Here is a 72,089-nt window from a genome sequence, read left to right on the forward strand (position 1 = left end):
TCAACTAGAAAAAATGTGTCTGCTCTTAGCTACAATGCACTGCTGCCATAGGGTGACAATAGTGTCGCTCACATTATCACTTCCAGAGATGGCAACTCCAAAATATCTAGTTAGGTACGTGTCTTTCTTCCATTGCAAAATGGCAAGATGGAAAATCAGCGATTTGCAGAAGTGTACCAGTGTGCATCCACCTGCTGCAGTCGAGGCGCTTCTTTTCTCTTCTAATTCAATGATATTTAGTTCAACTAGAGAAATTAGTGATGAATCTACAACCTGCTACCTTTGAGTCCAGTGTTGCCCGAGAAACCTACAGGGTCTTTCATTGAAACATAAGATATCTGGAAACAATACTGTGTTTCTCCTAATATGAAATGAATATAAGGACGAATCTTTAAGGGAACTAGTTATAGTCTGAACCTGAACCAAACGTGTATTTCAATAGTAGCAAGCTTTGTGTTAAAGGGGTGGGCCTGGATCAAAATTGTTTCTGCTTTTTCCATTCGCAACTTCTATCCGAAGTGCATTAAAAGAAACGAAATACAAGATTGGTGGCCTCCTAAAGTTCTGACTCCACAGGGAATAAACTTTCTCTCTCTGTTGGTACAAAGATACTGAGTCTGTACAGACAAGTTATTCTTGCAGTTTTAATTCATGTGCTACATTTAGATAATTGTGCCTGGTATGCTGAAGCGATAATGCTCAGATTGTGAAATCCTCCACAGGGAGACTGAACCGCACTCAAGAGTAAAGGGTTTATGCTGGCATATGATTTCCAACGTTGCTCTTCTCGGCTTTGTGGCTGCCCACCAGAGAATCAACCAGATGGTGATAAGTGCGCAACATCAGAGATAAACTGGGCATAGAGATGAGATAAATGATTTCCTATGAAGCCTTCGTTACTTAGGCAACTATAATTACAACCCTGTAGGACTGAGAACAGTGTGAAGCATATGGGGCCAATTAGAAGAGGCACACGTAGCCTCATCATCTGGTCATTTTCAGAGCTCTCCATTTAAGCACAAGCTGGCACCCCTTCCTCTGCTGGAGAGGCTGGGCGGCAGGTGCTCACTGTTTTCAAGCCATTCACCAGGGTGCTTTTAGGTAGGTTCGTGCGTTCCCGCGCGCTAATGCAGCAGTATTCACTCCAAACTGCTCCCACTGCCAGCAGCTAATGAATGCCTAACGAGTGTTCAGCAGAAGGTTAGGCCACGGGCAACGCTGTAATAAGATGGCGGCTAACTGTGCTAACAACCCCTGCTGACAGCATCCCGGCATTTAAAGGAGGCTTTCAGTGTTGCACTAAAGGGGAATTTTGTTCTCGTTTGTGTTGCTCGGATGCCTTTTTGGAAAGCCAGGCGTGGAGCACAGTGAATGTCCGTTTTATGCCCTTACAATGCTGATCACGCTCTCCTGCTGATGAACTGCCAAGCTGTCCCCAGGTGTTTCTATAATGACAAAAAGGCGGGTCATTGTTCAGATGGTACAATAAGATCTACCTGTTCATAATGTGGATTATCCGTTCTTTTATGAATACCTGCACGGCAGCAAAGAAGATAATTTCGTCTACATTTGTACTGTATTTAATTATCACACATTACACAGGCTAGGGCCCTTTTTTAGGTCTCGCCTACGCAGCACGCATGTGCTGCAGAGGCGAGAGACCTAATGCCATCGGCACAGCTTTGGGGGCAAAAACGTGCACGCGTTGCATTTCTTGCAATGGCAACACGTGCACGTCTGGCGATATCCTTGCGGGAGCGCGCAGCGCCATATGGTCGCATGCTGCCGCAAGGGAATCGCGCAGGCCCCTTCCCTGCTGCCATGCGAGAAGCGCGCTTGTTTCACCTTTGCGCTCACCGTGGGTCCATGCAGTGAGCCGTTCCTCAGAAATCCGTTCATGTGCCGAGGTTGGGGGCGATAAAAGTACTTTCTCCTGCAAGACCTGTCTCTCAGCAGTAGTATTAATCCTGACAAGTCGTGTATTTTACCCAACAGGCTTTAGTTTTATCAGCTAATATTTAATCTGTGTTGAACTCTTGCAGATTATTCGGTTATCTTGACTTGTTTTTTGAACATACTTGAGGAAAAAAGTGCCTTAATAAATAGTTTACATGTACATATTTTTTAACTTTTCAATTATTATTTATTTATCCATAGAAGGAGAAACAACAGAAATGCCTCTGTACGTGATTATTTACAACAAGGGGTGGTGAGGGACAGAGTCTCTGAATTAAGCAGAATACTCTCACCCAGTTAAGAGATCAGGGCTAGATCCAACACCGTTTTTTAGCTCACTGCACCATCCCAGTTTCAGAACCTGGCTGTATGCAAATTAGTCTGTTCCTGTCCCAGTGCATGATGGGAACAGGGCAAACCAAACTACAAAAGCCAATTCTTACACTGGGAAGGAAACAAGCTTCCGGGGACCGGTTTCTGGCATTTCAGCCGTCTTCGGCCCGGCTTGCTTGAATCCTGATGGTGCAATGAGCAAGGGACTCATGTCTGAGTATACCCTTCCACGCTTAGGGTGGACAAAAATATTGACAACAAGGGGTGGTGAGGGACAGAGTCTCTGAATTAAGCAGAATACTCTCACCCAGTCAAGAGATCAGGGCTAGATCCAACACCGTTTTTTAGCTCACTGCACCATCCCAGTTTCAGAACCTGGCTGTATGCAAATTAGTCTGTTCCTGTCCCAGTGCATGATGGGAACAGGGCAAACCAAACTACAAAAGCCAATTCTTACACTGGGAAGGAAACAAGCTTCCGGGGACCGGTTTCTGGCATTTCAGCCGTTTTCGGCCCGGCTTGCTTGAATCCTGATGGTGCAATGAGCAAGGGACTCATGTCTGAGTATACCCTTCCACGCTTAGGGTGGACAAAAATATTTACAACAAGGGGTGGTGAGGGACAGAGTCTCTGAATTAAGCAGAATACTCTCACCCAGTCAAGAGATCAGGGCTAGATCCAACACCGTTTTTTAGCTCACTGCACCATCCCAGTTTCAGAACCTGGCTGTATGCAAATTAGTCTGTTCCTGTCCCAGTGCATGATGGGAACAGGGCAAACCAAACTACAAAAGCCAATTCTTACACTGGGAAGGAAACAAGCTTCCGGGGACCGGTTTCTGGCATTTCAGCGTCTTCGGCCCGGCTTGCTTGAATCCTGATGGTGCAATGAGCAAGGGACTCATGTCTGAGTATACCCTTCCACGCTAAGGGTGGACAAAAATATTTACAACAAGGGGTGGTGAGGGACAGAGTCTCTGAATTAAGCAGAATACTCTCACCCAGTCAAGAGATCAGGGCTAGATCCAACACCGTTTTTTAGCTCACTGCACCATCCCAGTTTCAGAACCTGGCTGTATGCAAATTAGTCTGTTCCTGTCCCAGTGCATGATGGGAACAGGGCAAACCAAACTACAAAAGCCAATTCTTACACTGGGAAGGAAACAAGCTTCCGGGGACCGGTTTCTGGCATTTCAGCCGTCTTCGGCCCGGCTTGCTTGAATCCTGATGGTGCAATGAGCAAGGGACTCATGTCTGAGTATACCCTTCCACGCTTAGGGTGGACAAAAATATTTACAACAAGGGGTGGTGAGGGACAGAGTCTCTGAATTAAGCAGAATACTCTCACCCAGTCAAGAGATCAGGGCTAGATCCAACACCGTTTTTTAGCTCACTGCACCATCCCAGTTTCAGAACCTGGCTGTATGCAAATTAGTCTGTTCCTGTCCCAGTGCATGATGGGAACAGGGCAAACCAAACTACAAAAGCCAATTCTTACACTGGGAAGGAAACAAGCTTCCGGGGACCGGTTTCTGGCATTTCAGCCGTCTTCGGCCCGGCTTGCTTGAATCCTGATGGTGCAATGAGCAAGGGACTCATGTCTGAGTATACCCTTCCACGCTTAGGGTGGACAAAAATATTTACAACAAGGGGTGGTGAGGGACAGAGTCTCTGAATTAAGCAGAATACTCTCACCCAGTCAAGAGATCAGGGCTAGATCCAACACCGTTTTTTAGCTCACTGCACCATCCCAGTTTCAGAACCTGGCTGTATGCAAATTAGTCTGTTCCTGTCCCAGTGCATGATGGGAACAGGGCAAACCAAACTACAAAAGCCAATTCTTACACTGGGAAGGAAACAAGCTTCCGGGGACCGGTTTCTGGCATTTCAGCGTCTTCGGCCCGGCTTGCTTGAATCCTGATGGTGCAATGAGCAAGGGACTCATGTCTGAGTATACCCTTCCACGCTAAGGGTGGACAAAAATATTTACAACAAGGGGTGGTGAGGGACAGAGTCTCTGAATTAAGCAGAATACTCTCACCCAGTCAAGAGATCAGGGCTAGATCCAACACCGTTTTTTAGCTCACTGCACCATCCCAGTTTCAGAACCTGGCTGTATGCAAATTAGTCTGTTCCTGTCCCAGTGCATGATGGGAACAGGGCAAACCAAACTACAAAAGTCAATTCTTACACTGGGAAGGAAACAAGCTTCCGGGGACCAGTTTCTGGCATTTCAGCCGTCTTCGGCCCGGCTTGCTTGAATCCTGATGGTGCAATGAGCAAGGGACTCATGTCTGAGTATACCCTTCCACGCTTAGGGTGGACAAAAATATTTACAACAAGGGGTGGTGAGGGACAGAGTCTCTGAATTAAGCAGAATACTCTCACCCAGTCAAGAGATCAGGGCTAGATCCAACACCGTTTTTTAGCTCACTGCACCATCCCAGTTTCAGAACCTGGCTGTATGCAAATTAGTCTGTTCCTGTCCCAGTGCATGATGGGAACAGGGCAAACCAAACTACAAAAGCCAATTCTTACACTGGGAAGGAAACAAGCTTCCGGGGACCGGTTTCTGGCATTTCAGCCGTCTTCGGCCCGGCTTGCTTGAATCCTGATGGTGCAATGAGCAAGGGACTCATGTCTGAGTATACCCTTCCACGCTTAGGGTGGACAAAAATATTTACAACAAGGGGTGGTGAGGGACAGAGTCTCTGAATTAAGAAGAATACTCTCACCCAGTCAAGAGATCAGGGCTAGATCCAACACCGTTTTTTAGCTCACTGCACCATCCCAGTTTCAGAACCTGGCTGTATGCAAATTAGTCTGTTCCTGTCCCAGTGCATGATGGGAACAGGGCAAACCAAACTACAAAAGCCAATTCTTACACTGGGAAGGAAACAAGCTTCCGGGGATTGGCATCAATCTGACAGGCATATGAATCCATGTAGTTCGACCGTATGGTTTTACTACCTAGTGCCAGAAAGATGTAGCAAACCTTGCAGTTTGACACTTTTTCCATCATTTGTTGCAGCTTGAAATCAGCATTTCCGTTCCGTATGAGTTTTTTATTATAGTGAACAGTAAAACAATACTATGAAAGAAAACAATCATTGGAAAAACTCCTAAATGCAGCAATAGGTGACGAGCATCAAAAATATTCCCAGTGCAGTTTGCCATTTCAGTGCACCCAGCGCCCCCCTGGCTGATCAGTGGGAGCATGTAATGTTCAATTATATTCATTTTTGCCCAACATTTAAACAACTTTTCTCAGTGCAGTAAATGGAGTTCACGAGCGGGTGCCTGGTAGGACACTTTGAGAAGGCCTTGAAATAAAGATACAGCAAGCTATGGTAACAAGCTGATTTGACAAAATCTTCAGATCTTGCCTCATTGTGCCAACTTCAAAGCCAGCTTGCGCTTGCTTACTTGGACAGCCTGGCTAAATATGCAGGGCCTCATTTATGAGGCCTTGCGCCAGTTTTGCGCTTCCGATGCGTCACTTTTTGTGACTCATCGGCGGCGCAAAACATGCCTCCTGTTGCACACTATTTACAAAGAGACGCATCTAAGCAGATGCGTCACTTTGTAAACCCCTGTGCTACATTATACCTGCGTCAAAAAGCCTCGTAGAAGTGACGCAGTGAGATCTATGAGATTTCACAGCGTCACTTCTAGGACGCCGTTACGTCAAAATCAGCAGGCGTAAGACTGACGCAGGCCCTTTCATGAGGGGCTTGCCCCATGTGAAAGGACGCATTGCTGGAGTTGCGTCACTTTTGCGACACACTCCAGCAATGCTTCACTTTTGCGCTTGTAGATACGTCAGAAATGCTGATGTATCTGTAACTCCTTGCGACATGATGCATCATACATTAAATATGACGCAACAGGTAAGTCGCAATGAGTGCGCACTGAGAAGTGACGCATCGCTGCTTTCACGCAGCGATGCATCATTTCTCATAAATGAGGCCCACAGTGTACAACACCAGAAAACACGGCAGCAGTGCATTTAAGACGTTTAAACGTGCAGTAATGCTCAGAGTCTAGTAGTGCTTTAAGCTGGTAGAAAAAACAAATTCAAAATTGTTACTGCAAACAGTTGTCTACCTAAAATGGTGATTTCAGTATCTGCCTGATAATTTTATTTTCTAAATAGTTAACTCTTGCATGCTTTTTGTACGTTCCACCCCAGCACACCAATACTTCAACATTTTGTCAGTTCACAGTTTCTTCAGACTTCAGTTAAAGGAGTGAAGCAAGTTTTTGGATTGAAGAAGTTGCAAATTTGCTCAGTTTTTCTGGTCCTAGCAAATAACAGTTTCCCTCCGTCTAAACTGGAATGTGAACTCACTGCATGTAATTGGTATTTATACAGCACTTAATACCCCAGAATAGACTCTGAAGTGCTTTGTGGGCATGTAGAATGCTACTCCTTAAGATTTGATTTTAATTTCTAAAGCGCAACGTTTGTCCTAGGGCGTCTTGGCGCTATCTGCCATGCTAAGAAGGATCAAAGAAAGGATCTACAGAGGGAGAGTAAAAAGCCAGGTTTTAAGAACCTTTCTGAAAGCCAGGAAGATGGAGGTATTCCGTACAGATTTTAGCGAGGATGAGACTATATTTTAGATTAAGATTATCCCCTCTCTACGGACAATAGTTGCCTTTTTCCCCACCTGCATCACTAGGAGTTTATATACTAGCCACTCAGCGTCCTCATGGAGGCCCACTAAAGATGTGGAGCTTTGCTTTTTGTTATGCCCATATAGTTTGCACCGTCTTGAGCTTTTTTTGGCGAACGGTTAACGGTTAATAATGGTTCTGCTTTGCCAAGGCCCTCTGCATACCTATGGAGTCCTGTTATTTGCATGCGTCCCGGCCATGTTCTTGGACTGATAGGATGTGTAAGCACACACTTTACCACTCTCAAACATGCCTTGATATACACTGTCTCACACCGTCTGACTCACACCATCACTTGGCCTCACACCCTCTCTCGCACACAAGTCTTCTGCAGCTGGACCTTGGTTATGAAGTGTCTCAGTGACATATAATACTTTTATAAGGTACCGTAGTGGGCACGTTAGCATATATACCTATGGCCATTGTGCTGTCACTGTATAAACAAGCATTGGCATAGCCAATAGCTCTCACTTTGGGACCTTATAGGTATTTAGTTATGCAGCACAATATCCTTGGTGCAACAACATCAAGTGTTGCATGGCTAAACACTTACAAAAGCGAGACCTATTGGCTATGCCAATGCTTTTTAGACGCGTAATTTAAATATATAAATGCATGGAATGCAAGAGCACAAGGAATCGTGACGGTCTGTCTTTCCTTATCCTTTTTTTTTCAAAAAATCTGCTTGGAGGTTTCAGATAAAGTGATATGGAAAAGAGATTGAAAAGAGGGTTTTTTTCAATTGAAGTGTTGTAATAGCAACCTTAGATCATAGTACCCAAGTCTGCACTCTGGGACAGAACCCACCCGTTTCACCAAAGACATTATCAACAAGAGTTAACTTGAAGCCTTGAAAACCAGCTGCCCCTCAAGTCTTTCACCCTAGTTATTTTCTTCTGGAAATCAATAGAAAACGTAAGCTAAGATTTTCACCAATAGACTTCTTGTGAAAATGGGAACTTTTGCAACTCGTCCAATGTTTATTTAACCAATAAAAAAAATAGTTTAACACAATACATATCTCACAGTTAATAGCCTGTTTCAAGGTTTGTGGAGAGGGAGGAATTCTGTAAAGCGGAACTCCAACCACCCCTCCAAACTCAGATTGCCCTGCTCAATTTAGAGGTTAGAGGCCCGCTGAGTAATTGCCAACAGAATGTCAGCTGGCTCCTTTGACCGCAACCCCTAACTCTGTGGTCAGTTCACCACATGACTGCCAGTTTATAGTGGCAGGCACCTCATGGGAAGACATTGAAATGCTGTGCGGGGACCCTCAGGAGGTTTTCCATAGCTGGGCTGTGAGTTCTAAACTAGGTCACACCGTACACCACTTGGAGGAAGAGGCTAAGCCTTAGCCACATAGTGGACCAGTGGCATGTTACAGGTCTAAACAATTTACAAAAAGTGAAACAAGTATTGAACTATTTAGTTAGACACAAAGTTGCTATTACCTTCCTGCTGGAGACTCACCTTACAAAGCGTAGGAAGCAAACGTTTACCCAAAAAGGTGTAACCCATTGGTTCTTTGTCTCACACTTTGGATATGCAAGATGGGTGGTCCGCACTGTGAAGCCCAACACACCATTTCACCCTCTACATGTGAGCTCAGATACTGAAGGATGGTATTTGATTGTCCAAAGGCTGTTGGCACCTACACACGTCATTGTAAATGTCTGTGGCTCAAATGCGAACTCTCCAGACTGTTATTGGTTGGTCCTCACTAAGGGGCGAATATGTCTTTAGCTGATCACAAAATACTGGCCTCAATTTGCTGCCACTCTTTGTCCAGTTTGTCTGATTGCCTTTTCACAATTTACGGCGAGAGACAGCCTTCTGCTACCCCTAGGGAGTAGTGTGAACGACTTCTAGAATTTGGAATAATAGAGGCTTTCCACAGAGGGAGGGGCTCCCTGCACCTTGCAGGAAGCCACACAGGATGTTGGCCCAAAAAGTGAGCTTTAAAGGAGAAGCCTACTTTGGTGGTCAAAAGGTGATCCCGATCAAGAATAGCTGCCCCTTTGTTCAGGTAGATGTAGTGTAGTGTGAACAGAGAGGTGAATTTAGTAGACAAAGTTTATTTCAATGGGCGTGTCATCCACAGGTATCCCACCTCTGAGGTGGGTGATCAAACTCCTCATGACCAAGGAAGAGTTCAGACCTCTTCTGAGTGGGCAGTACAGAGAACTCTGGGATTGCTTGATGCCACACATATCCACAAATAATCATCAGAAGGCTGGAGGGATCCTAGTAGCCTGGTAGCCTATTTGTTAGTGACTGCATCATCCTCCAGGCATTTTCTGGACATTAATACATCACTCCTAGCACCCAGGTACTGGAGAAAGGACCCAAGGACTGCTCTACTGACCACTGGATCTGGGAGGAAAGTCTGTACCAACCATTGGACTACACCTGCTGCTCCTTGGGATAGTGAAAATTGGACTGAGCCTGTGGTGCCTGCCTCATGGAAAAATTGCTTCAGAGCCCCATACTGAAGCATTGACTCCAATCGTCAGTCATCAGACCTGCTTTACAAGCACCAGGGTCATAAAAGCTGAGTAGCCTGTTATGGCTATCCAGTAACCACCTTCACAGAATTTCCACTGACCGAAAATGGGCAACCAAGAAGGTGCCCCTTCAGGAACCAAAAATTGCCCCCATCTTTGCAGACCTGAGAAAGTCTCCAAAGAACAGATTGGTCACCAAAGATGTACTCTAGACAGCACCAAAGGAAACTGCTGGACCCTCTGCGACCAGAGATCATTTGTCCAGCCACTGTTGGGATTTTACTGCCCCAAAGAGGGCCTAATGGAACACTGACCCCCTATGGCCAAAGTCACCCCTCCTTACCCGGGGGCCAAGGAGTAACCGCAAGGAGACGCCCCTCAACCATACAGCATATTACAGCATCCTCAACGTCCTGAAAGCTCAGCATCAGGACCACTCAATTGAAGTCTATCATGGTCTTGATGTAAAGTGTGGAACTTGACATACGACTGGTTTGGTGACCAGGTAAATGCCTAAATATTTCTTACTGGCTTCTCTGACCTTCTGCCTGTCAAAATATGATGACCCTGCCTATTCTACATTCACAAAGCTTATGTATTATGCTCAACACTTTTTTCATAGAGGTGATCAGGATAATAAAGTACAGTATCCCCCTTAACCTTACCACCAATGTGATAGTCACTGAAGAAAGTAACTCTATCAAACGATATACCTTTCTTGCCATCAGCAAAGATTATTTACTGCTCGGAAGAGTTGTGTTTGGCTACTCTGGGCCTCCCTGGGGGACGGATTGTTATGGTATGGTATATGATATGGATTTTATAGAGCGCTTGTTCACCAGGAAGGTTCCTTAGTTCAAAGTCATAATTTACAAAATTCATTTAAATGTGCTGCAACCCTCCTTGACGCTTTGCATCTTCCACTCAGTCCATGTAAGGCACCGACCATTTCAAGCAACATGATTAACCCAACTCTACCAAAAGGATTCTTCAAAACACTAAAACATATGAAATAAAGTACTTTGGTGGCAGAAATAAAGCTTTTAGTCCTTTTTTGTGGTGCTACTTTCAACTAGCAGTAGTGATTTGGTTCTGTGTTATGTAGCCTAAGATATGAGAATGGGTCCTAGTATGTAAGGCGAAAAGGCTCACTTTTGCCCAGCCATTCTTGCACTTACAAGAACTGTAAATAAATTCAAGTCAATCATTTCTTTGTGCTACATACTCAAATGCATTTAATCCCGTAACATGTTGTTCTCAAAAGAGATACAAAGGGAGATAGGTTGTTGACTATAGGAAAATTACCAGAAGGGGAGCATGATGTTATAATGCATACATTGTATTACAGGTGTTAATTGTGTGGTTACTTTGTGGTGAATCTCCATAGATATTTAGGGACGTTTATAGTTATATTGAATATCATGAATCTATATTAATTAGCATTGAAATGGGTGCAGATAGGAGTAAGAAATGAACTAGTGCCATTTGAAGTGTAGCATTATTGTTCCGAATTGACAGTAAAATGCTGAGGGCCATAGGTACTAATGTCTGTTCACAAAATACTGGTAGGAAATTGTGAGCGTTATTTTTCCAACCAGTAAATGTTTTTTAAATACTTCCTAGGTATTAATAGTTCAGTTCTTAAAAATCTGAATCTTAGCGAGTCTCCACCAGACCCAACTCATGCATATCAAAGAGGTATGTTGTAAATTGCGACTCTCTTTTATTGGAGGCCATCATAGGGTTGGTGGCTGGCTGAAATCAGCAGATCACCATGTTTGTGATTGCCTTTTAAAAAAGCATACTTGTTTTTCAAATGCAGCCCCTTTTCCTTAAAGGAAACTGGACTAGAATTAAAAACGTTTTTACTACATTCAGAAGGTGAAGAGGTCCATTGCTACCCTCTTTGTGGTGTTGGTAAAATATCAATGTTTTGTGACCAGATTGAGGTTGGGAACATTGATGAATTAGATACTATTTTTATATTTTGAAGGGATGCCTACAACACATCTCTTCCAGGTAATAAATCAGAATACATTTGGAATGCGACCTTAGGAGTGGGATAAACCTTTCCCAATTCTGAAACAGGGGTAGTGCATAAGAAAAAGCATTTTAATGGTCGCAGACGTAGACCGGAGCATTTGTTATAGCTGAAATGCTTAGTACACGATGCCCTTAGAGAGGCACTCCAGGGGGCGTGGCTACGGTGCCAGTGGGAATGGCCGCAGCTCCGAGGAGCTCCATCGGCTAGCCGGCGGGATGGAAGATCTTCATGTGCTTCAATCGTCTTTCTAGCTGCAGCGCCTCAGTTTTCAACGTCGGAACACTTCCTGCCCATTCTTGTAGAGTTACGAGTTAGTGGGGTAAGCAGAACGTCTTTTATTCCGCATTTTCTGCTTTCGGCGAGTCGTGCATGAGACACGACTGCCATTTTGCTTTCCCTAACGCCGGACATCGCGCTACATTCTTTACCTCACGCTGACCTTGTTTCTTCTCTACATTATGGCTTCGCAACTTGAGTTCAAGCTTCAAGGATAATGCTCATATGGATTTGCAACTGCCTTTGGGGTTTTCCTTTCAGATGGTGACTACTTTATTGTTTCAGGCTGCAGTTTGAATTTTTGGCCGCCATTTTGAGACTCACTACCTGGCTTATGTGTTTTGCTATCTTTTTCTGCACTTTCAGTGAGTTATTTTCTCGTCACAAAGATGCTTTTCTCAAGATATGCCTTTCTATAAATGAACTGAGGAACAAAATATATTGACTGAGTAAATTTCATCTATGCTACGTTCAGGTTCCTTCAGTATACCGTCGCCATAACTAAGCTTACCACATTTTTCTTTGGTATTTCGTCAAGCTTCATTGGTAATACTACTTTTTCCTCTATGGCAATGTTGTCTGACTGAATATTTTTATATTCACCTCATGGTTATCTTCCATCGCCATCTTGTTTTTCTTTCAACCGCATAATTCTTGCAAATGCGCTCAAAGGGAAAGACTGTCATTTAGGATTTGCCAAATATATATTTTGCTTTCTCTATTACATTTGCTCTTTCACCAGATTACTCACTTGGAGCGCAATGACACTGTTGTTATAGCTTCGAGTCAATTTTTATCTTGACATGTAATAGTTGGTTTACCTTTTTTGTGGTTTATTTCTACTACTCAAAATGAAGGTTTTTTTCTTTTTTTTGCTGCATTTCCACTCACGCCTGCAAAATTCTTATTGTACTTTTTGAATTCTTCAGCATTTTTTATACCTATCTCTTGCTTTTTCAATGGCGACATCATGTCATCATCGAAATTCTGCTCAACAAATTGCTGCTCCCAGCATGCCCTTGGAGGACGTTTAGTGTCTTGCAAGAGAATTCAGAAGATGCAGCTACAGATTCTGTTTCCATGAAGTGCTCCTCTCCTCACAATTCTCGCCCTTCCACAAAAAATGCTTCTAAACTAACTTCTTCTTCATCTGCTTCTACTCCAGGGAAGCGAGTAAAAATGAATCATCCCTCTCCTACCAATGTGGCCTCTTCTATCTCTATGGAGCTTCTACTGGAAGAAACTCATTCGCTCAAGCCATACATGGAGGAAATCCGTTCACTTAAACCCTACATGGTAGACCCGAATGCTCGTCTTCAAAACCTTGAGGATAATTGGTCGCATACAGAGCAAAAAGTTGATCATCTTGGAGAAACCATCGCTTCAGTTCTTACTAACCAAGTTCCTAGTATGCGGAAAGAAATTCAATCTCTCAAGCAGCAGGTGGAAAATTTAGAAAATCGAAATAGACATAATAACCTATGCATATACGGACTTGCTGAGGGACTTGAAGGATCAAATCCTATATCTTTTTTTCAGTCATTTTTACCTATACTGCTTGGTCTCCCAAATTCTCCCGAGTTGAATATCCAACGAGCGCATCGCTTAGGTCCAGCTTCACGCACCATTACCTCTTCTTCGTCTACAGTGAAACCCAGAGGTGTTATTCTATACTTTTGGGAGTATACGGATCTTCTCAAGGTTCTTCAAGCTGCCAAGCAGAAAGGGAAAATCAATTGGAATGGTTCAATCCTCTTCTTCGCACAGGATTACGCCAAAAGTACTGCTGATCGTCGCAAGAAGTTTTTGGACATGAGACCTGCTCATCGCTCCTTGAATGCTTGTTATGGCTTATTCCACCCATGCCTATTTAAAGTGACTTATAATAACAAAACAACGAACTATGAAGACCCGGCTTTGCTTCAACAATTCCTTGACTCTTGTTCAAACGAATCAATGGAAATCCCACGTCCAAGAAAATTGCGTATAAATGAACTATGCGCTGGAGAGATGCTCTGTTATGATGTTCTTCATGACATCCCTTGTGTATTACTCCTCCTTCGTATTTTGTATTATGTATTTCGTGCTTTGTATTTGTATTCCGTATCTTGTTTTGTTTTTGAGCCTGTTATGATTTTACTTTTGTTAACATCCTCTTTTTTGATTTCTTCTAGATGCGGTTGTTGTGACCCTTTGACTTATACTTCCTTCATATGTCCACTTGGAGGTTATTCCCCCTGCAGGCGTCCCTGTGATCTCCTCGGTTCGGTGTGCTACTTCCTCATGTGGTTCCACCACCCCCAGTCTCACTGTTTTCTTGTGGTATGTCTCTCTATTGTTTTTCTTCTTTGTTCATTGTTACTATTAAATTATTTCTTTGATCTCTGTTCCCTCTTCTCTCATTTGTTTCCTTCCTTGTTTTTTCCCCTTCTCTATTTTTCTCTCTTTATTTCTATTTTCTACAATATTCTTCTTATCGTTTCACCTCTTTCCCTTCTATTATTTTCCTGCATATTCCTTAAATCTATTTTACTTTCTTCTTTTCTCTGTTCTCTTCCTCTTAGATAACAGGATTCTGAAATATTTTATTGTTTGCATAGTGGATGTCCACATCCTATTTCATAAAATCTTTTTAATTCTATTATTTATTGTTTTACTCTTTATTTGATAGATGTTAGTTTGATGCTTCTATATTAATTGTGCATGTTTGTTTTAATGGTTCGCATTTAGAGTTGTAACATGGAATGTTAAAGGAGTTAATAATCCTATAAAAAGACAAAGTGTGTTAACCCATTTAGCTAGATTAAATGCTGATATTGCTTTCATTCAAGAAAAGGACTTATCAGATGCTGAAGCAGCTAAATTAAAAAAGGGTTGGGTTGGTCATGTTTTCTCCTCTCCTGCCTTAGGAAAGAAAAATGGCTTATCTCTATTATGTCATAAAAAACATCTTCTTTCAGTAGTCCATCAAGGAGAATGATCTTGAGGGTCGTTGGGTAATTGTTAAGTTACTTATTGATCAAATACCTTTAATACTGTTTAATATGTATGCACCTGTTACTGTTGATAACTCATTTTGGACTTCGGATAAACTTGTCATGTTTGATGATGAATATGTTATTTTTGGAGGTGACTGTATTCAGATCCTTGATCCTATTCTAGACGTTCTTCTGTAAAATTCTCCAATACCAAGAGGCACTCACAATTCAACTCTACCAAATGTCGCGAAGCTTTAACGAACATCTGGAGACTTTGTAATCCAGATTTACACAAATACACGTTTTATTCACCCCCTCACAACTCACAATCCAGAATAGACTATATTTTCCTCAGTAAGCCTTTGTCCCAACTCGTTTCACATGCCGATATTGGTTCCATTCTAATCTCAGATCACGCCCCAGTTTTTGTTGACCTTGATTTATTACCTTTTTCCTCCCATGCTGGTAGATGGCGTTTTAATAATACATTACTATAGGATCCCAATTTCACAGGCCAATTCACCTCTTTTATGTCTGAATTATTTTCTATTAATTCTACTTCAGACTCTTCGCCAGTAATGGTTTGGGATTCATTTAAGCGGCAGCCAGGGGTTTTATCCTAAATTTTGTTTCGCGGAAAAAGAAAATTTTTGAAGCCAAACATGCCCAGCTTTTAGCCAAAAGTTAACAGCTTGAATATTCTTTTTACCGCTCAAATTCTGAAATATCCTGAAAAAAACTTATTGAAGCAAAAATCTCTTTTAATAAATCTTCTACAGAAGCCGCTTCCTCTTATCTTTTAAAAAGCAGTGCCCGTTATTATGGAGGCCAAAATAAGATGGGCAAATTACTTGCAAATTATTTAAAGACTCGTCGGGAGCGGACTTAAGTTGAATCCATACGTAACATTGCCGGTGATTCGGTATTCAAGCATAATGATATTCTAAATGAATTTGTTTCCTTTTATAAAAATGTATACATGCCTGAGCAACAACCATCCTCTGATGCACTTTCATCCTTCTTTCATTCCATCTACCCCCCTCCCACTCATGACATAGATTTTGCCTCATTAGACTCAAACATCACCTTATCTGAAATTACAAATGCCGTTTTCAAATTAAAAAGAGGTAAAGCACACGGCCCGGATGGATTTACTATTGAACTTTATGCTCACTTTGCCTCTTTCTTATTTCCTCATCTTTTGTCACTCTAAGTTTTTCGTGAAAGAAGGTTCTTCATCAGGTTCCTTTCAAGAAGCTGTCATTTGTTTAATACCCAAAGAAAATAAGGATCCCTCTTTTTGTAAAAATTACTATCCGATTTCCTTAGTTAAAAAGATTATACGATTTCTGCAAAAATTCTTGCTATCCGTATTGATCCAGTCCTTCCTAACATTATTGGTCCAGAACAATCTGGCTTTGTCAAGGGACGTCTCTCTTCAGAAAATTCCAGGGTTTTCCTCAATATTCTAAGTAAAGCCTCTTCTCTTGATTATCCCATTGCTGCTATAGCTTTAGATGCTGAAAAAGCTTTTGACAGAATTGGATGGGATTTTATGTTTCGGGCACTCAAGTGAATTGGACTTCCTACTAACTTAATTTCTCTCATTTCCTTATTATATTCTGGACCTAAAGCTTCTATCTTTGTCAATGGGAAAACTTCTAATTATTTTTCTCTTATTAGGGGAGTTCGCCAAGGTTGCCCCTTATCCCCCCTTCTATGTATTATTGTATTAGAACCTTTCTTAACGAAAATTAGTCTGGATGACAGAATCTCTGGTTTTAAACCTAACACTACTCAGGTTAAAATGTCTGTCCACGCCGATTATATCCTTTTATATTGTTCTGACCCCTCTACTTCTCTTCCAGCTTTCCTCTCCCAAGTTTACACCTTCTCTCAATTATCTGGTTATCGTCTTAATTCGGATAAGTGTGAAGTTCTCCCTTTAAATATTCCTTGTTTAAAACAAGACTTTATATCTACTGGCTTCTCCTGGAAGTCCTCTAAAATTAAATACTTGGGTTTATGGTTTTCTCCTACTATTCCAGAAACTTTGAAAATTAATTTTCACAACCTGTCCAGGACTTTGCCTGCATCTATTGACCGGTGGCTTCCGCTCTTCCTCTCATGATGGGGTCACTTAGACACTATTAAGATGATGCTCTCTCCGTTAATTCTTTATTTCTTATCTATGATTCCGGCTAGGTTTTCTGGTTTCTATTTAAAAAAATCAATTCTATATTAAACAAATTCCTTTGAAAAAATAAATCTCTTCGGATAGCTCTCAATGCTCTCAAAGCTGATAAACTCTCTGGTGGTCTCAAATTTCCAGATTTTAAAACATATCACTATGCCTTTTCTTTGAGGCAATCCTCTTGTTGGCTTTCTCCTGATCTATGTACCCATCCTCCTCTTTGGTTGCACATTGAGAAACACTTTATCGCCCCTTTCCATTGTAATGAATCTCTGGCTTTTACTAACAACATTTCCTCTTTTCGTCCGCCAGTGATCTCTAATACCCATAAAATATTAATGCCTCTACTTCCATCCTCTTATCCTGCTTTTCCGTCATTAGCTCAACAACCTATTTGGCATAATCATTTACTACGTATTAAGGGTCGTACTATTTATTGGAAAATTTGGAGACTCAAGGGCTTACTTTGGATTTCACAACTGGTATCTAATTCTCTTCCTCTCTCTTTTTATGATCTTCAATTACATTTTTCCTTCCCTTCTTCCTGTAAACCTCAATATGACTTGCTCCTTCCTTCTCTCTCACATTATCTTCTTTCCTGATCACCTAATCCCACTATTCCTCTCAGATGTACCAATCTTTTTTCCTTTATTATCTATTAATACATCGGCCTCTTCTCTATATAGAAATGTATTTTTCTCCTCTGATAGGTCCATGGGAACATCTGAGTTGGCCTGGGAAAAGGATCTTGTAGAATGTTGGTCTACTCCCTTTTGGGACAAACTTTGGTTAAAAATTCATAAAACATCAAGAGCAGCTAATACATCTCCGACTTTATATTTCATTTACAAACGCCTTCTTTTCACTCCAATGAAGTTAGCCTCTTTTTTCTCAGATATCTCCTCAGCCTGTTGGTCATGTAAAAGTCCCTCAGCTGACTTAAAACATATGCTTTTCGATTGCCCCACCCTCTCCCGTTTTTGGCTTTTAGTTTTGTCCCAAATAAATAAAATTTTCGATACCCAAATCCCTTTCTCTGTCTCCAACATCTTCTTAGGCCCACTATCCCCCTCCTGGCTACACCCATCTCCCACTTCCTAATTAATTGACTTGCTGTTAGCAATATCTGTACACGTAATCACCTCCCCCCCTTTTTCTTTTTCCTTTTTTTTCTTCTCTCTCACTTCCCACTTTTACAACATAGTTTGTAATTTGTTATATAATGCAATTATAATTTTTTCATTGCGACTCTACTCTTATAATTTGTATTTCCATGTATGGTATGCTATTTTCTTACAATAAACTTTAAACTTAAAAAAATAAAAAAAAATAAAGGCATTTCCAGACAATTGTAATATTACGGTTTCCCCTTAAAAGTATATACCTAGGTAATGCCGGACTACATTTTATACTAAAATATGTAACAGAGCTGGGCAAGGGGGGACTCCTTAGAGAGACAAATCTGGCATTAACGGCCAGGTTAACGAAGGGGGGGGTTTCCAGGGAGGGGAGGAGGGGGGGGAAGGGGTAAAACTGTAAAATATCCTCATCGATCGGTCACCATTCCGTACTCACAAATCCTATCAAATACATCTTTGTTTTGTTCAATTCACCTTGGGAGATGTAATCTCTATACTGAGCTGGGGTAGGGGGAATAACATCAGCTGATGGGAATAAAATTCTTGTCCTGGAATGTCAATGGCCTGCGTGTTAAGAGTAGGAGGTATAGAATATTGCAATATTTGAGGGACTCTCCGGCGCAGGTCATCGTCATTCAGGAAACACATCTTCTTCAACAAGAAGTGAGGGAAATGTTGAGTAAAATTAGATGGGTAGACTGTTTTATTTGTACTAATCATAATTCGAATATTCGGGGTATCCTAATTATTTTCAAAAAGCAAATAAGAGCACAGATTCTTGCCCATGAGGAAGACTTTAGTGGTAGGTGGCTATACGCTAAAGTTAGTCTAGAGGGTAGACCATATAATTTGGTTGGCTATTATGGACCCAATCAGGATGATCCCTCATATTTGAATAAAATTCAGAGTCACCTCCTAACAACTCAAGGTCCAATAATCTGGATGGGAGATTTTAATCTGGTACTCAATCCAAAATTAGATAAATCCCCCAACTCAAGGGCATTAACTTATAAGAAATCCAGGCAGGCGTTGGGGGTTGTCATGTCAACGCTCGGATTGGCGGATGCATGGTGGGAGAGAGCAGGCAAAGTACTTGGCGTATCATACCACAATCACAAATATAACCATAAGTCGAGAATTGACTACGCTCTTTTTAGTTACTCATTAAGAGACCCCCTAAAGGACTTAACATACTTGCCCTCGCACTTATCTGATCACTCCGCTATATTTTTCTCTTTACATTTGGTTCTGCATCCCTCTCAGACTCTATGGTCATTTGACCGCACAATTCTCTTAGAGGATGAAGAGACTGACCTCCTCATCCAAGAAACAACATTTTTCATGAATACCAATATAAACTCTACTCAGTTAAATATAGTATGGGAGGCCTAAAAAGCTTATTTGCGAGGTTATATAACTAATAGGGCCTCTTATCGAGGGAGAATATATAGGGCAAAGATCGCCAATATCGAAAAGGATATTACATCCCTGGACCAACGTATCGGTTCCGGAAATGGGACTATTACGGAGCAGGAGCAGCGTAAAGACCTAAAAGAGAAGCTAGATAATATTCTTCAAGAGAGGGTTGCATTGAGATGGAAGCAAGTAAGTCTCCAACTTTGAGTACGGTGAATCCGCAGGTAAGGTCCTCGCATGGAAAATTAAATCTGATCAGGCCAAAAAACATATAAAGCATATTATTGTAGAGGGGGAGACACTTGAAAGATCTTCCATCAGAGATATTGGAGAAGCATTTCTGGAGTTTTTCAAGCAAATATATAAGGAGGAGACCTCGGAGGACCCGATATCAAAATCTAGATGGTTGGAGAAGATTACTCTTCCCACTCTTAGCTCTGAACAAAGTGATCATCTTGACAGGCCTATTTCAGGGGAAGAAGTGAGGGAAAGTATTAAAAAGGTGAAGCGGGGTAAGGCAGCAGGCCCTGATGGTCTCCCCGGCGAACTATTGCGAGTACTGGCATCCGAAATAGTTTCTGTGCTCACAAGACTTTTTAATGACATCTTAGTAAACGGTGCGACCCCTCCTAAATCATGGGGCGAGGCAATTATTGTCTTGATCCCGAAACCCGGGAAAGATTCAGCTAAGTGTGGGTCCTATAGGCCAATCTCGCTTCTAAATAGCGATTATAAGCTCTTTGCAGCTGTGTTGGCGAACCGGTTAGGACATGAGGTTGGCTCAATAATTCACACTGATCAGAAGGGCTTCATAAAGGGTAGACAGCTCTCGGACCTTACGTATGACCTAATTGGGACAGTGGACATAGCCTCTACGTTCTCTCTTCCCATGGCCATTATGACCCTCGACGCTACTAAAGCGTTCGATCGAGTAAATTGGGCATACTTAGCCGAGACCATGAAGAAATTTGCATTCGATCCAAATTTTCGGAGATCAATTGGACTCTTATATACAAATCCCAGTGCAAGCATTATGGTCAATGGTTCATGTACCCAGCCCTTTCGGATCACTAGGGGAACAAGACAGGGGTGTCCCCTGTCCCCTTTACTTTTTAACATATATGTAGAGCCTCTTGCACAATCCTTTAGGGACGATCCAAGAATTTCTTCATTTAAATTTGGCGGATGGGAAAGGAAAGTAGGGCTTTACGCTGATGATATCATAATCTACACCAGTGACCCAGCAAATGCTTTTCCCATCGTGGTCGAAAAGGCCAAGGAATTCGGAAGTATCTCGGGCTACGACATCAATGCCGATAAGACCGAGCTTATGACGTGGAATATTGCTAATTCGGGCGTTGGGGTGGCACCCTCTATCCGCTACCTCGGAGTCAAAATAACGCAAGACATTGAAGTCTTAGCAAAAGTTAACCTAGATCTGGTCGCCAGAGAGTGTAGGGCCCTAATGAGATCCTGGGCGGGTCTTCGGTTATCAATTTGCGGGAGAGTCAACATTGTAAAAATGTCTATCCTTCCGAAACTGACTTTTATTTTCAACACAATTCCCCTTGCATTCGACTCTAAGCAACTTTTTAAGTGCCAACAAGAAATAAATTCCTTTATTTGGGGCAATAAAGCCACGAGGTTGGCCTGGAAAAAATTGAGGAGGAGGAGAGAAAAAGGTGGATTGGCCCTCCCAGACTTGCAGTACTACTCTTGGGCATTTCAGCTTTCCCACTCAAGAATGCTCTTGAAGTCACCAGATCACACTTCAAAGGGGAAGTTATTTAAAGCAATGCTGGTAGGGGCAAACCTCCCGTTAGACGGGTTTCTATTTAAGTTTGGAGATCGAAAGTTTTTCAAGAAGGTGAGGCTGAAGATTCTATTAACACAATTGAAGTCATGGGTACAAATTAAACGTAGAGTGGGGTTGGCGTACTATTCTAATTACGCCTGGATTTGGGACTCTCCTGGGCTTCCACTGTGCCTGCAAGATTCTCTGGCAACCCCCCTAATTACAGCTGGGCTTTCTAGATGGGGGGAATTGTTATATGGAGGCATCTTGATAGGGTGGGAGGACCTTAGGGAGAAAGTAGGGCCGACACTATCAAGATTTAAATACACACAAATCAGTAGCTGGGCCAGAGAGTTAATCAGGAAAACCCTAATACCGGGAGACTTAGTCCTCTAGAACAACAGCTAGTCGAAAAACAGATAGGAGGTAAGGAGGTGGCTCTTTGGTATTGGTCCATATTGGAAGAGATAGATGGGGATTTTAATCTCCCAATGGAGCTATGGGGTAGAGAAATGGTGGCACTAGACGAGGACCGGTGGATAGAATCTTTTTCCCTTTTGTATAAATTGGTTAAACCCGCCTGGCTTAGACGAAACCATTTGTTTACTTTACACCGGGCATATCTCTCCCCTTTACGTTTATCCAAATATCAAGAGGGGAAATGCTGTAATAAATGCCAACTGTTAGCAGCATCTGATACACATATGTTTTGGGACTGCCCCCACATATCTACCTACTGGATGGAGATCAAAGCCACTCTGGATACAATTATTAAGACCAACATTACCTTAACTTTATCACTTGTCATTTTCGGCTTTGACCAGAATATCACTGGGGTAGCGCGGTCCTTTTTATTCTATGCTATCCTGTTGACAAGACGGCAGATATGCATGCATTGGGTGGATACCACCCCCCCCCACTCACTCCGCATGGCTAACCTCACTTTACGAAACTTCCAAGGTAGACTTGAAAAGATCATGTAGAGTCCAGAACCTCACATTTTGGAAATTTTTGACAGAGTGGAAGTGAAGCTTTCTTCGCCTTCTTGGTTTTTTTTTTTTCCCCCAAAGATCCGATGATTAAGCCCACCTACTCTATGGTTCAGTATTGTGGTCTGCCCCGATTTCGATATTCACATACTGGCTTTACAGGCATGAAGTTGCTTTGAGATCGTCAACAAGATGTATGGTTGTTCCCACCAACTCATAAAAAGTTCTGCCTAGGTGTGTAGCGGCTCAATTTCCAGGGCCTTGCTCCCAATGGCAGTGAGCTGGTTGGGTTGTCTTCTTTGCATCTAAGGGACGTGTGTCGGGCAGATGAGGATAAAAAAAATAAAAATAAAAAAAAAATATTAATGAGAGCAGTCTTGCTTTCTTAAATTAAATTGCTAGTGTATTGAATTGCAGGTTAGAAAATGCTAATAAAAATCATCAGCTACTGCCAAAACACTTGTTTGATGAGTTGACAAGGTTAAAGAATTACTATATTGCAATGAATGACCACAGACGTCATTGAACATGATATTCCAATTATAAAATCTTCAGGAAATTATTTAATGTCAGAGTTTTGATGTTCTTCTCAGGGACTGTAAAAACAGGAAACGTTCTCTAAGGACCACAAAGAAAAGCAGTACTAGACTTAGACTGCATTAAGGTTTGAGCCAGTGGTCCACCATCCTGTCACAGTTGTAGTGGCTGCGTCTCTAAAGGCTCGTCATTTGACATATTGCTCTATTTAAATAAGCTGGTTATTTTAGCTGGCCTTTTTTTCTACCCACATGGCGAGAGTACGTTGAGACTATTCTGGATGTGCCACCATGTCATAGTGGCTTGTTCAGCAGCGTTTTGCTTCCTAAGAAGCAAACCCACAAAGCTTGGGTTTGTTTTAAAATAACAAAACATACAATGCAACTGACAGACCAAAGGTTACTTTTCCTACCTAGATCTTGCATGCCTGATATTATGATCCTTTGTAGGAAAAATGTACAGTGAAAGGTCCACTGTACATAGAGCAGCCATTGTGGCATAGATACACAAATCAGTGACCTTATGGTGGATTGACTGCTGGTTGAAGGTTTCTGATTGGAACCACCTGACGCACAGCTTTAAGAAACCTAGTGATTCCCAACTCTCTAAATGAGATGGGAACACAAGAGCAGTTCCCACTCCCTCTAAATAGCTAAAAATTATGTCATTTTTTAGGGTGAGATGTCATTTAACTTGATTAATTGAATCCCAGAAAGGCTCATCTTAGTTACTTGTGCCTAAATAAGTTTATTTATTGGCATCAGAAACAAAGAAAAAGAGGAACTTGTTTAAATCGACACCCAGTTGAGCACTTTGGTAATGATAATAGCATTCTTTACAAGTGTTGAATGATGCAAATGTAGATTCTGACATGTGTTTTAAAGTACAAGGGAATGATACCGGGCACACAAAAATCACTGACTTCGAAATGCAAAACAAAGTAGGCCCCAGACTCCATCAACTAAATTTGCTAGGTCCGTCATCTTGGTGTGGTCTTTCCTCAAACCTTTTTCCCTTCTGCCTTCTTCTTTTTGTAATTTCTTTTTTGGCATTAAGTCTATGTGCACTTCACCACTGCTAACCTGTGCTAGAGTACTTGTACTTTCTACTTTCAACGCAGTAAAAATGGATCATACCCAATTGATATATGTACCCTGGGCCTGTAAATTAAATGCCACTAGTGGGCCTACAGCACTTCTCAAGCAACCCACCAAAGTAGCCCTTTAAAACATGTCTCAGGTCTGCAATTGCAGCCTGCAAGCAATTATTAACTGCCAGATCAACCTGGCAAAATAACCTTTTAGCCTGCCTTAAATGTTCCTTTTTTAATACTTAACAGTCAGCCCTAAGGTAGGCCCTACAAAGCTCACAGTATTTAAAAAGTTGAGTGTGTGTTTCAGTTTTTATGTCCTGGTAGTGAAACTATTGTAAGGCCTGTCTCTCCCATAGGTTAGTACAGGATTACATTTAATAAGTGCTAATATTTAGTGCAGATGCAGTTGCATGGTTGGAGCCATTCGGATCGCATCGTAATCAGCAGATTCCTTTCTGACCAACCCATTATGATGAAGTAGGTAGGAAAGGAATGAGACCAGTCATTCCGACTGGCTTCCGAGCCAGTTGGAATGCTTTCAGTAATCCCTATGGGGGCTCTTTCTACCCGAGAGATTATGATTTTGGTTGGATGCACCCTATCGGGGCCGACATTTCTATCACAGAAAAGCTGTCTGCACTCGACTTTTTGGGCCCCCAGCAGGGCCCCCTTTGGTGCACGGCCTCCAGTTGGAGGCCGAGGGGGGGGGGGCACCATGATCCCTGCACCTTGTGGCAGGCACCTTGAGGTGCAGGGATGAACTGCACCTTGCATTTTTACAATTGGGGCATACATTCCAGTCTGAATGCATGATACCATTGTAAAGTATAGGACTGCGACTGAAAACTGACCGCCAACCAGCTCTTGGCAGTCCCTTTACCGAGACGGTGCGACATCATAATTGGGCCCTTAATTGTGAACAGATAGAATGTTATGTTTCATGTCAGATGAACTATAATGAATCCTCTTCAATGGCAAAGTGTGATTTTAAATCACAATTCTCAAAATGACACTTTCAGGAAGTTCGTATTTTCATGTTTTAAACATTTAGTACATGCGGCCTGTGTCCTGGGTCACATCACAGTGAATAGTTGGCATTTGGCCTTTGTGTATTCCTCCCAAACAGTTGTTGGAGCAAAGTTTCATAGAAAAGAGACTTGCTCCGGTGCAATTCACTTGTTTAACTTACTAACTTACTAATGAATTTAATAACAAAAGTACGTGAATAAGTAATACACACCACATGAACACGCTGGTTAGTGAAGCTTGCGTATGTGTGTACTAATGTGGAGAACAATGAACACGTTCTAATACCGATTTAAACAGGGAGCTGTTGTGCGCATGCGTCAACTGCATCTACGCAGTATGACAAACTAACCCTTCGAGGGAAATTCTGGTGCGTGGCATCTGCTTACTTGAAACGAAAACAACCTATTTTTACTAATGCTAATACGGTGAAAGTATTAATAAGTAAAGGGGAATAGAGTAGAGGTGGGTAGTATACAGGGTGACCACTTTATTTGTGAAATTAATATTTGTCTTTCTGACTTTATCAATAGTGCATATTTGCCCCACTTTTGTATAACTGAATTAAGCTGAGTAATGTGAAGTCTGCACATATCCACTGATAGTTAACCCGGAACGATGACTGGAGGTTGAATGGGAGACAAGTATTACAGCAAGAGAAAGGATGGTGCAGAAGTTCAACAATGAAGGCTCATATTCAGAATGTTATTAAATTGTTTCAAAGTGAAATAAGAAAGCGTATGGGAATCCAATTTATGAATAAAAATTAAGGGGTTGGGTTTGCAAACAATAGTTGGACTGATTTTAGTGACTTGTAAGCATGGTGTGATGGAGCTTCCCCCTTGCCTAACCAATCATATTTTATATTTTTACGATATTGAAACTTTATTGGGTGGACCATGAAGAATGGAAGGTAAAATTAAGGTAGCTTTAGTTAGTTAAATAGACACAGATGTGAGTCGTGGATGCTGTCTTTGCTTTGGGAGATGCTGTTGCAGGGAGAGAGGCAGGGAGAGAGGCTGTGAGATGCTGATGAAGAGCCGAATGCAGAATCTGAAGAGGAACTTTCTATCCAAATGAATTGGGTTAGATAAGATTGCGGAAGAATCATGAGGAGGAAGAGAGTGTCAGAGAGGGTTGCAACGCAATCGTCGGTATTCTAGAGAGGTCATCTATCCTGTCCTGGTGTCTTTTTCTCCTGACCTGTCCCGGGTGACCTTACCAGCTCTTTGGCCAAGGGGTGGTCTTTCACACCATCCTTGGGTAACATAATTTCTTGATGTTCTTTTCTCTCTGTCCTCTCCCTTACTGAGCATTGATTATTGTATGAGTCTGAAGTATATGCTTGGTGTTTATGAATTGAATTTTCTTACCTATGAGTGTCGGTGACTGCACTGTATTTTGAAATGGTTCACATACATTTAATTTAGATAAAGATTTAAAACTTTCCTGAGTCTGTCGTTATTTACTTTAAAATGAATAGGTTAAAGTTAATTATCAACATCAACTAGTTCAACTAATGAAGAATTTCTTGATCAGTGAAAGGTTAGTTAGGATTATTAAATAACTAACCAGTGTGTAAATGACACACTTGACCCCAGCGGTTTTGCGCACTGTGAGGTTATGGGCCCAGGTGAGTGTATGGTAGTGGAGTATCTGTTTTTGTTAAACCGCTGGATCAGTTTTCTGGGAACAGAGCTATGGTTATTATAAACTAGTTTGGTAATAAATTATATTATTGATTATTGATTTTTGTTTAACAAAAGAGTTATGGGCATATGCATCAAAAATCGGTAAAACAAGTCCTTATTTGCGATAAATAAGGAATCGCAAATAAGGACTCGTTTTCCGCAATGCATCAACGGATTCAGTATTTATTACTGAATCACTAAAAATCGTTAAAATATACCGAAACCACGATAGCGAGAGACCAAAATAAAGATTAGCAAATACCGAATTAGCAAATACTGAATCGATATTTGCGAGTTCGGTATTAGCGGATTCGCAAAAAAACAGGGTGTGTGGAAGCAGGTTGATGACATCACAACCAGAAAGTTTTCCAGCCCATGCTTCATTCAGTGCCCTGAGGAGCTCAGAGGAGGAGGCAGAGCACAGGAGCTGAGGAGAGAAACACTGATCCCACAAACCAGCAATACCACTGCATTCCAGGATGGAGAAGGATGCACCCCAAAACAAAGACACGCTCAGAAAGAGGAAGTTTTCTGACAAAGAACTTGAGCTTCTGATCGAGGGGAAGGAGAGGGTAAATGATGTTGGAGTCACGCAACGCAGCATAGACGACCTGAAAAAGAGTTGGTATGACCTCAGGAAAAGGGCGAAGGAGAGGATCACAGAAAGGGTGAAGGATGCAGCTGACAGCCCTTGAGGACCTCATTGAGGGTACCAGTGTGCCTGAGGCAGTCACGAGGTTCACCCAATTGGACACTTCCGGCGCAGCGGCAGGAGAACAAGGTAAGATGCATGTCAGTGCTGATACACAGCGTGTTGTCTACCCATGCCCATCCCTCCAGGCCAATCACAGTGCACAGGTAGTAGTGCCTAACGCATATGCCCTCACCAAAGTGTTGCATCATGGGAGTTGTAGTCATGTCATCCAAGTGTGCATGTATGATCCCCATTGTTAAAGAAATGAGACCAGCAGCACAGGGCCAATAGTCTGTCCAAATATGTCATTTATGTAGTCGAAAGTATGCAAAAAATATATATTTAGACAAAATAATAACAATGCACTGTTTCACATACAGATGCATTGGGGACGCCTCATCATATCAGAAACCCCAGTAGGGACCGATGCAGAGACTCCGCAGGGACGTCATCCCACAACACCACCAACACCATCACCACCATCACCATCACCACCGGGGACAATACCACCACCACCACGGCGGACAACACCACCAAGCCGCAGGGCAAATGTCCCGTCCCTGCAGGCGATGGAGATGGAGCAGAGGCCAGCAGCCACAAATGTTCCACAACAATCAATTGTCACTCCGCCAGCTCAAACACCAGCACGTGTACAAGTCAGACAGCGGGGCAGACCCCTGGGAGACTTGCAGAGGGATCTGAAGAGCCGACACATGGCTACGGTGTGGTTGAGTCACGGATGCTGCGTGTTCAGCACCTGCAGGGGAGACACATGGGAGCAATTAACATTAACATGGCAAATTTGGCCAGCACAATGGGCACGAGGACAGACGCTGTGCGTGAAATGACCCCAGCCGTTGCTGAGGGTAACAGAGATATGAAACTGTGCCTACAGGAGCTCACCCATGCCGTCCTAGCAGGGAAGCCCAGCGAGCGCAGGAGGCATCGCCAGAACTTGCTCCGTTTCAATGCATCCATTAGGGCCATCACAAAGCTCTGCAACAGCACAGCTGTACTTTCACGGAGTCACTGCAGGTCGACCTGGGCCATTACTGTGGTGATGTGGCCAAGGCATTGGGCCAAGTGACCGCTGCAGTGGAGCATCTGCAGTCTGGGGCTTTTAGTGCCAGCAATTAGGGAGTGGAGAAGGGGAGTGAGGCTGCATCAAGCGTCAGCAGCATCTCTGTGCCGGAGCCCAGCAATAGGAGGCGCAGTTCGCGCAGCTCCACAGCCACTGACACACATCGTGGTGATGTGGATGAGTCACGCGACAGGAGGCTGGGGGTACGTGGAAGGCGCAAATAGACATGTTCTATAGGGTCTTTGGCCATGGTGATGTAACCATGAGCCACCTACATTACTTCAAGATATTCCTGTGATGACAACAGATTTGTATCCTTAACAATGTTTTGAGTCTGCGTCATGTAAATTCACCTGACAAGTGCTCATGTGCATTAAACATTTGCACACCAGGCCCTCGTCACCAGCCGTCTGGACTACGGCAACTCCCTCTACGCCGGAACCACCGCCAAACTCCAGAAAAGACTCCAGCGGATCCAGAACACCTCAGCACGACTCATTCTGGACATCCCCCGCCACAGCCACATCTCCGGACACCTGAGAGACCTGCACTGGCTCCCGGTCAACAAGAGAATCACCTTCCGGCTCCTCACCCACGCACACAAAGCCCTACACAACCAAGGACCAGGATACCTCAACAGCCGCCTCAACTTCTACGCTCCCAAACGCCAGCTTCGATCGACCAGCCACGCCCTCGCTGCCGTTCCCCGCATCCGAAGAGCCACCACAGGAGGAAGGTCCTTCTCCTACCTGGCCGCCAAGACTTGGAACTCCCTTCCGACCCACCTCCGCCTGACCCAGGACCACCTCGCCTTCAGGAAGCAGCTCAAGACCTGGCTGTTCGAGCAGTAGCGGACCCCCTCCCCCCCAGCGCCTTGAGACCCTCCGGGTGAGTAGTGCGCTATACAAATGCTCTGATTGATTGATTGATTGATTGATTGATTATGTTGTGATGGCTCATTCTTACCTGTCTCTGAAGCGATGTTGTGTGATGTATGTCCGCCTCCTTTGACCTTCAGCTGTGTTAGGCACGTGTGCCTGTTGGTGTTGGGGGGGGTTGCTGTGCACAAAAGTTGTCATCTCCGTCCACCTCTATTGGTATCCCCCTTCTTGTGGCAATGTTGTGCAGCATGGCACACACCGCTATTATCCGGCAGCAGGTTACCGGGTCGTACTGCAAGGCACCTCCTGTCTTGTGTAGGATCCGGAAGCGACTCTTGAGGATGCCAAAGGTTCGCTCTACCACATTCCTGGTACTGATATGTGCTGCGTTGTAGCGCTACTCCTGAGGTGTTGCTGGGTTGAGGTAGGGAGTGAGGAGATATTCACGCAAGGCGTATGCGCTGTCACCTGCAGGGTGGGTAGAAAAGGGTTAGTGGCATGAATACAATTACATATGTGAGGATGGAGTTAATGATGAGGCATAAGTATGTACCTAGTAGGTGTCCCTCTCCAAGTTCACCGTTGAGCAGATGCCTGTGGATGCCACTGTGTCGGAATATATATACGTCGTGTGTGCTTCCAGGAAATTGTGCTACAATGTCCTTTATGAAGTGCTTGGCATTGCACACAACCTGCACGTTAATGGAGTGATAGGACTTCCGGTTGCGGAATATGTATTCGTTGGCTGAGGGGGGACAGATGGGGACAGGCGTGCAGTCAACGCATCGTATGACATGGGGAAATTGTGCCACCTGGTAGAAGTCCTGTTTGATGCGGTTCAACTTCTTTGGGGTTGTGGGGAAGGTGATGTGGGTATGAATCATTGTAAGCATGGCATCTAGGAATTTGCGGAAGAAGCGTGAAAGTGCACTTTGCGACATGCCTCCGGCTACTGCTACAACCCCCCAGAAACTTACAGACGCCAGCAGGTGAAGGCTGCATAGGACCTGGGCGTGGACAGGGATGCCATTGGTCCTACGGGTCTGGTGCTGCAGTTGTGGCTCCAGGTCAGCAATGAGGCGCATGATCATTGCACGATTCAGTCTGTACTTGTCATAGATAAGTTCCTCTGTCTGGCCCAGCAATGTGATGCGCACCCTGAATACCCTCTCCTGGATCCTCCTCCTGCACTGTGCTGCATCATTGATTCTCATCCTCCTAGCAAGCACGTAGAGGGCAGCCATTTTGGAAGAGATATAGGGTCTCCAGAGGCATATTTGAAGGGTTTCTGATTGTATCCACCTGTCTGAAATTCTTTTTTTTTTTTTCCTTCAACCAACTTTACCTCCTGATTGAGATTCCCCTTATTTTGCTCATGCTAAATAGCGATTTGGTGCATTTTCATAATTTTCGTTATTTGAGATTTTTGGTGCATATTGTAGCGACTTTTTAATAGCAATTCAGTATTTCCGGGGGCTAATGTCATTCTCGGTATAACTGATTCTCAAATTTGTGATTCGGTAATTTACCACGGGGGTTAATTTGCGATTCTTATTTTTTTTGGTATTGGGGTTGATGCATTGGGATTTCAGGTTTTGCGTTCGGTAACGGCCTGTTTTACCGATTCACTATTTTACCGGGAGCTACTTTGGTTGATGCATCTGCCAGTTAGTGTCTTGTTGTATGTTGTCTAGAAACAGAGGTACAGAGGTTGCCTGGGCATCCCGGAGATGGAGTGGCGGGTGGTGATAGAAGACATACAGCAGGAGAATACTCCTCTGTTGTCATAACACTGAGAAGCTATGGAGGGCTGGCAGTGTTGTATTAGGGACTATATTGTGTAAAAGTAGAGTGCCAATGATGGCAAAAGGGGTTCACTGGTTCACTTCCCAATACGGGTCACACTGAAGAATTATCATGCTCTCCTGAGCTTGAATGAAGAGTAAGAGTAACGAGGGGTTTTACTCTAAGTGAAATAACTGGAGTAAATTTAAATGTATTCTGGTTTGGTGGAACAGACAGAGTAGCAAATGTTTTTTATGTTGTTACTAAGTTTTATTAAGTTTTATTTTGAGAAAAGTTAAAGAAATAAGTTTTCTTATTACCTTGTAAATGGAGGGTCAGTAGAGAGGAGCAATACAGATGTCACAACAGGCCGCGCTGGCATTGGTCAGACCACGAGTGCGAGCCTGAGTCTGATTGGTTGTGAGATAGAAGTTGTGCTAGGGTTGGTTGAAAAAGAATTGTATGTGGAGTCCTGATTTGACTGCGGGTGTGAGCCATGCTGATATAGAACGCGATGTAGGTAATAGAGCTAGAAGATATATGGAAGACTTGTTTCTATATCGTACGTCTGAAATGTTTGAAGGAAGAAAGAAAATGACGTTAATAAAGAAAATTAAAACTTTCTTTAAGAAAGACAAGCCTGTGTTGACTAGAGAGGATATTCCTATTCCCCCAGCTAAAATGCCTGCTTCATTTATGATGATGGAGAAAGGCTATCACACGTGTGTATGGTTGGAAAATTGGGTGGAGTATATAAAAGGTGATAGTGTTTTGGCTTTTCCGGAGCATGGCACTTTTAATTTAAAGATACTTCAGAATTTGAGAGATAAAATGTATATTTTAGAACCAAATCACAGAATGACACAGTATGAAGTTTGGAAGAATGGGCAATTGAGGCATTTGATCACGAAAAATTCAGAAGCGGGTGTAGATTTAAATGATTTTTGCCTAGACATCCGCATGAGTCAAGTGGAGATCAAATGAAGCGTTGTTGAAGAGCTGTAGTTAAAGAGGGTTTGTATCCAGTATTAATGGCTGAAGTGCAATCAGAAGGCAAGTGTAAAGAAAAGACGAAACACATGAATACAACAGGATATGGAGAATCAGATGATGAATTATTGGAGGATATTTCAATTAAAAACCCTCCACCAAACCAAAGAAGAACCTAGTAGAGTCACCCCACCAAGTGCACCAGTGATAAAAACGCCTTTAATGCCACAAATTGTACATGATACATCAGTTAATAGGGTGTTGCAAGATAATGAGAGAGAAGCCTTAAATATAACTAGGGAAGAGTTAGTTCAGAAAATAAGCCAATTGAATTTAAATGCTGAGACTTTGTCAGTACCAGTGACTATTGGTCCTGGTATTCCATTATATGGAGATAGAAAAAAAATTCCCGAAACCTCAAGTTGTGACAATTCCTTTAAATTATCCTAGAAAAGTAGTAGTGATGTCTAATGATGAGAGTGATTCAGTCATTTCATGAATGGATCTCCCAATAATGGAACCTTTAGCAGAAACCCCAAAGAGAGTTTCACTCGAGATTTTGAAAGAAAAAGGGTCAATGGTCCCTACAGGAACATAAAGTTCCACAACGGTTACTCCTGAAGATTTAGAGAGATGGGCCCAGGGAATAGAAAATAAAAGCTCACAATCAAAGATTATAGATATCAGCAGATTGAAAGTGGATTTGGAAGAAATGATAGCTAGTAATGTGAGTACAGAAAGACTCAATATTTACAATGATGAGGAATTGGTATTCCTATGTAAGAGCATAACAAGAAGACCAAAAGTATTTCATGAGAAATTAACAGAAGTTGCCTCAGAGATTTGAATAGATATAGGAAAATTTAAATTATTGCAAAAACCATTTTGAGTGGAGTTTAGTGAAAAGGATTTAGAAAGTGTGAACGTTTCTGGTAAAAGATTACAGATAAAAGAGTTGATGAATATTTTGCGAAAGTGGGGAGATATTGACAAATGGAGGATTAGGTGTACAAGAAAAAAAGAGGAAGTGCAAGCAAAAGAAATATCATCTGCATTTCCAGTGAGAGAAACAGATAAGGTTGAGAGAATATGTCCAATGAGAGAAGTTGGTAGTGGATATGTTCATGTTCCTTGGAGCAGACAGGATATTTTGTCATTTACAAATGATTTCCCTCGGTTAAGAGAAAAAGCAGTTGAATGGTACAAACAGGTGGAAAGATTTGTGAAAGTTTCAAAGGTTTTGTTGAAGGATTGGGATGGTTTATTCGACATTGTGATACCCACTGATATATGGACAGAATGTAAGATTACAGTTGATTGGCTAAATGAGGAATATCCGTGGGATTACAAAACAGGAGCACCATCAGAGGAGGTAATGAAGAAGTATCACCAGATGATTACATTTTTTGAAAGGGAAAATTCCTCCTAAAGAGACAGATTGGGTAAAATAGATAGAACAACTCAGGAGCCAAGAGAGTCTTTGCATGAAAGATTGTTGCAGGTATTCATGCAGTATAGTGAATTTGAGAAGTTCGGAGATAAGGATATGGGACATTTTGTATATCGGTTTGTGTATGGTCTGAAACCAGAGATTAGTCAGATGATTCAACAGCACATGTTGTGCTGGCAAAGCAAGAAAATAGACGAAATATTGAAATATGCAAAGTATTGTGTCAACGACATGAAGGCAAAACATAGAAAGCTAAAACAGAAAATGATGTGGGCACATGTGAAGTTGTCAGAACAGCAGGAAGCAAAATACATGTCCCAGACTGATAATGTAATAAAAGAACAGAGTCAAAGTGAACAAGTGTCGAGTGGTGGTAAAGGACGAGGATGAAAGAATAGAGAGGAAGCAAGGAAGACATTTCTTTGTCATGCTTGTGTGGAAACTGGGACATTGGAAGAACAAGTGTAAACATTTCTAGAATAATAATGAGCCAATTCAAAATTTTAATATGCAGATGCAGAATGAAGAGGTTGTGAAACAACAACAGAAGCAGCAGGTAGTTACTCCACAGTATCAGGTGCCACAACCTCCTATGCCAAACCATTTGAACATTCAAAAATACAGTGCAAACACCTGATTTCGGGAGAAAGTGGTAAGAACAACCTTGTGGTTTCACAGTATTTTTTGCCGAATGATGACTAATCAGACTATATGCAATGAAGGTGCCTGAGGGGGAGGAAGAGTAGTGCGTGCCTGGTGCATCCTTGCCGGTAGATCAGACAGATCCATTTATTAATGGGAAAGTTGAAGGTAGGGACATCACTTTTCTATTGGACATCCCAAACCTACCCCTCTTGGAAGTGCATATTGGAAACTTTAAAGACATGCATTGGTTTCTAGTTTGTGACTCAAGCCCAGTTAATCTGTTGGGAAGAGACTTATTGAGCAAAATTAATTGCACAATCTACTATATACCGGATGGTGTTGCTTTCTAAACCCTAGATGAAGATGTTGTTTACAAGATGATGCTAGTCAAGCAAGGTACAGAAGTGGATGAGATCTTTTTATTAGTAACTGAAAATGAATTACTAGAAGAATTGAGAGCCACAGTAAATCCAGAGGTGTGGGATTTTTCAGGAAAAGATATAGGGCTAAGGGCGAATGTAGATACAGTGAAATTAGTGGTAAAAGAAGGTGCAGTTTTCCCAAATACACGACAGTACAAAATGAGTCCAGAAGTGATTGCAGGAGTTGCTCCAGTAATTGATCAAATGATTAAACAAGGAATTTTGAAAGAAATAATGAGTAGTCCTTGTAATTCGCCAATCATGGGACTCAAAAAGCCCTAGTGGGAAGTACAGGACAGTGCATGATTTGCAGAAAGGGTACACAGAGAGTCCCTCAATTTTGAATCAAAGAAATAGCTGTTGTCAAAAGTGCTGCACATAAGTCATGAAGTGACAACGTGACGGCCGGTAATAAGTACGCAGACCAAATTGCAGACCAAATTGCTCAATACTGTGCGAGAAATACAATGGCAATTAACAGAAAAAGGTAAACAGGTGAAACCAGCTTCCAACTTATGTTTTTCTCAGTTCCAGAAACATGGGATGAGGTTAGATCGTTGCAGGAAGAAGTTGAGGAAAAGGAAAAGTAAATCTGAATAAAGTCAGGTTGTACAAAAAGGACAGAAGATGAAGTGTAGGTGTGCTTAGATGGCAGACCAGTCATGCCAGATTGCTTACTCGCTCAAATGGCAAGAGTATACCATGGGACAACACATATTGGCAGGGACTCAATGATCAAACTATTCAGACAAAGTTGGTATAATCCAATGTTTAGGGTAGTTGCAGAAAGCCTTTGCCAAATATGCTTGATCTGTCAGCAGCAAAACCCAGGCAGAAAGATAGTGGTTAGTTGGGGAAAGATTGCAAAGGCAGAAGGACCCTTCACCAGACTGCAATTAGACTTCAGTGAGTTGCCTCCATACAATGGATTGAAGTACGTACTTGTCATAGTGTGTCTGTTCTCGATATGGATAAAAGCATACCCCGCAAGAAGAAATGACCGTCTCACAGTTGGTAAATTATTGTTGAGGTTGTTCATACCTCGTTTCGGTTTTCCAGTTTCTTTGGAATCAGATAGAGGATCTCATTTTAATAATTAGATAATTCGATTAATCTGTGCTGCATTTAATATTGAACAAAAATTGCACTTTGCTTATCATCCAGATACGTTTGGAGTAGTTGACCGGCTTAATGGCACAATCAAGTCAAGATTAGGAAAGGTGTGTGCATCGACAATGCTAAAATGGCCAGATGCTCTGCCTCTTGGATTGATGGTCTCAGAAGCATTCCTGACAGGAAAAAAGGCTTGAGTCCTCATGAAGTACTCATGAGAAGGGCAATGAGACAAGCATTTATTCCTGAAAATAAATTGATGACTATAACTGATGATCTGGTATTGCAATTGCAAAGGATTGGCTAAAATGGTGCATTCTGTCTCTCATCAGGCAGTTGCAAGGCAGCCAGACCAGGTGCATGATTTGAATCCTGGCGATTGGGTGTTAGTGAAGGATCACGCAAGAAAATCGTGTCTAGCACCCAGGTGGGATAAACCACGTCATGTCATACTACAAACTTCTACCACAGCAGTGAAGTGTACAGGTTTACCCAATTGGATTCATGCTAGCCATACCAGAAGAATACCAAACCCAACTGAAGAACAAGAGCAGCAACTGACCGAATTAGCTTAGACACCAGAAGCTGAAGGTTGTGAAGTCAAAGAATCTAAGTTGACAGATTCTGAAAGACAAATAGATGATAAACAACCAAGTACAAGCCAAGAAGGGTAGATACCAGTGATTGACATACCTGAAGCTGTTATCGAAACAAGAAGAAGAAATACATGTGAAAAACAAGAAGGTAGAAAGGAAAAGACAGGGAAAGAAGAAAACACTCAGGCAAAAGAGAACAAAGCTATTCAGAAACCTGAGCAGGGACAGATAGAAGAAGAAGAACAGGTTCAGGCAGAAGAAGAACAAACTACAATAAGACCTTAACAAGTGCAGGTAGAAGAAGATCCAGATTCAGAAAATACAGAGCAAAGACAATTAGTAAGGGAAGAAGAACAAGAACAGATTGGGCCCAAACATATTGAAAATAAAAGAACTTTAGAGAACGACAAAGAAGGTGAAAGTGCAGTTCAGCCCAAACAAGTTAGAAACGGTGATAATTGGCCAGGTGGAGTGAAAAGATTAAGATAATACCTTAGAAAATCAGGGGAGACATGGGGGCAAGATGGCTGCTGACCGGCTGTAGCAAACAGCCACAAGTTTCTCTCCCCCTCCTTTATGACCCGTGCGGAGATGTAGAATACTGGATATTGCTATTTGGCTGAAGCATTTGTTCAACAGAGTACCTAGGGACGAACTACTGCAGTACTGGTTACCCCGGCAATTTATACGCACTCTGTGGTTGCGTGCTTGCCGGAGTAGAATGGAGCAGAAGGAGTCTGCCGACCCTAGGGACGCGCAAAAGGAGGCAGCAGCATCGGCGCCAGCTACCTCCTTGTGAATCACGGGGCAATCACGAAGGTTGGCCGCTAAGAACGGGGAGTGTCCCGAGGATGCAGTGAGTGGCAACAGTGTTTCCAATGTTTCCAATAGTGGCAACAAAGATGTGGTAGCTGCCGGAGCCATTCGGAAAGGTGCTAAAAATCGGCTGGAGTGCGGCAACAAAGCTAAAAAGAATTCACTGCAACAACCTAACCTATTTGAGTCTTTTGCTGCAGCACCAGTGGAAACGCTGGGAGCTCTTCCAACGAGCTGAACCTCGCGACGATACGGCGATGCAATCTCATGTTGAGTCGGCAGAAAGCCACGGCGAGCCGAGCGGTGAGTGTATGGATGTGCAGGAGGATCCAAGCTCCAAGGCAGTGTTGGACACAGAGACAGAATCAGAGGTACGATCGACAGCTCTTAGTAATTTGGCTGATATGAGTAGTAAAGATGGGGGGGGGCGTGCTGGTTAGATCAGGGGGTCCAATTGGAGATCCCATTATAAACGACTCACAAGATAGACCCTCCAGCAATACATTTAGCATTCCCGTGGGCTGCAGCTCCAAGGCAGTTGCATAGCCCGGTGAAGTCCGGTGCAATCCCTGGTTCACCCGAAGGAGATTGTTTTTTTCTCCCTCAATGATGACTCAGGATCATCACTCTCAAGTGAGGGCAGTCAGTCGGAGAGACTCTGACACACCAGAATCAGTTAAAAATTCCTTGGTGCAAAGGGCATCTGCTGCCCATAGGGCTAAACATCAGAAAAACAAATCCAGATCTCATTCTAAAACCAAACTGGCGGTGAGTCCATCTTATACTGATGCCCCTAAAAAACTCTTTTGGGACTACTCAAAAGGTGACCACCCTGAAACCCTCAGCTACGGTCGCTCCCCACGCAGCTCCCAGCACTGTACACTGTGGTATCGTAGCGCTCGCCTGCATTTCTCGCTGTTTATCTATTACTGTGCTTGCCTATCTGCTTGCGCTCACCCTCATCGCCCCCTCATTACTCATTACTTTGTACTGGCTTGACTGTCTGCCGATAATTAATTGTAGCGTATCGCGGTATCATTTGTGGAAGCGTAGCGCGCCATTGCTGTAGTGACTTTGCAGCGCCTACGAGCATTATTACAATTACAGCTGTCCGTCTGCATTATTCACTGCTCGTAGCGCTTGAGCTTGTTAAGGCGCTTTGGAACCTGTCTAATGCATAGTGAAATAATTAGCGTCGCGCCACTCTCTGAAAGCGCGCAGCCAGGAGGATTGTCTTGTGGTAGGCTACATCTGATTATATTGGGGCAAAAGTGCAATTGTGCATAGCGTCCTTTTCAGGCTGTGCCTCCATTTCAGTTTCGTTTACTGTCCTGCTGCCATTTTGTGCTTTGTTGTTGTCCCTCCCTGCCCGGACCTCGTCCCCGCCTCCCAGCTGACCCTCCCTCCCACAGATACTATAGGCTTCTCCTTCCGGCACACACGCTGTGACCACCCTGAAACCCTCAGCTACGGTCGCTCCCCACGCAGCTCCCAGCACTGTACACTGTGGTATCGTAGCGCTCGCCTGCATTTCTCGCTGTTTATCTATTACTGTGCTTGCCTATCTGCTTGCGCTCACCCGCATCGCCCCCTCATTACTCATTACTTTGTACTGGCTTGACTGTCTGCCGATAATTAATTGTAGCGTATCGCGGTATCATTTGTAGAAGCGTAGCGCGCCATTGCTGTAGTGACTTCGCAGCGCCTACGAGCATTATTACAATTACAGCTGTCCGTCTGCATTATTCACTGCTCGTAGCGCTTGAGCTTGTTAAGGCGCTTTGGAACCTGTCTACTGCATAGTGAAATAATTAGCGTTGCGCCACTCTCTGAAAGCGCGCAGCCAGGAAGATTGTCTTGTGCTTGGCTACATCTTATTATATTGGGGCAAAAGTGCAATTGTGCATAGCGTCCTTTTCAGGCTGTGCCTCCATTTCAGTTTCGTTTACTGTCCTGCTGCCATTTTGTGCTTTGTTGTTGTCCCTCCCTGCCCGGACCTCGGCCCCGCCTCCCAGCTGACCCTCCCTCGCCCCTCCACTATCCATATATGACAGATGCCTTAGCGTGCAGCGTTCACGCGCAGCGGTCGTGCCCCATGCGCGCCGAAGGTGCGCCAAAGGTAAGCCCGTCTACGCCCGTCCGCGCCTGGACCGCGCCCAGCGCCAGACCCCCTGGTCCTCCCAAACCGCTCCCTTCCCGCACAACGTATGCCGCCTCAACCCTCCTAGCCCTCAACCCTGGACGCACCCCACCATGTTGTGTTGCGGCCCCAGGACACACTCACGGGCCATTCGCCTGCCACTCCTGCAAGTTCACCTGCACCAGATCCCTCACCAAACCCTCTAACCCCAAACACAGCCCCGATACCAACCACCTGAAATGTAACTTGTTGAACACCCGCTCGGTCCACAGACACGCCACTGAACTCTGGGACCTACTCGACACTGCATCACCGGACGTCGCCTTCCTTACAGAAACCTGGATGAATGCTTCATCAGCGCCCGACATCGCCACAGCCATCCCGGACGCTTACAAGATCATCCGAGAAGACCGCATCAACCAATCTGGAGGAGGCATCGCCATCGTCCATAAGAACACCGTCCGAATCACGACCTGCTCCGACGTTAACCTCCCGACCGCCGAACACCTCCACTTCCAGATACACACCGACCCCAGGACCACAATTAGAGGCACCCTCATCTACAGGCCACCAGGAACCCGTAATCAATTTAGCGAAGACATCACCGACTTCATCAGCCCACATGCCCTCGCCTCCGAGAACTACATTCTACTGGGAGACCTCAACTTCCACCTGGAAAAGATAAACGACAGCAACACCACCACCCTTCTGGACAACCTGGCCAATCTCGGACTCAGACAACTTGTTGACACCCCCAACCACCTTGCCGGACACACGCTCGACCCTATCTTCACCTCCAGCAAACACATCTCCTTCAATCACACCACAACTCTCCATTGGACGGACCACAGATGCGTTCACTTCAGCTACAATACTACCACGATCCACAACCCCCCACAACCTATTCCTCGTAGAAACTGGAACAAAATCACCACCGACCAACTGTTCACCTCGCTCAACCAAAACCCTCCCGCCATCCCTTCGGACCCAAACGAGGCTGCCACCAAACTCAAACAATGGATCACTCACAGCATTGACGAATTAGCACCCTTGAAAAACAACCAGACCAAACAAGGTAACAAAAAGGCCCCCTGGTTCAACGATAACCTTAAAAAATCTAAGAAACTATGCCGTACTCTCGAAAAAACATGGAGAAAATACCCTACCACTGACAACCTGACCACCTTCAAGGCTGCCACCCGCAAACACCACCAACTGATCCGATCCACCAAGAAATCAGCATTCAAGGATCGACTCGACAACAACACCCATAACAGCAAGGAACTATTCAACATCGTCAAAGAATTTACCAACCCCACTGCAGCCTCAAACGACATCACTTCCTCCCAAGCCCTCTGCGATTCGTTATCCTCCTTCTTCTACAACAAAATAGCCGACATACATAACAGCTTTGAGAACACTTCAAAAGAACAGTCCACTCCACCCACCTCCGAACCTAAATTACCCTTTAACAACCTTAGCGCCAGGAACCCAATCTCCACTGAAGACACCATCCGCCTAATGAACTCCATCCATTCTGGTTCACCTATCGACCCCTGTCCTCACCACATCTTCAACAAAGCAGACTACATCATCGAACCCCGTCTCCGTGACATCATCAACTGCTCCTTCAATTCTGCTACCTTCCCAGAAAGCTGGAAACACGCCGAACTCAGCGCCCTCCTGAAGAAACCTACAGCAGACCCCTCTGAACTCAAGAACTACCGCCCCATCTCCCTCCTCCCATTCCCTGCCAAAATCATCGAGAAAGCCATCAATAACCAGCTTGCCGCCTTCCTTGAATCCAACAATTCCCTCGACTCTTCACAGTCCGGCTTCCGAGCTAAACACAGCACCGAAACCGCCCTCATCGCAGCTACAGATGACATTCGAACGCTACTGGACAACGGAGAAACAGTTGCCCTCATCCTACTCGACCTCTCCGCCGCCTTTGACACAGTATGTCATAGCACACTCATACAACGCCTCAACAACGTCGGAATACAAGGAAAAGCTTTGGATTGGATCATCTCGTTCCTCGCCGGAAGAACCCAGAGAGTCCACCTCCCCCCATTCAAATCGGAGGCCACCGAAGTCATCTGTGGTGTACCACAAGGATCTTCACTCAGCCCCACCCTCTTCAACGTATACATGAGTCCCCTCGCATCCATCGCGTGCCAACACAACCTCAACATCATCTCCTACGCAGACGACACCCAGCTGATCCTCTCCCTCACCAAAGACCCAAACACCGCCAAAACCAATCTACACGAAGGAATGAAAGAAGTAGCCGAATGGATGAAGAACAGCCGTTTAAAACTTAACTCGGACAAAACAGAAGTCCTCATCTTAGGATCATCCCCCTCTGCCTGGGACGACTCATGGTGGCCACCGGCCCTGGGTACAGCACCCATACCCACAGATCACGCACGTAACCTGGCCTTCATCCTAGACTCCTCCCTCTCGATGACCAGACAAGCCGAAGCCGTCTCATCTTCATGCTTCAACATCCTACGCATGCTCAAAAAAATCTTCCGCTGGATCCCCACCGAAACAAGAAAGACAGTCACCCACGCACTAGTCACCAGCCGATTGGATTATGGAAACAACCTTTACGCCGGGACCACAGCCAAACTACAGAAAAAACTCCAACGCATCCAAAACGCCTCAGCCAGACTCATACTGGACATTCCCCGTCATGCTCACATTTCCGGTCATCTGAAGGATCTCCACTGGCTCCCCGTCAACAAGAGAATAACGTTCCGTCTCCCCACCCACGCACACAAGGCCCTCTACGACCTAGGACCCGAATGCCTCAACACACGACTGTCCTTCTACACACCCACCCGCCAACTACGATCATCCAATCAAGCCCTCGCCGCAATTCCGCGCATCCACAGATCCACCATGGGAGGAAGATCCTTCTCCTTCTTAGCGGCCAAAACATGGAATTCTCTCCCCACTCACCTCCGACTTACACAGTACCACCTCTCCTTCAGAAAGCAACTAAAAATCTGGCTATTCGATAAGTAGTGCACCCACCCTCCCTCAAGCGCCTTGAGACCCTCTGGGTGAGTAGTGCGCTATACAAATTCCTGAACTTGAACTTGAACTCAGCTACGTCTCAGTTATACCAGAAAGAGAGCAAAATAAATTTGCAACAACAGCAAAATAATTCCATTAGCCCGCCACAGACCCCCACAATGGATTTACTGTATGCCACGTTAAAGCAGATGCAGGGGGAAGCCAGGTCAGAAAGCCAGAGGGCGAAGCAGGCAACAAAAAAAATATAGGGTTCCCTCAGGAAAATGAATAAGCTATATGAGGATATTACTCATGTGGCTGGAAAGGACAGGAAGACTTGAGGATGATGTGAATGAATGGCAGGCATTTAAGGAAGCGCAAGAGAAGGTGGTGAAGGACGTCCAGTGGAAGCTGGAGGATTTTGGGAACCGCCTATGGTGAAAAAATATCAGACTATTAGGGGTGGCGGAAGGGGCTGAAGGGCAGGATGTACGGCTTTTGTTGTTGCCTTGCTGAAGCGGACCTTTCCTGAAATGGCTGCATGGGATTGGGAGAAGGAGGTGCAGCGAGCACATCGATTCCCCTTGACCCAAAGGAAAGCTTACATAGCATCTCAATCTGACAGACCCAGAGCAATTCTTGTTTATGTTGGCAACTACCTCCTCAGGCAGGAAGTCATGGATAAGGCAAGACCTGAGGCCAGACAGTTGTTTAATGGTACTTCATTCTTTGCTCGCCCAGACTTTTGCCACACTACCGTGGAAAGGAGATAGCGGCTAAGGCAGTTGATTGCCCTATTTCAGGGTCTAGGCTGTGAGGCCTATTTGTTGTACCCAGTGCGTCTTAAAGTGCCAGTAAATGGGCAAGTCCGAATTTTCTTCTCCGAGGTTATGGCCCAATTGTACTTAACAGAGTTGAGGGAGCATAAGGGGAAATAAGTTTCTAGGTCTGCGAAGTAATTATGAACTAGGTGATTATTGCAATGGTGTAATGGTTTTATTTAAAAGGTTAGCATAAATATTTTATGAGCGCACTAACACAAAATTCACACAGATTTGGATAAGGGGAGAGGGGGTTGCGGCTTGCTGCGGGTTCAAGCTGTCACACATAGGTCATGATTGACCTAATTCCCTGTAAGGGGGGGGAGGGAGGGTGCTGTGGGGGGTTTTGGGAGGTTCGGGGGGCATGGGGCACAGCACAGTTTGGGATTTGGGAAACGGTAGTAAATATGCGAGGCGGAGCGAACAAAGTAAACTGATCAAAAATAAGGCATCTGGGAAGCTAGAAGGTATAAAGAGGTGCTTTAGCAGAAAGTCGTTGGATATTTGGTTAGGACAGCAACCTGATGTGTTTTAATGAGTACACAAATACTTTCAATGAATGTATGTGGGCTAAATGATCGTCCTAAAAGATGAGTCTCAGCAATTCTAAGAGCAATGCGAATAGATTTTGTATGTCTTCAAGAGACGCATATCAAGGGGGGAAGGGGGATTTGCTGGAGCAATTGGGGTTTCATCTTATAGCTTATTCTAAACAGGGGGTCAAAACTAGAGGGGTTGCTATACTCTCCAGGAGAAATTACGTTGTAGTCAGGAAAAAGCTGGAAGATCAATGGGGTAGATGGGTTTTAGCGGAGTGTATGATTAATGGTGAATGGGTGACGTTGAGTTAAATCTATGGATCAACTGAGGACGAGCCGGACGTATTCGAATTTCTAGATTTGGAGTTAGCTTCATGGTCTGTACCCATTATCCTCTGTGGAGATTTCAATATAAATGGAGTAGGGGGACTGGACTTGGAACCAAGAGATCGCTACCTGGGTCGGAAAAAAAAACGTGTCGAGCAATTCTTAGTCTGGCACGGAATAACTCCTTAGTAGATGCTTGGGCAAAGTTGAAGCTCAATGACCCCGAAATCAGATCGAGAAACTGCCTGAATTATTTACGACCATAGCCCGATAATTTTAACTTTAGAAACTACAAAGATGACTAGGCATGAATGCACATGGACTTTTGAGTGGGGATTATTAAACGACGAAGAATATATTCAACATATGAAGGAATGGATAAAAGAGTATTGGGAAATCAACAGAGGCAGAACCCTCCTGGGGTAACCTGAGATGCCTTTAGGGCGCGTATTCGCGGCAAGACTTTGAGCTTTAGCTTATATAGACAAAGGCAGGAGCAATTAAGATCTAAAAAATTGGCTAAAGCAGTAACAGATGCTGAGGAGGAATTGACCTTAGCAACTATATCGAGAGCACCTCTGGATCAGGCACTTCTTAAAGTTGCATGTGCAAAAGCAGAAGCTGAGGAGAGTATAGCAAGTAAGGCAGCCGATACCTACTTGGCAAAAAGAGAACAATGCCATGAACTAAGCGAGCACGTCGGGCATACATTAGCGGTTCGTAAAAGGCAGAAAGCGGTTTTAGGGGAGGTTAAAGAGATCTCGGACGGTAAGGGAGGGATATTCACAGATCCAGATGGGATCCGAGAGGTATTCAGGCAGTTTTATGCTATGTTATATAATGAAGATCAACCAAAGGACCTCGTGGAAATCCAAGGGTACCTCAGGGAAATTTCAGCTTCATCTCTATCTGAGAAAGATAGGGAAGAGCTGGATGCACCTCTGGCTCCTGAAGAGATTTTGATGGCTCCCATCAGGAAACGCTGCAGGACCTGCTCAGATCCCCATTGAATTCTATAAAGCCTTCCAGGGCGCAATCTCTCCAGATTTGATAGATACCGTACAGCAGGGTCAGATAGGAACCTCAGTTCCGAACTCCTGGGCAGGTGCAGATATAGTAGGTATTTTGAAAAAGGGGAAACCATCTAGAGAACCGGGGTCCTATAGACCAATAACCATGATGAACACTGATGCCAACATTTTCTCTAAGGCTATGGCTCTTAGGCTCTGTAAGGTGATAAGTAAACTCGTTATCCCTACCCAGGATAGATTTATTCATTACGCTTTTTGATGCCATGGAAGTCCCAGGAGACCCCATGGTAGTTATATTACTGGACGCCGAAAAGGCATTTGATTGAGTCTCCTGGGACTATCTTTGGTTGACTTTGGCATGGCCTGACATCGGAGAGGGTTTTATCAAGGCTATCCAGGCTTTATATGTATCTCCTTCAGCTTGAATCCGAGTGAATGGGGGATATACGGCATCTTTGCAAATTAAACGGGGCACAAGGCAGGGATGCCCATGCGCAACATTGCTTTTTGCGGTCTATATCGACCCATTACTCCGTAAATTGGAAGCAAATAATAGGATTCCTCCTATAAAAGCCCAAGGCGCAGAAAGTAAAATATTGGCGTACGCCAACAACATTGACATTGTTACTCCAAGGCCTGCTGGCGCCATAACCGAGGTCGAGTTGGAAGCTTTGACTTTTGGTCACGTGTCAGGGTATGCCCTTAAATCGGCCTAAGACTCAGATAATTAAGAACAAGGGGGTGGTGTGCAGCGATATGCGAGTGGTGGACTCTGGTGTCTATTTTGGGATTAATATTTCGGCAGACTTGGACAAAATTGTGGATAGGAATATTGAACCTATAGTAGCTAAAGCTAAAAAAGACCTGGATAGGATGCATAATCTTTATTTATCTATAGTAGGGCGCTGCAATATAATTAAAATTGTTTTATTACCTACGTTTCTGTACCACTTCAGGGCAATTCCACTTACATTCCAGGCAAAATGGTTTATATTGCTAGAGCAGATGACTAACAGATTCATATGGGCACATGGGAAACCTAGAAGGGTCTACGTTACATGGCACTGCCTAAGGATAGAGGAGGCTGGGCCGTCCCTGATTTCAAACTGTATTATTGGGAGGCAGCCCTTCAGTATATGACTGGGTTATTAGGGGGAGTGGCGTCTGACCCAGAGGTCAAATTAGTGTCTACAGATATGTATTCATTATTGCTTGGTGGGGAGGCAGAGAACTGTGTTTTAATGTATACAGATCCTAGTTACTTTAAAAGAACAAGGTTTAAGACCTTGATGGCTGCCTATAAGATCTGGACTTCATTCAAGAGGAAAACTGGACTGGGTAGGTTTAATGCTTATACTCGATTATGTAGGAATCACAGTCTCCCAGGGGAAATATTTGCGGATGATGTCTTTGCAAAATGGTGGTGACGTGGAGTGAGGAAATTAGGGGATCTGATGGGCTCAAAGGAAATCTGTCAGTTTTCAGACATGCAGGGGGCTTATGGTATCGACACGAGAATTTTTTTTAATATCTCCAAGTCAGGAGCTTTTTAGTAAATAAAAAAGGTGGGCCTGCTGGTTTTGGGAAAAACAAGATTCTGGATGTCATTGAGGGTAGTGCAGATTGCACTATTCGCAGGTTCTATGCTGAGCTGATGACCTAGGTAAATATGAAAATAAATTGGCTGAGAAACTTGGGATAGGTCAAGATTGCTTTCAATTGTCATTAGAGCTAGGAAAGACTATACTATGTTCTGCGCGTTACAGGCTCAACATTACAAAACAATGTATTCATTGTAATATACGCCAGCAAGGATTGCACAGTGGGGAGGAACAACGGGTATTAAATGCCCCCGCTGCGATAGCTCAGACGCTGAAATAGTTTATATCTTTGCGCTTTGCTCCCATCTAAAGTTATTGCATAGGGCTATAGAATCCTTTCTAGAGAGATCCCTGGGAATTAGGATTTCTCTTACACCGTCCATAATAATATTAGGGGTGAATAATGAGGATATGCAAGGCAATTCATGCTATTTTATTTGTATGGCCATGTCCGTCCTTCGTACATGTATCGCAACAGCATGGCTAGACAAATTCCCACCAACATTTCAGCAGTGTTTAGCTGGTTTGCTTTCTGTTTATAACTTAGAGAAGGGGATATTTGCAAGGAAGGGCAAACGGGGGAGAAGATTGGGGATACGTATATGAGAACTCATCTCTATTTGGAAGGAAAAACAATAGTAGGTGTTTTTGTTCATCCCCCTTTTATTCTCTTTTTTTTATCTTTTGATTTTTATTGTTTCTCTGTTCTAGGCGATGTTCATTATAGTTTATGCATTTTCGTCTATGTATGTCGACCAGAGGATTCATTGTTTTTTGTATCTTTATCATTGTATTCTGCTGTGCCCGGTAAAATGTAAAACCTAATAAAAATATATATATATTTTTTTTCAGAAAATAAGGGGAGAAACCAGAACAAGTAAATGAAGTTTCGAGTCAAACTAGGTCCAAACAGCCAACAATAAAATTCACATGAAGAAGCCCAAGATTGAGAAACCTGAACAGAAAACATAAGGCCCCTGAGTGGACCTATGTAATCCTAGAAGAATTTGAAAATTTACATAGACATGAGGAATCTGACAAAGTTCATGTTGCACAGATTGATGACAATAGATTAAGACTAACTTAGAAATAAAAGAGAGTGAATTGAGAATAAAGAAAGAAAAGAGAAAATACATTTTCTCAGATTTAATGGCAAAAGTTGAAGGGTGCTGCTGATCAAAAAGCCAGGTCTTGAGAAGTCTTCTGAAGGCCAGTAGGTCCTGGGTCCGTCGTAGGCCGGTAGGGAGAGTGTTCCAGGTCTTGGCGGCGAGGTAGGAAAAGGATCTGCAGCTGGTGGTGGTTTTCAGGAAGCGTGGAACCGTGGTAAGGTCGAGGTTGGCCGAGCGGAGGCTGCGGGTGGGGGTGTAGAAGCTGAGTCGGTCGTTGAGGTATGCTGGTCCGGCGTTGTGTAGGGCCTTGTGTGAGTGGATGAGGAGTTTGAAGGTGATCCTGTTGTTGACGGGGAGCCAATGCAGGACTCTCAGGTGGGGTGTGATGTGGCTGCGTCAGTGGACGTCGAGGATCAGTCGTGCCAAGGGGTTCTGGATGCGTTGCAGCCGTCTCAGGAGCTTGGTTGTAGTTCCTGCGTAGAGGGCGTTCCCGTAGTCCAGTCTGCTGGTGACGAGGTACTGGGTGAAGTTTCTTCTCATGTTGGAGGGGAACTATTTGAAGATCCTGCGGAGCATTCGGATGGTGTGGAAGCAGGAAGCGGAGACAGCGTTGACCTGCTTGGTCATGGAGAGGGTGGAGTCGAGGATGACCCCCAAATTGTGTGCGTGGTCGGTGGGTTCTGGGGCTGTCCCCAGCGATGTTGGACACCAGGAGATGTCCCAGGCTGAGGGGGTGGGGCCGAGGATGAGGACCTCCATCTTGTCTGAGTTCAGCTTCAGCCTGCTGTCTTTCATCCATTCGGCAACGGCCTTCATTCCTCTATAGAGGTTGGCTTTGGCGGTGTGGGGGTCCTGTGAGGGATATGATCAGCTTGTTGTCGTCGGCATAGGAGATGATGTTGAGGCTGTGTTGTCGTGCGACGTGGGCGAGTGGTGCCATGTAGATATTGAACAGCGTCAGGCTGAGGGAAGATCCCTGTGGAACGCCGCAGATGATCTTGGTGGTCTTGGAGCGGAAGGGTGGGAGGCGGACGCTCTGGTTTCTGTTGGAGAGGAAGGATGTGGTCCAGGCCAGGGCTTTCTCTTGGATTCTGGTGTCATGGAGGTGTGCTGTTAGGGTGCGGTGGCAGACCGTGTCGAAGGCTGCCGATAGGTCCAGAAGGATGAGTGCGGCTGTTTCTCCTTTGTCCATAAGGATCCTGATGTCGTCGGTGGCGGCGATGAGGGCGGTCTCAGTGCTGTGGTTGCTGTGAAAGCCGGACTGGGATGGGTCCAGGATGTTGTTTTCTTCGAGGTAGTGGGTCAGCTGTCTGTTGACGATCTTCTCCGTTACTTTCGCCGGGAAAGGGAGCAGGGAGATGGGCCGGAAGTTCTTCAGGTCGTTGGGGTCCGCCTTGGGTTTCTTAAGTTGGGCGTTGATCTCGGCGCGCTTCCAGCTCTCTGGGAAGGTTGCCGTCTCGAAGGAGATGTTGATTGTTTTCTGGAGATGGGGTGCAATGGCGGTGCTGGCTTTGTTGAAAACGTAGTGAGGGCATGGGTCGGATAGGGATCCGGAGTGGATGGAGTTCATGTTCTTGATGGTGTCTTCGTCGCTGATGTTAGACCAGGCGGACAGGCGACTGGTGCGGGTGGTGGTCGCAGGGGTGGTGGCCTCGGCGGTGGATGTGGGGGTGGCAGTGTTGAAGCTTGTGATGGTGGAATGTCATTGGTGTTGGAGCCTGGCTTGGCATTTCGGGCTGGACTGTTCTGAGGCACAGGGTCAAGACTGATTTGCATATGGCTGGGTTCAAACTGGAATGGCAAGGTGAGCAACAAAACGAGGGATTTAGGCCCAGATCTCTGTACTGGGGTGAATGTATGACATTGTTCTGCATTCTGTTCATCAACTGTTGTTTTTACATCCATCACCCGAGTGGGACGGGTATGCTCAGACGTGAGTCCCGTGCTCTCCATGCCACTGGAATCAAGCTATCCTGGCTGATGAGGGCTGAAAGCCCGGAACTGGTCCTAGGATGCTGCTTTTCCAGTTCAGGGAGGAACTGGCTTGGCAGTTCGGCTGAACTGTTCCCATGGGGCACAGGGTCAAGACTGATTTGCATACGGCTGGGTTCAAACTGGAATGGAATGGTGAGCAATGGATTTAGGCCCAGATCTCTGTATTGGGGTGAATGTATGACATTGTTCTGCATGCTGTTCGTCAACTGTTGTTTTTACATTTGTCACCCTGAGTGGGACGGGTATGCTCAGATGTGAGTCCCGTGCTCTCCATGCCACTGGAATCAAGCTATGCTGATGAGGACTGAAAGCCCCAAACCGGTCCTAGGATGCTTGTTTCCAGTCCAGGGAGGACCTGGCTTGGCAGTTTGGGCTGGACTGTTCCCATGGTGCACAGGGTCAAGACTGATTTGCATATGGCTGGGTTAAAACTGGAATGGCATGGTGAGCAAAACAATGATGGATTTATGCCCAGATCTCTGTACTGGGGTGAATGTATGACATTGTTCTGCATTCTCTTCAACAACTGTTGATTTTACATTTGTATGAAATTACTGTCATCCATGTCAGAGGGGGTGACTTATCACTATATACCCTTGACCTATGGTATATCATGTAGTGTTCTATCAATTTTATTTTATGTAACCGGAAAGCTTCAGTATTTTCATTCAAACTTAGATGTGCTATTCTCAGATCTACCTATCAGAAAGAATATGAATCCAGTACTTACTAGTAAAGATGCACAGTTTATGGGTGAATTTTTCTTAACAATGAGTTCCATAGATATAGCACAAGCACACAAGGACAATCTAACATGCATATTACGTGAAGAAGAAATCGAATTTTTGACTTTAGTAGAAGAAAGAAGACAGCATTTAACTGAGCAAGCTGCTAAACCAAAATCACATGTACCTTCATGGGCTGAGTAAAAGAGGGAATCATGCTGCAATGTCCCTAGACTTTGAGAAAAGGGGAAAAGTCTGCCTTCATAGGTTAAAGACAGATTATTATAACATTTTCATTTGATTCCAGTGAATGTGAACACAACTTCCTAATTTTAGGGGAATGGGGACTAAAAGGGGGAACTGATCTTGTATTTCCAGGAGTTTATTATGTGTGTGGAAATAATGCCTATTATAGATTACCTGCAAGATGGTACATTAGTTTGTATTTTGGAATAGTTTTCCAAAGATCTACCATGTGGACGAAATAATTGAAATATCTAATGGATCCTCCTTTTTACTCAAAATTCCGTAAATGATTTTGTAGTTCCACCAATTAGGGAATTAGCTATGAAGGCTCCAGTCGATAATCGATCCACCTTCCCAAGAACCAAGTTGCTCTCCTGGAATGTGGCTGGTATTAAAAATAATGCTTATTTCAGGAAACATGGGCTACAGACCACCCCGTTCGTAGAGGCTTCGCAACATTCTATATCCCTGCTATTGCTGGAACTAGGGGTAGGTCTACAGGTGGACTAAGCACTTGGGTGGGATGCCATCTGAACTGCGACGTTAGGCAAGTGGATTCACATAGTCCAGATATCCTTTGCCTAATATTATCCTTTCCTAATAATTTTAAACTTTTCTTAATTAATATTTACTCTAGGCCAGTCAAGACGGGCAAGGAGTCCCCTGTACTCGCACACTTAGAAGACCTCCTCTCGGATATTCCTGTGGATGCTGCGTTAATTCTGGGAGGCGATCTGAATCGTCAATTTGAGCCCCTACTGGAATTTGAGGATTCGGACAGTGTAGAAGAGGATGAAATATGGGCTATTCAGGGCATGGTCCCCCTTAGCTCTTCAAATCAAAGCTCTAACTCTCAGATATTCACTGAGAGCTTGTAACGGGCACTTTCCCTTGGACTCCCCAGGTAGTTTTACCTACAACAGGTTGGGCCATTCCTCAATCCTAGATTATATATTACTGGAAACTAGAATATGGTCATTAGCCTCTGACTTTAGAATCATACCACGTGAGGACAGTGACCATAATGCGCTGATGGTAAGTTTTGCAATCTCCCCTGGGGCCGATCATAGCCCGGGTCATAGTGATCAAGACGATGGGCTTCTCCTCAGTAATAACAGGAGGAGAGTGAAGTGGTCATGGTTAGAGAATTCCCAGGAAAAAATGGCAACACTATATAGGTAGTTCATTCCAGACCTTGAGGCTATGTTAGAGTATGTGAACTACGATAACTTGGTACCCCGTGTGAGCAAGGTAGCTGAAATTAACCGCCAAACTTTCCTGAGACTGAAAGACGTCCTTTGGAAAAAATGTCGTATGATCGGTGCCCACAAATCACGCCAATATTGGTTTGATTCTAATTGTAGGCAAACGAAAAGTGCCCTGATAGAGGCCATAAAATCAAAGTGCAGTCCCACTATAAAAATGGCAAGGCTTGAATATAAATACTCCTTTAACGCTGCCAAAATCTCCTGGGGAGAGGAACAGTGGACAAATCTTAAACAGGCTCTGGGAAATAAAGACCTAAAATCTTTCTGGAATATAGCGAGTTCAGGGACTGTTAGAGGACAGGGTGCAGTTGAATCCAATATAGCCGCAGAAAAAGGGAAAGCCCATTACAAACTCCTATATGCTCAAGGTCCCGATGCATGTACTGGCCAGGGGCAGGACATTTTTGCTCTTTTAGAAATAGATCCAGACTCCCCAAAGGTCACCCTGAAGGAAGTCTATAAATCCCTAGAACAAATAGTGCCAGGGAAAGCAGCAGGCCTTGATAAGGTTCCTGGCGACCTGTACCGGGCGGAACCCAAGATCTGGGACCCTTATTTATGGGTAGTTTTTTATGCCATTGTGGAAGGGATGGATCCCCCCGAGACTTGGTTGTGCGCAGAGGTGATACCTATATTTAAAGATGGTTCACCACTCCTCCTAATTAACTATAGACCGATCAGTCTGATGGACATTTCTCAGAAGGTGTTTGCCAGGATAATTTTGGACCGCTTACAACTATGGATGGAGGATAATAACATCCTTTCCCCCCTTCAGTCCGGGTTCAGGGCCAAAATGTCAACGATAGACCAGATTTTCAGGCTGCAGCTCCTCTATTGGAAGGTGGTAACGATGGGGAGCGGTAGCCTGTATCTGGTCTTTGTTGACCTTAAAAGTGCATTCGACCTAGTTCCCAGAGAGGCTCTATGGTAGGTGCTCAAGTAGTTGGGACTTCCGTGTTATCTTTTATCCCTACTTAGGAAATTACATGATGGCACCTTTGCCCAAATTGGATTTGCTAAGAATGGGGAACACACTAATCGTATACCGGTTAATAGGGAAGTGAGGCAAGGATGCGTGTTTGCTCCCACACTGTTTTGCATGTTTATTAATGGCTTAGTGGATGCCATAAACAAATGTCAGAATACTGATGCCCCTAAGCTAGCAAGCAAGAGAGTACCAGCAATGATGTTCGCAGACGACACCTTGCTCCTCTCAAAATTCCCCATGGGTTTGCAAAACATTTTGAATGCCTTCTGCGAATTCTGTAGGGATAGGGGTTTAGAAATCAATATACAAAAAACAAAATTAATGTTTTTTAACCGCTGTAAGAATGTTCGCTTCAATCCTTGTATGAACGGTGTACCGTAGAAAGGGTAGCAGAATTTGACTACCTGGGTCTCACTCTAAATGAGAACATGACTTGGAAACCGCAGGTGGTCTGATCTAATCTGAAATTAATTCAGATAGCTGGGGGTCTGGTTAAACATTTTAGAAACTCTTACCAAAACCCCCTGAGTCTGGTTATAGAGATCTGCAAGACACAGGCCAGAAGCTCAAGTCTCTATGGGGCTGAACCATGGGGCATTCGAATCTTAGGCCAATTACCCACACAGAAAATAACTTTCTGAGGCAGCTGACAGGGATTCCACGAAGCTCCCCTCTGCTGCCCCTGCACATGGATCTGGTGGTGAGACCTATTGTACAAGAATTTGCAAGGCGTCCGCTCCTGTATTGGCGTCATCCGTGGGCAACCAGTGAGCTGGCGGAGTATAGAGCCGAAGTGCAAGAGGTACTCAGCCTATCGGGGGCAGGGAAACTACCCTGGCTTATGTACATCAAGAAACGTCTAAATGAGATGGGCTGTTCTGAGCTATGGGTGAGTCCTCTAACTGCCCATACCAGGGTTACGCGTACATATTTATCAACAAGGTACTGGAGGGCGAAACTTGATAACATCACAGAAGACCCCAATATCGGCTCTGTGACCCGCCAGTTCATGGATATAAAAGCCATCTACCAACTAGAGCCGTGCTTGGATTTTATACATCTAACCATAGCTAGGAAACTCTACTTGCAGTTTCGAGACGGCTGTCTCCCCCTGCATTCATTTGTTAATAAATGGTCTAAGGATGTACCCTTGGCCTGCACCGCCTGTGGTCTAGCCTAGGAAACAGAACTCCATGTTTTTTGTTTGCCAAGGCTATTCCAAGATTAGAAGAAGAGAGCTTCAGTAATTATGTAAGAATCTTGGTGCAACTCATTGTACAGATGTGTATAGGCTTTTAAAAGATGATACTAACATGAATATAGTATTTGCTACCTCACGATTTCTTGCTGCAATGTGGTGGGCTCGTCTGCAATTTTTAAAACTTCAATGAAATGTATTTTAATAGCTGTGGTCATTATGAAAGATTTTTCTCTTTTTCTTAATGTATTTTATTCTTTTTAACCATTCTTATTTTCCAAATTCATTTTTAATTGTTGACATAAATTGCTGTCTTTTATGGTTTCACAACCGAAATAAAGATTTTCAAATAAAAAAATTAATCATAGACTAACATGGATACGAAGAGCTAGTTTTTCTTCAATTGTAGGGGATATATTTAGTGCATTGATGCCCTCAGTTGGAGTCATACTAAATTCACGTAAAATTTGCAAATTGTCAACAATAGTTGATCGTCTTTCTACAGATACGGCTGGAGGTTTCTTGAAGATTAATACAGAAATGGTTGTAGTAAGGTCAACGTTTTTACACAATCGTCTTGCTCTTGATATGTTATTGGCAAGAATGGCAGAATCTGTGGTATGTTAAAAATTCAACACTGCTCCACTTACATTCCTGACAAAAGTAAGGAAATTAAAGGGTATATTGTAAATATTACAAGAATGCATGAAGATTTGAACCAACTGGAGGTTGACAGTGTATGGGGGAAATGAACAAAGAATATAATATCAATAGGGATATGGTTTGCTAAGTTTGTGAAGAGATTCCTGGGTTAACTAATATTACCGTATAGTAGTTGTGATAATGACAATCGTATTGACAATAATAATTACATGGAAGTGTTGCAGGAGTAAAGGAAAAAGAAGAATACATTTAGAGGGATATAGTCTGGTCAGGGCAGGGCACATTGGAACTTGCTGTCAGGTCCAGGAGAGGGAGGGGGAGTGAAACGGTAGCTGGGATCAAAGGTAGATTAGGGCACATGGTAGCTGATTATGAGGGCATAGGAGAAGGCACAAAGGCAGTTGTAGGTTGTAGGTTCATGTGTGGAAGGCAAGTGTATCAGAAAAATGTTTTTATAGGGCAGCGGTGGTGGAAGCAGTAGGTAGGTTAGGGTTGCACAGAGCAAGCATGGTTCACAGCAGACGGGAGGGAGATGGGACTAGGGGAGGTAGGAGTGGCTTATCACGAATATCCTTGGAGAGGGGTTTACTAGCCCAGGACCAGCAGGACCATCGATTGTTTGCCTCAGAGAGTTTTGGGGGAGAGAATGCACGCAGCAGCAGGGCAGGGTGGGGATCCAAGGGGTATTTTGCGCATTAAGAAACAGGAAGCATCTCAGAACACTGTGACAGCCACTATGATGACAAGGGCTGGAATGGAGCGATGGTGAGGATGAGTGCAAGGCAGAGGATACAGAAGTGGATGTGGGTTTTTCAGTCACAGTAGCATGCTGGGAGGGGAGGGACAGAAGCCAAAGAGGGTATATGATAAGAGGGCGTGGCAATCTGGTGTGGCAGGCGCATGAGGTACCGCAACGCTGGTACGATCACAGGAGGGTAATAAGATAAATGTGAGTGGCTGGTTTCGCATGCTGAGGTCGGTACTGTCAGGTAGGAAGTAATGACCAGTGCACTGGGCGTCTCATCTTTTTTGCAGGGCGGTCCGGATGATGACTTGGCAGCTCCAAGACCCAGAGGAAAAGATAAGATTGGGCCCAGTATGGCCAGCACGTCATTCAGTGAGGGACAGTGATGGAAGCCAGCGTCCCAGTCCCACACTACTGTCACCAAGTGCACGACCAGGGGCTCCCCACTTTAACATAAGGCAAGTAAAGACCCTGTTTGAAATAGCCCTGCTCATCACCTTAGTAGCTTGGCACGAGCAGCCAGGCCAATCTCAAAGGCACGAGTGTTCAGTATGTGCAACCACTCCCACAGCAACTCCCTGGTGACACTACAAATGGACTACACAAAAGTTTGATAAAAACGAGTATAGACTTTATATAAAAAGATATATGATCAGACCACACAATACATAAGCCAACATAGAATAAAAGGTAATATTCGTTGCGGCTGGCTGGTAGGTTCAAATTCCAACCACCGCTATCAAAATGCTATGCTGGTCGCAATGCTAGAATCACACATGTTGCAATAGACAAACAATAGTGTATTTTGTAACAATATAATCCTGTGCTGGGCAAAGGAGATACAATACAATGCATAACGATACACCCCGGAACCTGCAATGGGAGAAATAATGCAAATGCGGGCCTCTGCAATCATGTTCTTTGCTCACTGTGTCCAAGCCTAACTTCTCCTCTGGTGCACTCATTCACCAGGCTCTCTTCACCAACACCTTCAATGCACCCCGACACGCACCCTGTGCTTCCGAGGCTCACTCCACTTCCGATGCACACGTTGGTCAGGTGCTCCTCACCAAGCCGCCTGTGCACCACGACATGCACCCTGCGTGTCCGAGGCTCACTCCACCTCTGATGCGCACGCCGACCAGACGCTCCTCACCAGCGCCTTTGGTGCACCACGAGACACACTCTGCGCCTCGGAATTTCACTCCATATTTGGTGCACACGCTGACCAGGCACGCTTTACTAATGCCTGCGGTGCACCACGACATGCACCAAGCACATCGGAGACTCACTTCAGCTTCGGTGTACACGTTGACCAGGCACTCTTCCTAACACCTACTGTGCACCATGACATGCACCACAGGTGTCTGAGTCTCACTTCACCTCCGTGTGTCCAAGATCACAGAGACACCTTCCAAGGGTCTCAAGCTGCCACAACACGCACCTCCCGCGTCACTTGAAATGTCTCCGGAAACTTTTATGTTCCTGTGTTTCCAAACAGGGAGCCAGCTCACCTTGGCCCTTGGGGTTATAAGACACAGCACAAAGCACAATCTTTGTCAGGCAGGGGAACCCGGCGCCTTCAAGCACTGTCCCAACAGCCTCTTCCTTGGTTAGAGCAGCAAACTGCAGACCAGCCCAGATCACGAAAAGGATTGGTCTTTCCCCAGCAGTCTCTTCAGTTACTCCTTCTTTAGCAGAGGTTCCTCTTGACCACAAACACTGCTCTAAGCCTTTTTAGTCTCAAAGAAATGTTTATTTCATTCCAACATTGAGGGTTTCAGCTCTCCTAGTTATACCCCTTGAGGTATTTGAAGTTTGTTGTGCTCAGGGGTCCCTGGCCCCTGCCTAAATCAGTTCTGGGTGTCTCCCTCCCAGTGTCACCCTTCTCCCTTTGATACTGGGGGTCTGGATCCTTAAATACTCAGCAGGAGATGGGTCAATTGGTGTATAGCACCATCCCAGGCCTTTCCACCTCCCAGGCTTCTCCTCCCCCTACTCTCCAGATGCAGGGCAGCCTGGTGTCATCTCAACCCTCTCCCAGCTCCTCTGTGAGTTCATACATACTAAACTTCACCTCTCCATTATAAACTTACAAGAAACTAGGCTAACAAAATACAATACCTGTGTAGAGATGCTGGAGAGCACTGGTGATGTAAGATGCTACTCCTTGCTGGGATGCTGTACTGACAATAAACCTACAGAAATATTGTCCAGAAACATGTAAAGGCTCTTCATTTCAACCTGCCTCCCCCATTCAGACCATTATGGGCAGAATGGCCTTTCACTAGTGAAAACGAAATGGAGTGTTTTCACTGTCAGGACATAACACTCACATCAGTATATGTCCTGTCTTTGACTTATACTGCACCCTGCCCAGGGGTTACCTGGGACCTTCCACAGGGGTGCCCAGTGTGTATGCAAAAGGGAAAGAAAGGCCTGACAAGTGGTTACACTTGTCAGGACAACATGCTAACTTAGCACTCTGCGCACAGGCCCTACACTAAAGGCCTGAGTTTTCTTCTCTGCGTGCATATGCATTACTAGCCCTGGCACACAGTGCACATCTAGGGACTTTACTATTAAGGAAAGTATACCAATCATGGCCAACCAATTACCATTATACTTTACATAGGGAACACTTCTACTTTGACACTGATCAGCAGTGGCAAAGTACCCAAAGAATCTAAACTGGCTACTCTATGTCAGGAAAATGGTCTAGGGTGAAAGCAAAGATTTAAGGGAACTTTAGCCAAAAAGGCCAAGTCTGACAGACAGCAATCTCACTGCCTAATTAAGGCCCAGAACGGCTTGGGCGCTGAACTTGGCCAGTGGGTACAGTACTGCGCCTTGCGAAAGTCAGCATGGGACACTGCATTCTACTTCAGTAGAAGCATTGGGAGGGCATGGCACAGTCCCTAAGTGCAGGCAGCAGCAGTACACAGATTGTGCCTTCAGTGGCAGGCAGCAAATGCCATCACAGGTGTGGAAGCTGGTGCAGTATAGGAAGACACTGTCCGAGATTACAATGGGGAGAGTGAACTGGCAAAAGAGGACGTGCAGCGGAGGAGGTTACACAATGGAGGATGCATGGGGAGAGGGGACCTCGGAGGGGGGATACTCATCAGCTTGTGGATACTGTTTTGCAGAGTCAAATATTTGGCAGCAGCAATACGGAGGCCATGGAGAGCTAGACAAGTGGAGACTGATAGCAAAAAAAACACAGCATAACTTTTGGTGAATTTTTACGCCTCAGGCGCAATTGTACAAATCTTAATGATTTTGATGGCAAAGCAGAGGCAATGAAAAGGAAGTTCCTGGCATGGGGCTATCCGAATAAGATTGTAAGAGACTCTTACAAAAGAGCTCGTTTTTATAATCGCCAGCATCTGCTCACGAGTGCAAAAAAGAAAAAGGATCCTGCCTTAATTTTTGTCACCAGGCACTCTATGTTAAATGAGAGAATCAGGCAAGCTGTGTGCTCCAGCTGGTCAGTTTTAAATGTGGACGCATCGACAGAATTGATCCCAAACCGATGTTTGCGTACAGACGCAATAAAAATATAAAAGATCATGTTGTACATTCCCGTATGAAGAAACCGAGTATGTCTCAGCAAATGAGCATTACCGGTAGTAATCCAGTAGTGGGTACATATAAATGCACCAATTGCAAGTCATGCGCAACAGCCATAGAAGCTAGAACATTGCATTTTAATGACCAAGTAATTTCACCTAACAGTCTGAATAATTGCATAACATCAAATGTAAATCTATTTGATAATATGCCCCTGCAAATTGGGATATGTGGGGGAGATGGGCAGATCTTTAAATGTAAGGTTGACTGAACACAGGTCCGCCATTAGGACAAAGAAAACAACAGCACCTATGGTAAATAACTATATAGAAAAAAATCATGGACCCAATGACATGCAATGGTACATAGTAGAAACAATCTGTCATAAAGAGGGAACATCTACTGAAGAGATTAGAAAATTAAGGGAAGTGTATTGGATTTTTATCCTTGGTACATCGGTTAAGAGTCTAAACCTTGAGATGCTCTGATTTCTCCTTTTTCAGGCTTCTCTCTGATCCAAGCGCCAGGATATCCGTAGGGTGGCAGTTTTGCGCTATATACGTCTCTAATACAATACAATACAATACCTTGGGAGCAAGCAATAAAATAGACTGGTTGTGTATAATTACCCTTATGCTGTTCTTCTTGAGTTACTGCATCGGAAGTAGGTTGAATTTTAACATTTTATTATCTTTATTATAGTTGTAGTTATTAATGGGTTCGTTATTGTAGCGTTCTAGTGGTCCGAGGGTCTCGGCTGAGCCCCGGAACCACTTGCACACAATGTAGCACCTTCTGGCCAGGCGTGGCCGGAAGGCTATAAATAAACGGGAGGAAGTCACTCGGGACTTCCTGTCCAACCGATCCACGATCTGTGTCTGAGTTCCTTTTGCTTTCTCCTCAGTAAGCGCACCCCTCCCCTACATTTTGGCGACGAGGGTGGGATAGTACATATCCTTACCAGCAGGCGACGTCTGTGGCGAGTCCGGAACCGGGGCGACGCGTGGCACACGAAGTTTTCCCTGAGGGCGTCGAAGCTGTCCCCACCTGAGGCTGTGTGGCGCTCCTCAGCCCACGAAGGAAGAAGGCACACGAGAAAGACATCCCGGTAAGCAGCGTGAGCGGGAGCTGCGTCAGGCACCGGGTGGAGGAAGAAAGCGAAATCGAGGCCCAGAAACGCCTCAGGAGCCGCGCAGAGCCTGCGCATGCGCAGAAGCGGGTCTGACGCCCGACTAGGCCTCACACACGCAGAAACTGACAGAAACACGAGCGCAGAGCAGCGCTCTCACCAGCAAGCGGGAAAAAGCATCGGCGAAGCCGATTTCAAGCGTAAAGAAGGCCCAGCTGCCCCAGGCACATAACAGGAAGAGAGAAAAAAAAAAAGAAAAAAACGAACAATACTAAAACAATAAAGCATTGACAAAAGCAATAGATAAGATGGCAGCCATATCTTGACAAGAAAACACAACAGAGAGACATCACAGGGACACATTAATGCCAACAAGCACTGGCAAAACCAACAAACAACCCAACAAGCATTGGCAAAGCATCACCAATCACCTGAAAGACATCACACTAAAGCCAAAAGGGACCATCAGCACCCACAATGTCTAACCAACCAGGGGAAAACGTGGGAGGAAGCCCTCCAAGTAATGCAGATAATGCTGCGCTTCCACAAAATGCAGCAGTGCAGCCTCCACCCCAACAACACGTGCCAGCGCCAATATCAACCCAACATTCGTCACACGCGCAGGTGCAAGCATTATCACCATTCAGCAGACTGGCAGACCCGTCGACGGCGGCACCTAGGTGGGCTATATGGCTAGGGAGACTAAATAACTATTTTATAGCCACCAGGGAAAAAGACAATGAAGTGAAGCGTTCACTACTACTTCACTTTGGTGGTGAGGAAATATACAAAGTATTTGCACACCTCCCGAACACCGGAGAATCGAACAACTACGATGCCGCAGTGCAAGCACTTAATGCACACTTTGATCCTCAACTTAACCCACACTATGAGAGATTCAAATTTAGGCAATCCAGGCAAAGGGAAGGTGAAAGCATGGATGCATTCCACGCCCGCCTACGCGAACTCGTCAGCACATGCACAGAGGATGACTCGAATAAAGAAGTCACAGCCCAGCTCATACAAGGGTGCAGAAACAAACCCCTAAGGACGCTGATCCTCCGCCAACCGAAGATCACCTTAGAGGAAATCCTCCTACTGGCAAGATCATATGAGTTGTCGGATGTACGCTCCTCAGCAATGGAAGCAGTTTTGAAAGCCAACGCGAACAACGGTGCGACAATTAAGGCAGAGAGGGTTGATGCAATCAGCAAGTCCAGCCGAGGTGGAAGAGGCAGATGGCCAACCAGAACACAGAGACAACCACAATGTGGCTACTGTGGGCGTGAAGCACATGAGGCAGGGAGTTGCCCAGCACGTGGGAAGACCTGCTCGAACTGCGGGATCCCGAATCATTTCTCCAGCGTATGCCGAGGAAGAGGCCGAGGAAGGGGATTGTTCAGGAAGAAATCACTATCTGGAGCGATCCGCCAGCTAGAAATTGAAGAAGAAAAATCACCACGAAGCGAAAAATCAACATACCAAAGATACGACAGGCTCGACGAATCCTCGGAAGGTGAAGATGGTGAGTGCTATTTCGTCTCGTTCACAAATGAGCTGAAACAAAGACGACGGCCGCAACCCAAGTGCAACATACTCAAAGATGGGTCCCCGGCAACCGGGGTGATTGACACAGGCGCCACAGTGAATGTCATGGGCATCCAGCACTATAAGGCTTTAGATCCTAAACCGAAACTAGTTCCATCCAAGGTACGAATATTCACATACATCGGGAAGGAGCCACTCCCGTTGCGAGGCAAGATGGTAGTACAGGTGAAAGCGGAAGAACACGAAGTCACTGCAACATTCCACGTGGTGAACAAAGAAGCCGACCTCCTTGTTGGAAGCCACACGGCCGAAGACCTACACCTCATTGCATTCGCAAATGCCGTCAAAAGCATCCAAGTTGACGAGTTACTACAGCAATTTCCATCGCTGTTCAAAGGATTGGGCATGATCAAAAGACCGCCAATAAAATTACATATCGACAAAACAATACAACCCATCGCTCCCAGGCACAGAAGAATACCCTTCCATCTCAGAGCAGCAGTAGAAAAGGAGCTAGAAAACCTGGAAAAGCAAGACGTAATAGAAGAAGTCACTGGCCCAACCCCATGGGTTTCACCAATGGTGATCGCTGAAAAACCCCGTCAGCCTGGGAAGATACGCATCTGCATAGACATGCGCATGCCTAATAAGGCAATCAAACGAGAGAGGCATATTACACTGACAGTCGATGACATTCTAGCTGACCTCAACGGAGCACAATGGTTTTCTAAGCTCGATCTCAATGCCGGGTATCATCAACTCCGGCTAGCGGAGGAAAGCCGCTATATCACAACATTTTCCACGCACCTGGGCCTGCGACGCTACAAACGCCTGAATTTTGGCATCTCGTCAGCTGCCGAGATTTTCCAAAACACTGTCAAAGAGATCTTATCGGGATTGCAAGGCGTATTGAACGTTAGCGATGATATTCTCATCCACTCAAAAACAAGTGAGGAACACCATCAGCGACTACGTGCAACACTCAAACGGCTGTCGGAGCATGGAGTCACACTCCATCAAGAAAAGTGCAAGTTCTTCCAAAAATCAGTGGAATTCTTTGGGTACATATTCGACAACAACGGAGTAAAGGTGGATCCCCGCAAGTCACACGCCATAAAACATGCACCAGCCCCATCCACAGCGTCGGAGGTGAGGAGCTTTCTAGGTATGGCGCAGTATTGTGCGCGATTCATCCCAGGCCTAGCCACCATAGCAGAGCCGCTTCACAACCTGACGAAGAAGGATGCACCGTGGAAATGGAGTACAGAAGAAGAGAAAGCATTTACAAAAATTAAGGCAGCTCTGTTAGACACCACAACGCTTGCATATTTTGACACCTCCAGAAAAACGGAGATCCTAGTCGACGCTAGCCCGGTGGGGCTCGGAGCATTATTGACGCAGGAAGCAGAGCCAGGTGTATGGACCCCATTGGCGTTTGCCAGCAAAGCACTAACAGCCACAGAGTCCCGGTACTCACAAATTGAAAGAGAAGCACTGGCAGTAAAATGGGCATGTAACCATTTTCATTTATATGTGGCGGGATGCCCATTTCGATTAGTCACTGATCACTAGCCATTGATACCATTGTTCAGAGGAACCGCTCCACATCCACCCCCTAGGATAGAGAGGTGGGCAATTCAAATACAACAGTATCAAATGGACCTAATTTACAGACCTGGAGAAAAGAACCCAGCCGACTTTCTGTCCCGTCATCCGGCCGCAGATGGAATGGTACCCGAAGAACAAGAGACCCTGTTTGAAGAAGAAATCAATCTCCTGGCTCAGAGCGCATGTCCTCAGGCCATGTCCATTCCAGCGATAATCGAACATTACCTTCAAGACAAAGTGTTACAAAAGGTGGCAAACACCATCCGAACAGGAACATGGAATGGATTTTTAAAGGACAACAATGACTGGTCAGAGAATGAGCGCTCTAGGATAGGTCAAATATGGAAAATTCACAACGAACTAAGCATGGCAAAAAACGGACTGATCCTCAGGGGACGCCGCATAGTACTACCCCTCAGCTTGCAAGAACAAGCCACAATGTTGGCGCATGCAGGACACCAAGGAACGCGGCGGATGAAGAGCCGAATGAGAGAGAAGGTGTGGTTCCCAGAGATGGAGAACAGCATCGACAACCTAGTAAAGAATTGCAGACTGTGCCAACTCACCAGCACTCCTGAAAACCCAGCGCCTGTCATCACAGAGGAACATGCCCCTACACCCTGGTCATGGGTAAGCATGGACTTTGGGAGTTTCCCAGATGGGAGAACAACGGTTGTTCTAATAGACTCATTTTCCAAATATCCCATTGTGGAGTTAGCTGAATCCACCAGCTTCAGAAATGTTCAGCCCATATTGAGCAAAATATTCGCCATGTTTGGTCGCCCCCAGATCCTCAAGACGGACAATGGGCCTCCTTTCCAGGGGAGTGAGTTCCGCGACTTTATGAGTACACTAGGGATCAAACATCACCGCATAACACCACAGTGGCCGCAAGCCAACGGTGAAGCCGAAAGATTCATGCGAACCATCAACAAGGCATTAAGGATAGCAAGTATTGAGGAAAGCGACCCAGAATCAGCACTACAACAGTTCCTGGGAGAATATCGAAGCACGCCGCACAGCACAACACAGAGAACACCGTGGTCATTGATGTTCGCAGGGAATCGGCAAGACAGTCTCCCGATGACAGAAGGCTGGGCACCAGAACCTTATAAGTCAAGTGAGACCCAGCAAAGGAGAAGACTGAACAATGAACGGATCAACAAAAGGAGGAGAGCACAGAGTAGAGACCTAGCGCCGGGAGATACGGTGTTACTGAGGACACGAAGACCAGGGGGCAAGTTCAGGACGCCATATGAGCCCGAACCATGGGTCATCAAGGACACCAAAGGCACTGCAGTCACTGCACACAGAGATGGAGAGGAGGTGACCCGCAATGTATCCTGGTTTAAACGCATCCCAGCGGAATCAACAGAAGCTGAAGAAGCTGAAGAAGGCTTTGAAAGCCACAATGATGTCCAGCCAGCTGGTCGATGTGAAGAACAACCCAGGACAACACCACATGAAGGGGAAACGACTCCACTGGCACCAGTACCACCAGTGCAATCGCCTGTGCGAACAGCAACGCCAGTGAGAGGAAGACAGATGTACCATCTCCGGCCTAACCCTAAGCCCAGTCAGAGACTAGCAGAATATATGTGCTACTCGTAAAATAAGAAAATGTGTGAACACAGCAAACAAGAACTAACTTGGGAAGGGATGTAGCGTTCTAGTGGTCCGAGGGTCTCGGCTGAGCCCCGGAACCACTTGCACACAATGTAGCACCTTCTGGCCAGGCCTGGCCGGAAGGCTATAAATAAACGGGAGGAAGTCGCTCGGGACTTCCTGTCCAACCGATCCACGATCTGTGTCTGAGTTCCTTTTGCTTTCTCCTCAGTAAGCGCACCCCTACAGTTATCTTGCTGTCTAATCCAGAAAATCAGGTGGTATTACATAGCTATCAATATTCTAGTGTCATTAGGGCTTCCACACTGTAGTTCCATTGATAACATCTGCTCGTATTATTATGGGATATATAAGAGATGCGTGCTTCCATCAGTGTCCCAACGAATGTATACCCTTTTTTACTTATAAAGATAATATACATACTGACAATTGGTAGCATTGCCTCTCTATACGTTTGAATCACCTAGACGGTTATTTTTGTGTCGAAATAACATAGGGAAATGCTTTGATATCTGCCAACCCAATATGGCGTTGGCATATTTCAAGTGTGTCTCAGCGAATGCAAGCGCACAGATATAACTTAATCACGCACATTCAGTATCCCGATTTATTTTTATCCAATTTCACTTATAAAGAAAATATATAAACTGGTAATTTTGAGTATTGCCTCTCCACACGTTTGAATCTTCTAGATGGCCACTTTTGCGTAGTAATAACATAGGGAAAGGCATTTATACCTGCCAATCCCACATGGCACTGACATATCTCAAGTGTGTCTCAGGGGACATGAGCGCACTCATATGACATCACGTCCATTTAGTGACGCTACGTCGCTGCATTTATACCGGTAACTTTCCTTGTTTGCTTCGGTTGAACAGTTAAGCTGTCGGAGTCTTTGGCGTTAAATACGGCCATATCGGTAAGGGTAGATATCTATTCCTTGTATAATTTAGCATCCAAATTATTTTTATTTTAGATTAGTCTCATCGAGAATGTTAATGCTAGTCTATCAGGTCGCACAGTAAGGGAGATTGATGTACACAATATTTAACATCTTGATGCATATTTCTGTGTACAAACGGCATGTCTTGATAATGGTTCGCCCATTAGGCGCGGCCACATACCTTACGCGTGACCGCTAAATGTAAGTGTACGTCCATTTTGTAACATCATGTGCAGACGGGTATTTTTCCAGTACCTATATATGATCCTTTTGAAAGTTTAGTGGTACGAGGTTTTTTCCACACATATAGCCACACCAGTCAAGTGATTTATCACGTAATAGCGAGTCTAGTAGTGTACCGGCAGTTTATACACCTGCATGTCAGGGAGGTTTATGCTATAGCATTTTAAGCGCTATATTACTGTGCTATTTCTGGATCAATTAGGCATCTTTTAAACACCTTTGCATATTTACTCCTCTCCCACATTTGTTATTGGCAGATGTAACTGCACATATCCACCTGGCTTGAGCATTCAGCATCGTGTCACTATAGATATGTAATAAGATCAGCCAGATTACTTTATGTTTTAATTTTAGATCTGATTACCATTAATTTTGGGAACACAAGACTGAGTCATTAGTAAGCACAGTTTAGATCGGTTAAGCACAGCCTTGTGCACTTTTTGATATTATCGATTAGAAGGGTAATAGTTATACCCACATATATTATTGTCTCATCAAAGTGCATCATTTGTACGGCTTTTGGTAGGTCTTGTATTTGTGATACATCACTAAATATAAGGTAAGCATCAATTAGGTAAACCTGTCGGACGTTATTAAGTTTGGTCCACATAGTTTGATCCTCCCATGACTAATATTGCACGACACGTCTTGTGTGCATTTTAGATAGCAGGATTCCACTTTGTGAACCGATCCAGCATCAGATCACGCCAACTATTCAATTCATCAGGCCCGTAAATGAAGGTATATCTATTTTCATCATCTGTAAACATCAGGGTATAGACCTAGAGTTTAACTCCAGTGTCCAAAGACAGTGGCATAATACAAAGAGGTCATTAAGTGTACTTTTACTCTTCATTTTAGATTCAGAGTAGGCAATTGGAACATCTATCTCTAAAGAATAAAGTGTTAGATGCATGTATAAACACCATTCAAAGATCTTATTGAGGTAATACATTTAGTGATTATTGATTTTCTTCGCTCATTATTGGGTCTAGGTATCTTTCTAGAGTCCTTCATTAGGTTTTCTGATAGATACCTGTGAGTCATTAAATTTAGTTGTCCTGTAAAATGATCTGTACGGAGACTCCTAACAATAAGTGAGGAGCAGTTCTGAGGTTCACAGTTCATGTCAAAGTTTGTTTTATGTTGTACATAGATGCATGAGTAATTAGCACAGTATGGGTGTTATAGTGGTTTATGAAATGATAAGATGCATCAATTTACAATAACAGTGTTAATGATCTACAGCATTGTTTGGGTTTAGTTTTCTCAGACCGCAATTGCCATGTATTTTTTTCATGAATTTTTAGACAATGTAATTTTTGACATATGCATCTAGGCTCTAGATCACAAACATGTTTATCTTTTTCATTTATAGTAACCATTGGTATGAAATCCTGAAGAAGGCTTTGCCGAAACGCGTTGGTATTCTACAAACATTACCAGTGTTTCCATAAATATGTCTTAAATTATTTCTCAGCCCAATATTCTGTATATAGACCATCATGTGCCTTATAAAATGTTTCTGACAATATCGTACATAAAATTGAAGCTATTATGGTCTCAGGTTATACCATGTGATCGAATATGTGGTTCTAATTTGCACAATATTATCCATTATGTGTATTCAGTTAAATATTGGAAGTATCTATATGTCTTTATGAATATTTATATATTATGTTTATTTTAAAAAATCTCATCAATAAAAAAGAGTATGTTTTTATAAACATGTTTATTCGTTAGTTCTTATGATTTGCACCATATTTTTATTGTTTCTAGAGTTCATATGCTTGTCTAATAGTATTCAATACTGTGCCCGGTACAATTTTCTTTTCATAAGAGTTTATTTTCTTGTCAGGGTTTTATCCTTTACACAGGGCCCGTTTGTTTTCCAAAGTAAGGAGACTGATAGCAAAACAGGCACCATCCATGGTGGCAAAAAAGGATAGCAGTTACAAGCATATATCAATTAGAATAGTGTCAGTTGGTGTGGATGCGACAGAGTCGCAGGCTGTGGGCATGCAGCATTTGCACAGAGATTCTTATTTTTCTGACATGGGGTTGTTGTAATTCGCTCCCTGTGCGCTCGTACCCACCACCAGGGGGCCGCATAGTGGGAATTTCCAGACTTCTAATAAGCTTCCAGACCCTCCCCTGCATGCATATTCTGACTTCCAGCCATTTGGACACTTATTGGGAATTGACATCCATTCCCAATCCATGCCGGGTTTTGTGAAAGCCAGCCTGCTTATACTTGAAGCAAGCCTGCTCATGTTTGGAACTCCACTACCTAGAGGTCCATGCTCACTGCTTTGTATCCACTCCTGCAGGTCAACGATTGGTGGAGGAATTCAGCTCACCTGTGGCTGTCTGCTGCTATCCAGCTCACACCTGCTTCATGTGATTACTGTGAGCTCTTTTAAGCCCCAGCTCCCTTCAGGCCAAGGTTGGTCATTGTAGCTGTTTACCGGTGAGGCCCATCCTTGTTTCCATTGTTCCCTAAGCTTTTGCTTTCTTTGTTTCCAGTGTTTCCTGAGCTTTAGTTATGCCTTGTTCCTGACCTGCTGCTGTTTTTCTTGTTCCTGAATTAGCACTGCCTGCAGTGCTACCTTGACCCCTGAGCCTTAGTATTCCTTGTTCCTGAACTGCAGCAGTTTCCCTTCTCCTGAATTAGCACTGCTTGCAGTGATACCTTGTTTCCTGAGTTCCTGAGCTATAGCTATTCATTGTACCTGAATTAGCACTACCTGCAGTGCTCTTGTTCCTGAGTTCCTGAGTTATAGCTATTCTTTTTTTCTGTTCCTGGGCTTCAGCTATTTTTTGTTCCTGATTTGCATTGCTTGCAGTGCTCTTGACTCCTTGTTTCCTGAGCTGTAGCTAATTCCTTGTTCCTGAACAAGCACTGGCTACTATGCTACTTTGTTTTCTTGATTGCTTAACCTGCACTATTCTAGTATACCCTTGTAGCCTCCCCTTCTGTATATCCTTTTCCAGTCCCTGCCTTTCTTCCCATTTCCTTGGTTCCAGTTCTAGTTTGCTGTCTTTCTATTCTGCTGTCTTGCTTCTGTTACCTTGTATGTTTGTTACCTGCTTTTTGCCAAGTGTGTCCTGTGATTTTCTTCCTTTCCTGTTAAGCACTCCTCCTTGCTAGCACCTTGTCTATTGTGCTTATGTTTAGTTCTACCCCCTTGCTGTTACTGCCTTGGTGTTCCTGTTTGATCGCCAGGATCTGTGGGCAATGCTGACTACCGAGGTGGTGTATCTTGTTCACTGTGAGTATTGTCTTTGAGTTGCAGTTATACCATCACCATAGTTATAAGCTACACGGACCCTGCCTTTGCATCCATATCCTATATGTGGGTATTTGCAGTCAGCATCTGTAACAGCAATTGTGGGTGAGAAACTTACTGAGCTTCAATCTTACTGTGTGTATCTCCTGAGTGCTTACCCCAAACTCCCCTTTATTATTAATGTTGCATTATATATATGTCTTGCACATCAGTCTTGGGTGTAGTTAGTCTGAATGCTAAATTGCCTCGTGAGTGCCCTTCCTTTCTGAGACTTACCCATCTTTTTCACTTCTACAGGCTTCCCCTTTGGATCCCTTTTTCTCCTCTGACTCCCTGTATGATCCTGTGCAGCGCTGTACTCCTCTTCCTGTGTACGGTTTCTACCCAGTTGCCAGTCCTTTCCCAAGTCCCTGACTGTGTTCCCCAGTCCCTGACAGGGGGTGGGCACAGATGAGAAGCCACTAGCAAGTGGAACAGGGCAAACCAAGGGTACAGTGTACGAAGGCAGAGGTCAAAGAGGGTAAGGAGGGAGACATTGTGGCTCCAAGACAACTCGCAGTGAGGGGCAAATTGTCAAAAAAGGGAGAGGAAAAAACAGAAGAGAAGGAAACATTGGAACTGAATATTGAGAAGCTTCTCCACACGGGGGCTTCCAAACCTTTGGCTGCGCACCTAATTATGTGGCCTAATGACTAGGGCAGTTTACCTCAAATCTGGGGAACAGGGTTCAAGTCTCGGCAACGGCGTGCAACATCCTGTGATCCTGAGCAAATCATTTAATCTCCCTGTGCCTATCAAAAAAATTTAAATGAAGGCGTCTTTTTGTAACACAACTGGTGCTCATGTAAAGCGCTCTGATACCTGATACCTTCGGGTCACGTTTGTCCTACATAAAACTCAGAAAAAAACAACGGAAAAAGCTAGAAGGGGGAATAAGTGGAGATGTTAAAATTGTTACGTAGAGGGCTAAAGGCTAAGTAAGGCTCGAAGAAGAAGGAGAACAAGCTAGCAGAGTAACCAATGTTCCTCGGATGATAGAGGACTGGACAGTGGTGTTCTTTATTTATGCCAGTGTGTTTTGTGAGAAGCACCCCGAGAGATGGGTGGCAATTTTCAGATATATGGAGACAATAAGGAAGGCGCAAATTAATTATGGGGTTACTCCTGGGCTCAATACAATAATAAGTTCAGGGCATAGCTAGTGGCAGAACTTGAGGTGCAGTGGGGTGAGGTAGATGCTTACCTTTGAAGTCACACCATGGTCCCATCCAAATATGACAAAACAATATTTACAACCAGTCGTTTCCCATTATATATCAGCTCTTTCCAAGCTGCCCCACCTGGGGAGGTGTGGAAACAGCTGGAAAAGGACAGGGAGGACAGAGAGGACAGAGATGTGCCTGTTAGGATTTCAATAAAAGTTACTGCAATAGGCAGTATTGTAAGTTTTGCCACAAAAGCTCAGAATGTGCCAGCAAACATGCCCTTAATAATTGCTATGAGCGGGAGGTCAGTTCAGTACTTCCACAGGGCAGTAGTAGCAAAAACAAGGGTACACCAGTAATTAGCACCATAATAAGGCTTCTGGGTCAGAGGTAGATGAGGAGGACATGAACCTGGTAGGGGGGAAACTTGTACCCACATTAAGCTAGACTGTTTAACTGTTGACTGTCAATCTTTGATCAGAAATAGGATGGCAATTTGTCAAGTAAAGGCTTCACAGAGAGTTTCTGTTTGGACTACCAGGGGCCGAGAGTACGCAGGTGGGCGAGCAATCTTAAATCAGTTAGTGCTGGCAAACATGTGGGCCAAGAAAAGCTGTCAAAAGAGATACAGAAAGGGTGGATGGCCGGCCCCTTTGACAAATAGCCCATGGCAGACTTGACTGTGCCTCTGATTGGGTTGGTCTCGAAGTAAGAAAACTGTAAGTTCAGGTTCATTCAACTACTATCCTGGCAAGGGGAAAGCATGGTTAAGGATTTTATTCCTGAGGAGCAAGCTTCTGTGACATTCTTCAGTGGACGTGGCAATGTTATTAGTTGAGGGAGTAGAAAAAGTGCTAATGGCCAAGAGCAACATCAAGTCCTGGTACACCCCTACGATTTTCATTTGTTGGGCATTCAATTCAAAGGCAAATGGTATGTAGACAAGGTGCTCTTGATGAACTGTTCAATATCTTGTGAGCTGTTTTACCATTTCAGCACCTTTCTGCAATATTTTCTTTCTTGGAGTATGGGGAAAACCTAAGTGGCGCACTATGTGAATGATTTTTCTTTCTGGGGAAGCATGGATTCACAGATTCCCAGCAGATGCTGGACAGTTTTCATTAGCTTATGGGTGAACTGGGGTGCCTTTGCAACAGAAAAGACAGTTGAACCCACTGCGGTACTATCATTCTTGGGCATTGTGTTGTAATTTGGCAGCGATCTTGGTTAGCATCTAGCTGAAGCCATCTTGGATTTAGCAGCCATTTTCTATGCCATGTGCTACCACGTGCTCACCATGTGCTCTGTCCTACCTTTCTGTCGTTTGCTCTTGTATTCTACCTAGTGACAAGGTATATTTAGCCTCTTCTGCTCCTCACAT

The sequence above is a fragment of the Lissotriton helveticus genome, chromosome 3_1 (genome assembly GCF_964261635.1).
Source record: "Lissotriton helveticus chromosome 3_1, aLisHel1.1, whole genome shotgun sequence".
Lineage (NCBI taxonomy): Eukaryota > Metazoa > Chordata > Amphibia > Caudata > Salamandridae > Lissotriton > Lissotriton helveticus.